The sequence below is a fragment of the Corvus hawaiiensis genome, chromosome 15 (assembly GCF_020740725.1).
Source record: "Corvus hawaiiensis isolate bCorHaw1 chromosome 15, bCorHaw1.pri.cur, whole genome shotgun sequence".
NCBI lineage: Eukaryota > Metazoa > Chordata > Aves > Passeriformes > Corvidae > Corvus > Corvus hawaiiensis.
Window position 1 is genome coordinate 9,218,699 of NC_063227.1, and position 60,948 is coordinate 9,279,646.

General features: G+C 46.1%; 1 protein-coding gene across 1 annotated transcript; it reads right to left on the minus strand.

The window, feature by feature from the left end:
• Window positions 1–25,903: 25,903 nt before the first annotated feature.
• TGFBI (transforming growth factor beta induced) lies at window positions 25,904–47,898 on the minus strand. Its single transcript, XM_048320063.1, has 17 exons — window positions 47,755–47,898; window positions 43,379–43,477; window positions 36,759–36,823; window positions 35,614–35,771; window positions 34,512–34,676; window positions 33,648–33,794; window positions 32,833–32,974; window positions 32,065–32,277; window positions 31,789–31,926; window positions 31,404–31,549; window positions 31,117–31,253; window positions 30,474–30,604; window positions 28,467–28,591; window positions 27,475–27,577; window positions 27,195–27,274; window positions 26,803–26,827; window positions 25,904–26,634 (listed from the first exon to the last, which is right to left on the minus strand). The coding sequence occupies exons 1-17, from the start codon at window positions 47,865–47,867 to the stop codon at window positions 26,579–26,581; spliced, it is 2,043 nt and encodes a 680-aa protein (XP_048176020.1). The 5' UTR covers window positions 47,868–47,898; the 3' UTR covers window positions 25,904–26,578.
• Between the last annotated feature and the right edge of the window lie 13,050 nt (window positions 47,899–60,948).

Genomic DNA, 60,948 nt, shown 5'->3' on the forward strand with positions numbered 1-60,948 from the left:
TTTTTTGCAAGAAGAAACTGAAAGCTGCCTCTTGCACTTCCCAAGAGAGTGACTACCGACAGTGACTTGTGAATCCACTGTTTTGCCCCACAGATAAAGGCTCTCAGTTGAAGATTCGCCCATCTGAAAGCAGGACGCTATAGCACTGCTTATCCTGGCCTCAGGCAGAGTGGAACAGTTCTGGTCTTTGCTTCCAAAACTGCTCCATCTGATGGTGAATTGATGTAAAACATAGCCACAACCCTAGAGATGCCCTTTGCTCTAATCTTCCACCCCAAACACCAGCTCCTTTGGCAGCCTCGCAGCAGGGTGCCAATGCTCACACCCAGCAATTCAAACACCTCAGCACAGAGGCTCAAGTGCTTAGGAGGGGGATGTTATGAAACTACCAAGCACAGATAACTGTGGAAGGGACCCTCCAGATCACCAGCTCCAGTTGAACATCCCCAGGGCAGCAGCCTGGCACCTGTGTGAGAATTTAAAGTGAGGTGATGTCTACCCCCTCCTCCCCAAGCCTGGCAGCGCTCCCAGATGCAGCCTGGCCCCATCAGAGCTGCTGTGTGTGAGTGTGCAGGGAGCAGTGCCACCCCCAGATTTTGCCAAAGGGCATCCTCTACTCCTGGGAACATAACAGCAAGGGAAGAATGACAGGAGAGGAAGAGACAGATCTTTGTTTCTTGACTTTGTGCTCCCTAGGGAGAGCAATGCTGGGGACCTCTCCCAGCTGGCCAGTGCTCACTCTCCCACTTGCTGCTGGTGCCAAGTGCGTGGCAGCAAAGATCAGGATTGCAAACAATTGCTACTGGGCTGGGTGCATCCTAACGTGAAACAGGAGACAGTTGGAGGAGATAAAAAGGGAATTATTCTGCTATTTCCCACAACGGAACTCTAGATTGTGCTAATGAGAGACGAGGATACCTTCTGTAAGTGGAGCAGTTTGAAGCAATGATGCTGTTTCCCTTGTTTCATTAGACCTTCCTGTGTGGCTCTGAAGAATACAGTCCTTCCTGATGTCCTGTATCTGCTTTGTTCCATATCCATGTTCCTTTTTCTCCACTTATTTTCCTTCCCATGCAGGTATTTGTAGAGCAGTGCAGCCAGCAGCTGATGGGCATGAACTCCCCAGCCCCTCTGCCCTCTGTTTCCCACTGTGCAATGAGTTTCTGGAAACAATGTTGGATTGCTCTGGTTTACTAAATCAGTCCTGGTTTTTACAGCACCATTTAAACTACTTCCTCAGGAAATTTCACAGGCACACTGGCAGGCATTGATTTCAAGCAGAAAATATCCTTGCAGGAAACTTAAAAAGGAAAGATGTGCTGTAATTATATCTGTTCTGGACTCACAAGACAGAGGAAGATGAGATATACACTAACACATGCACTGGAGCTATAAGGTGCAGTAATGCTGTCATTAATCCAATCAAAGCACTCCAGAGCACAATTCAGAGCACTTTTCTTGCAAACAGAGTTTTGAAGCCGAAGTGCACAGCTTTCTGTTTGGTCACAGGTGTGATCCCAGCAGCATCAATGCTAAATGGCACAGACCATCTCCTCTCGTCACTCCACAGTCCAGTTAGATAGGCACAAACAATTAAATACCCATGACAACTTCTGGTTCACAAAAAGAGTGGACATGCAAGTCCAGGCTTTCAGTCAATTTCTAGAAACAATAAATGCTTTAATAGAAGAAAGAAAACTGCACAGTGAAAGGGGATAAAAGCTCTGAGAAGCATAAAAGTACTTCACACTGTCACAACAACAGACATTAATTTTACACAGCTTCTCTAAAACTGCCTTTTTCTCAGCCGGTTTAGGATCTCCACATACAGTCTGCCCTTTACCTAGTTGAATTTATCCGTGGTTCCTTTTTCCCTCAATGCATACATGATTTACAAAGCATGGATGGGTTTAGGGTGATACTCATTTTCAAGTGAAATTCCCAAACGAAGAAATGAGGGCTGGGGATGACTAGATTTACAAGTTCTTTTGTTTCAATTAAACAGATTTCAGGTGTCTTCTCTGAAAGGAGAACCCTACTAATCAAAAGGGATATCCTGCTCTGCTAGTGTCCCAAAGCCAACCCCCCATGTTGGACAACAACATGGACAGTCCAGAGCCAGAGAGGGATTAACCTTGTTGGCCAAGGTCAGTGGGGATAAGACTGAAACCACAGACCACATTGAACAGGCTGCAAGTGGGCACCAGGAGCCACTGAACAATAATGTTTTCACTTGTAATGTCCTTGAACCTGCACTGGTGAAGACAGCTGCCCTGCAGAGCCAGTCCTTCTCCAAGGTAGCAAAACCAATAACTTCACCCAAGGGATGAATACAGTGAGGATTTTGCTGAGGTTTAGCCATACTGTTGAACAAAAAAAACCAAAAAAACCACTATGTAATTCTTGTATCTGAAAATTTGTCAAAGAGAAACTTGATTCTTTTTTTCTGAACCTGATTTTGGAGTGTCATTTGTATTTGCGGCATACAAATATCACATTTATTTATAACAGTGGAAAGCACTAATTATTTTACATCTCTGCTCAGAGCAGATTTACCTCTTGTAGTTTGCAGGGAGGAAAAAATCTTATTATTGGTACAAACAGGAAATTTAGGCACTTTTTCAGGACTTTATAACAATGTTTATTGATCTGCTTTGTGGACAGGGCATTTCTGGAGGCGCTCCTTTCTCTCCTGGTGACTTGTTCCACTTTCCTCTTTCTTCTTCAGAGCTGAAGAAGAAATCAAGTTTTCATTTCCAGGCTCGGTTTTGCGTTGTTACAGCACAGCTATTTATACTCCCTGGAACAATAGCTGACCTTGGCCCGGCGCGAGCTCTTGCGCACCCCGTGCCTGCATTGTCCCTCAGCATTCCCACCCCGCTCCTGCGCTCCCTGCCCTCCCCAGGGCTGCCCAGCCCTTGGACGCAGGGTGGGGACATCACAGAAATCATAAACAAAGCCACAGCGCTCAAGGCTCCACCGGCAGCGTGTCCAAAGCGAGGGAGAGGTGATTTCTCCCTCCCACGGCAAACGCAGGGATGAACTTCCCTGCTGACCTCTGTCATGGGATCGTTTCTGTGCTACCAACAGCTGCTTCTTCCAGCGCAAGCAAACTTCTCCCTTCCTTTCTTCCTGGCAAACAAGCCAGGCGTCCTGGTTTTCCTCCTGGGTTGTTTTTGCACTAAGGAAACTGCAACTGTAGAGGCGCAGGGCGTACCCCGCTGCCTTCACCCTGCCGAGTGCCCATGCCCTGCTCCTGGGGCAGCCCCTGTGCTGCAAGGGAGAGGGATGCTGCCAGCCCCACCGCCCTCGGACAGAGCCGGGATCCCTCCCTGGGAGATGCCGGGACAGCCTGGCAGGGCTCTTGGGCAGATCCCCGGCGCGTTTGTGAAAGCGAAGCCGCGATGTGCCACCCAGCCAAGGCCAGCGAGCGGCTCAGGGACCCGGGAAGGAAAGGGTGTCAGGAATCCTTCCCGGAGCAGGGCTTTCCCTCGCTTGCCGTGGGGTCAGATGGACAAACCCGCCGGCGTCCGGGCCTGCCCGTGGGGAGCCCAGGGACGCAGCGGTGGCGGTGCCGCTCCGGGCCGGCTGTGGAGCGGGGATCCCCAGCAGAGGGACCTCTTGCTCAGAGCTGGGAGCGCCGGGCTCCGGCCGGGCAGCATCCCGCCCGTGCCCAGCTCCCCGCTCCGGGTGGCCAGAGGCAGCTCGGTGTTGTCCTGCTTCTCCCTGGGTCAGCGCCTGGGTTCAGCTCCTCCAGAGGAGAGCTCAGGATTTTCTGGGGAGGGTGGGCGGCTGATGCAGGCAGCATCCCGTCTCCCGCAGCACGGGGGTCGGGGAAAAAGGGCAGTCCCGCCTTGGCTGAGCCCCCTCAGCACGAGGCCATCACAGCTCCCCTGAAATGTGACTGTTGGCTGAAGCCAAATCCCTGCAGTGATGGCGAGGAGCAGCAGCCCTCACTCTGAGCCCAGGCTCGGATGAATATCTTTGGATACAACTGCCAAGCTCCCAGGAGAGCAAAGCCCTGTTCTCATTTTCAAAGACAAGACACATGCTCCCTGTTCCAGCATCAGCTGCCGCCAGTGCAGGTGAGGAAGCAGGTGCAGGAGTGACGAGGTGCTTTTGGCCTCACAGCTTGGCAAAGCTGCTGAGGATCCACCGTGTACCCACTGCCAGAGCACGGGGACTTAAACATGTCAGCCACTTCTACCCTTCCACACCCGTTCCGACTCAAACCTTGGTGAGCAAGTGCACACGCCCATCAGACAGACCAAGATCCAATAACCTTCACTGGGAATCACATTCATTTTCTACCTTGTTTAGACCAGAATCTTGTATTTGCAGTTTAAACCCAAGAAGGGAAAGAACATTTCATTCCCCACCATAACATTTATGTAGGGATTTCATTCTGATTTTTGGATTTCTCAAGCAGAGTGGAATTGAATCAGTACATTTGCATGCAAGGGTTTAAGTAAATGGATTCCTCATCACCCATTAAATATCTTCCCATCCACACCTTTGAGGAGAGATGGAACACCCATCAATGCCCAAAACCAAGAAGCCATGTACAATTAACCCCTCCATGGGTAGACTGGAGGCTGAATGGACCAAGGGGACATTATCAGAGTGTCTGTTTAAGGCTGAGCAATTTCCTTCTCCCTCTCCTAACAGGATGCTCAGCTGGCAGGGTGCCCAGGGGCAGCAGGAGCCTCCCATGGAAGCAGCCGTGAATCCTAGCCACTCTGGTGGGGGATTTTTTTCTCTCTAGCATGAATCTGAGTATAATTAAGCTCCCGCAGCAATTGGATTAGAGGTTAGATTGCCTGCCCAAATCCCCAGGAGAGCCGCAGGAACAAGGAGAGGATATGGAGCTGCAGTTTGTGCCAGCACACACCTGCAGCAAACCCCAACCAGCCTCACAAACAGCACCCAGCAGGTCACGTAACAGGGAACATGTGACCCAGCAGCACCCAGAGCAGCACTGCCTCCCCTTTCCCCTGAGCCTGGCTTAGCAAAGGCAGCCTCAGAGCAGTAATGCTGGGATGGGGTTTAATTGCTGACGGTATTTGCAGAAGAGGTTCAGGGGTGAGTAAACACACACAAACATTTATGAGTAGAAGTCTGCAATCAAGCGCAGTTTCCAGATGGCTTCCTTGGAAAGGCTCTGGGATTGCTGCTCTATCACAGCATGTGTGGTGCTATCAGGAAGAACACTTTAATCTGGAAATGCTCAAAGCACAGAGGTTTCTTTCCAGACCCGCATTCCCAGCACCACCTAGTGCCTCCATCCAAGATGCATCTCCCAACCATATCATCAAATTTTGCAAAATTTGGTTTAAAAAGCCCCTTCCACCTCACATCATCACCAAAGAGATGTTTGGCAGTTTCAAATTTTATTTCTGCTGTTAAAACATCCACCACTTGTCGGGAGTTTTTTGCCCAAATCTGATGGCACCTCAATTCAAACATGCTCTGAATGCACCACAAATCAGATATAGATTTTTAAATAAAATTTTGCCATGGAACAAGTTTCAGTAGTGATAGAAATGGTTGTTCTAAATGGTACCTCAAAAAAATGGTAGTCACCCACATACATGACTCCACCTGTTTAATAATAAACTTTGTACTGTTTAACAGTGAGATGGCAAAACTCCAATCTCAAAATTGCCCCCAGCCTTTGCAAATATCTTGTGCTTTCTTGCCTGAATGATAAGGTCCCAAACGAGCAGCCTTTCCATGAGTGAGAAACAATGGCTGCAAGCAAGAATCACCAGGGCTCTGAATTATGTGCAGATTAATTCTTGTATTGATGTTAAGGGGGTTTCCTTTCCTGATATGATAATTTCCTTTAACTGCTGAACTTGGAAGGGAGCCATCCCTTTGCAGCTGGGCAGGCCTGCACTGTACTGGCCATGGAGATAGTATTTTTGGAGTGGGGGGCCTGCTCTCTGCTCCCCAAGTTTCATAGTGTGGTGTCAAAACTTCAGCAGTGAGATGCTCCAGCCATGCTCTGCTGTGTGGCAGAGGAGGAAATCCCCCAAGATCTCCCTTTGTTTGCTGCCCACACAGGAGGGTCACTGGGGGGCTGCTGTTCTGTGAACATTGCAGCCCCATGCCAACTCCTGAACATTCCACTAAAAATCTCAGGTGCTGTTTAGTCTTAGTTTTCCCTTTTTGGGCAAAGGGTGTTCCTCCCCAACAGTGCCTGGTGTCCTTGAAACACCCCATCCTTTCCTGGCCCTTTGACAGTTTAAAAATCATTACCCTTTGTCCTAAAAAAGGGTCGATTTAGGTTAGATGTAAGGAAGATTTTTACAATGAGGGTGGTAAAACACTGGCACAGGCTCTCCAGACAGGTGGTGGATGCCCCATCCCTGGAAACATTCAAGGTGAGATTGGATGAGGCTCTGAGCAGTTTGGTCTAAAAGGTGTCCTGGGTCATTACAAGGTTGTTGGACAAGATGACTTTTACAAGGTCCCTTCCAAGCCAAAGCATTCTATGATCCTATGGTCCATCACTTGTTGTCTGTTCAGCCTTTTACCTTTCCTCCTCGGCACCCTCCAGGTCCCTCTGCAGCCCCACAGCTTTCACTCAATGGCACATGGGTGCAGATGCTGTTTTGATGGGTGATTGAGCAACATCTCCCTGCAGCAATCTCCAGGCAGCACCACACCAACATCTGCTTCAAACCCTGTTTCCTCAGTGCCCCAGATGTGATTTCAGCACAAAGTTGTGTTTCATCAGTAGCTGAAGCAGTGATGCTCTAAGGATTATGTGTCTGCCTCATCACACTGCTGCCCATTAGCACTCCACAAGGCTTGAAAGAAACAGATCAATAAAAACCGAAGAGCTACAAAGGGGAAAATGTTCCCTGTGGCCAAGCTGAACTCCCACTGAAATCCCTGTAAGTGTTTCCGCTGACTCCAGGGTGAATTCGCTCCAGGGCCAGTCGCTATCCAGGAGACAACCTATAAATGGATGAGACTTCTGTGTGAGTCATCTATATGTACAGCCAAATTTAGCTCCTTTCTCCACTAGGTCTTTTGTCTTGTCATTGCTGTTTATGTAAGGAGCTCTGTCCTTCTGTCACCTCAACACTTTAATGACCAGACACTTGGCATCACACACAGGGTGGTGACCGTAGGCTGCAGAACATGAAGCATCACCTCCCAACTTTCTGCCTGAACATGAATTAATTTCTTCCTTCATAGAATCATAGAATTATTTTGGTTGGAAAAGACATTTAACTTAATCAAGTCCAACCCAACGCTGCCAATTTCACCACTAAACCACATCCCCAAGTGCTACATGTCCTTTAAATCCCTGCAGGGATGGTGACTCCACCACTGCCCTGGACAGGCTGTTCCAATGCTTGACAATACTTTCAGTGAAGAATTTTTTTCCTAATATCCAATCTAATCCTCCCCTAGCACATCTTGAGACCATTTCCTCTCATCCTGTCACTTGTTACCTGGGGGAAGAGACCAACCCCCACCTGGCTATAACTTCCTTTCAGGGAATTGTAAAGAGCAATAAGGTTCCTCCGGATGTCATCATTTCCTTATGAACATCACCTTCTACAATAAAAATGTGTTCCCTCCACTTTGAAATAGCACGTTGCCATGAAAAAGAAAGAGGGCTTCAGAAGAACACACTGGTTTGAAAAGGCATTTTGTTAGATGGCATCAAAACAAGTGCTTGCCCAGGCTCACGTCCCAGGGAGCACACCCAGGAGGAGTGGTGCTCCCTGGCATCTCCACCAGTGCTGTGGTTGTACCAGTTGCAGGAGTTGCCAGCTATCCATTGCATCCTCCCTCACTGATAACTTTGTCTAACCAACAACCTAAGAGCATGGAGTCTGGCAAAAGATGTCTGGAAATCATGCTGGGAAATGGCTTTCAAAACCATAACACAGCACTCAGCTGTTACCTGAAATCTGATGAGCAGCAAGGGAGCGGGGAAGGAGCTACACCCCCAGCTTTGTAGAGCCAGACACCAGAAATTAACCAGTAAATTCTGTGGCTGGAGAGCTTCAAAATATTTGAAAGAAATAAGCAGCCTTGTCTGTTAAAAGGGTTTAAGCAAAGTGAGACCAAGACAGCTCTTCAAGAACACCTGGAAAAACAATCAATCATAGGAAGTAAATCTTTTTCTGCTTCCCCAAACTACCACTCAAGTCAGTTTAAAGGGTTTTAGAAGCATCTGATGTGTTTTGAGAGGGGATTGCTGAAGACACTGGCAGGGAGAAGTAATGTAGTAGAGAGAGAAGCCCTTGAGAAGCAATGAAGCCTCCCTCAGACCATGTGTTTGAGACAGAGGAAGAAAAGAAAGCTGTAATTACTCAAAGGAGTAATTTCCAGAGCCAAGAATTATCCAATTAAAATAAAGGCAGATAAATACAGGACGAGCCTGAGGACAAGCAGCAACTCCATATTCCCAAACTGGCTCTCTATAATAAACAATGTTTTCTGCCAGAAACTGGGCTTTCTGGAAAGACACAGCCAACCCCCACTTTGGGGGATTCTTCTGGGCAAACAATTTGTGCCCTGAAAATACCACCATCTCATTTGCCAACCTGTATCACTGACCTGTACCTCAAGCATATCACATCAAGGCCAAGGCTTTTACCAGACTCATCCCTCCCTCCATGAGGGCCCATGACCTCCAAGACTCACAGATCCAATGCAGAATGGGATGTTGTCAAGGGATGGCCATTGGTACCTCTAGACAGTATAACAGGATCACACTAAGAAAACAGAAGAAATGAAAAAGCTTCATCTCCTTAGCGGGTGTTTTTCCTGCAGGAGCCAGGAGAGATGGGCTTGGCTGGCTGGCTGCCATGCCTGGAACACGTACCCTGCCTGTTTGGACCTGCCCAAACTTCACTGACTGCATTGCATTCCTGCATTACTTGGCTTAGAACCCTAGAATTGTTAAGGTTGGAAAAGACCTCCAAGATCATCAAGTCCAATCTTTGACCTAATTCCCCTCTGCTCACTAAGCCATGTCACAGAGTGCCATGTCCATTTGTTTCTTGAACACTTCTAGGGGTGGTGACTCTGCCATTCCACTTAGTGGCATGATTGACCAAGTGTAATCCTAGAAGGTGTTGAACTCCCACATTTTTCATAGGCTACAGCCAGAGGCTCAATAGTAATGTCAGAGATGGTCAAAGTAATTTTTTCAAGCTATGGGAACTGGGTGTGCAATGGCTGCTTCCTATCACCTTCCTGGAACAGCTTCCCTTCATCTACAAAAGCATCTCAGTGCTTTTGTTCTACATCTCATTTCTTGGTGTTGGAAGTTAAATTGTCCCCACCTTGAAAGATGAGAGCTCAGAATTTCTCTGCAGGTAGAAGGAAAACATATTAAAATATAAATATTAATGTAATATTACCTCTAAAAGAACAGTTGAATGACACTTCATTTATCCCCCTTAAATGTAATTTTCAGCTTTGAAAAATTCTGTATAATTAAATTAAATTAATTTATGGCAACAAAATTAGAATCTAGATAGCTAGAGAGATTTCCTTTCGTTTACAATTCTTCCACTTTTTAAATTGCTTGGCTCAAAAGCAAGCAGAGCTTTTCTTATCAGTCTTCCATGCTTATTGTTAATTTTCTTCTATAAATGAAACTCCAGACTTCTTCCTTGTAAAAGCTTGCCAAAATTTACAGTGGCACCAAACTAAAGCAATAATTCCTGCAGAAACTAAGCAGATTTCATTATTGTCAACATGTTTTTCACATCACAGGAAAAGGCTGGACAATTCAAATGTTATATAAAAGGTGGGATCATTTTACTAGAAGAGAGGACTGGAGGATCCCAGTCCCTTGATATTTTAACAGTTCTAATTTCTACTACAAGGCAGAGAACAAAACTATAGAAATAGATAGAAAATACAAATACAAAAAAAATACATAGAAACAAAACACTGAAACACTGTAAAATACTTCTAATTTCAGCAGAATATGGACCAGCACAGGTATGCAGAAATAAGCTTATTTTGAATCTCTTTCAGCTCTTAGAGAAGGCTTTGGCATCACTTTTAGCTGGAGAGATAACTGCTGCATGAAACAGGTCTGCAAGGAGGTTTGTTGAACTGAGGAAGAAGCCAGAAGACCTTCAAGAGAGAAATCCATTCTGGAGGCCAACATTTATCTTTAATTCTCTATTCACCTTGTGCAGCCCCCAGGAATTCCAAGAGTGCTGGGAGATTAGGCATTTATCTTTAAATCCTCTCAGCATCCCATTCATTTTATTTTTATTTCTAAGGAAGACTTGTTTGTCTCGCTCTCCTCGGTTTCTCCTCCTATAAACTCTTGTTTGAAAGTTTAGGGACAACAAGGCCAGGTCCTGCCAACAGACAGTTCCTCAGTCTGTGTGGAAGATTACAGCAAAGGAATAGCAGATGTCAAGAGCCCTTCTTTCTTTAACCCTGAAATGCATTGTGATTTGGAGGATCTGCAGGGCAAAAAACCCAAGAGGTTGTAGGAGAGACTGAGTACCCAGAGGAGAACACAGAAATAAGTCTTTTACCATCACACAAGAACAGAGGCACTTTCAATCTGCAATCACTAATGGCAGGACAGACAAGTTCAAGAACAGCCTTTAAAGCTAAAAGCCCATTGTTAAAATGTGAAAGGGTCCAGAGGAGAAGCAGAAGCCCAAAAAAAACCCCAAAAAACTTGAGGAGCCTCATACCTATGGGCTGTTTTCCACAAGAAGAGACAGAGAGGGTGATGCCCAGAGACCTACATCTGTCCACACCAAAGCTCAATTTCTCCCCCACAGTTTGTGTACATGGTACTGCTGAACTAGCAGAGGAGGGATTCAAAGGATTTAAGAGAATACTTTTTCCATTTACTAGCCCACACCCAGGTTGTTCCACTTTTCAATGGAGTAACAGAAAGTGCACCAAGTCCTGACACTGTTAAATAAATTGAAATAATCTTAATTACGTGGCAACAGACACATATTTGTGCTGATGTTTAACAGATGATAAAGAAATTGAAACTTGAGATTCGTAGTCGATTTTTGAAGGATTCCTTGATGAGACTGTCAGTGCTGACTCCAGAAGAGGTTCAGTCCCAGAGAGACTAAGGCTCCAGTGTGCCTTAATATCACTACCAGTAATTGCTAGAAATGTTAAATCAGGAGCCAACTGATGGTTGTATGGCCCATGCCTGGCTCTCCATCTCCATCAGCATTCCAGATTGCATAGTGGAATAATGCATCCACACAGAGAGCCGCAGTCTTTGAAAACCACAGGACTCAGCCAAAGACCTGAGCTTTTTGGTTGCAACAGAAACAAAATATTTTCTGAATAAAATAAGAGTTGAATGCTTTCTTCAAGACCTTAGGGTCACGCTGAGAATTTAACATGTTGACTACAACCAAGGAGAAAAAATGGCACATGGTAGAGCAACAGTCAGGAATCCTAATGGTTTTGGTACCTAATGGTACTATACTAGTTTGAGTTTTGACCATGAATTACTATTCAAGTAGTGCACCATCAATTCATCTTTTTAATTAATAATTAGCCACATCTGAAAGGGGGGGACTGACAGCTCTTGGGCTGAGGCTCAGTGAAATCAGTCCTGATTCTACAGGGCAAAGCAAAGGCACTTCTACTTACTATGAAACGTTGGGTAATGAACAAGTGGATCACAGTACAGTAGCGTATCTAAAACAATTTTGTGGATGGTGAGTTGGCTGCAAAGGAAAACCCTGGACACACAGTATTATAGACAAAATGAAAGCTTGAAATGGCAATAAATTTAAGGAAATGATCTCTGAAATCCCTAGGCTGTCTGTGTACAGTCTGAACATATTAAAACTACTGTGCTCTTTCCACAACTGAAATACTTGACACGCTTGGAGGAACCCTATGTAAATAGGCAAATAACTTGCTTGTGTTTTCTTTAGCAAAACTGCCACTTTTCATGGCTGTGGGCATTGACACAGCAAGTTGTTTTCATTTTCAAAATGGAACAGAAAAGAGGAACAGGTAGTGTGAGAGACCATCCCAAGAAAACAACACAAAAATGTGCAAAACACCCTGACAGGCAATGTTCTGTAACATCTACCTCCCCTGTCCTGCTTCTCTAGGAGAAACTTTATGTCTAGAAAGAACAGCCAGTGCAAAGCAATAGGCATTTCCGATGAGGAATTCTAGTTTCTTCACCTGTCACTAAAATTTTCACTTTTGTGTGAAGCACCTTCCTGACCTCTTTTTCCAAGTGCTTCAAAAGAACATTCTCTTTCCATTAGCTGCTTACCCTTCGCAAGAGATGGTTGCTCTGGAAAAACCAGCCAGAAGCTTATTCAAAAGGCTACAGTTTGGACACGAATGCAAGAAGGGAATAGCTTTCAGTATTAAAAAGACATTTTCCATTTAAATTTAGATGTCAAGCGAGTAATTCAGCATGTGGAAGCTACTGCTGGAAGAGATGTTCGTGTGGTAGTTAATGAGCAAAGGTCGTCCAGCCCTTACAGCCCCTGGAACTGCCTGGCTGTTGGAGATGAGACAAGCAGAGCTTGACTCAAAATCATATGGCCTCAGCCCAGCCTCTGCTAATGAGTCATTCTGATCTGGGAACATTTCTTCAGCACAGCTGCCTTTAGATCTGAGCACTGACATGCATGGTTGAGGTCTTCAGAGACACAGGAGAGTCAGACACTGTTTCCAACATGCCCTTCAAGAACAGGGAGTTCCAATGCTCCAAGCTCCACTTAAAGAGCCTTCTTACTCAAGTAGCACAAGTGCTGAAAATGGACAAATCTTCTCCACAAGTTTTTTCTCCTTAAAAACACCCACAGATGCAGAGCAGCAGATCAGCTTGAGGAAACCCACAGAATCCCAGAGCAGCCACCTGGGCAAGTCTGTTTGTGGGCTCTCTTGAGGGAGAGGAATCCCAGACACCTTTACTAGAGCCAGTTCTTTGCACCAGGAACAGAAGGGAGGCTGAGGACCTGCTCCTAAGCAGCAGGAGACACCTGGAGACCAGCATGACCTGTTTTAAGAAAGTTTTGCGGCTACAGAGCAGTTCTCATCTGCCCTGTGGCAGACCAAGGCCTATTCTACCAAGTGTGACTTAAATAGCTTTACCTTTGTTCCCATGATTTAATGAATCCAGGAATAGCAGGAAAAACTCCAAGTAGCTCCTATTTTCATCCAAACCTTCCATTTGCTTCTGACATTCCTTCTTTCCCTTCTCCCCTTGGCCTCCCAGGGCCAACATCATTTTCATGCCATGAGCTGGAAACAATTAAGACAGAGACAACAGAAAAACATCCTTTACAGATTAGTTCATGTAAGTAATTGCATTTGCCTTTTCAGCAAACTGTGTTAAAGCCAAAAGGCTCCTGGCTTCAGCGGCTGCAGGAGGTTCCAATTATAGTCACCCTTGAACAAATAAAAACACAGGCTTGCTGCAAGTAACAGCAATTCCGCTCCTACAGTAATGGTGTGACACAGTTAGGACATATCTGACTGCCAGAGACATAGATATCTATTCTCCAGAAACAAATTACTAGAACCAGAAGAATATGGATGGAGTTGATAGTAAACATCATTACACTACAACCTTACACTGGTGGAAGGTTTTCTACATAAGGCTCATAAAATGCAAGGCATCTGTCTGTGCAAAATGTAGAGTGATGGAGAAAAAATCCTCATTAAAATCCAACAGATGAAACACAGAACAAATTCCAGAGTCTTTGCCAGATTGAGCTAGCAGCAATTGCAGTCACTGGAGAACAAGTCTTTCTAGATGTCTGCATCCCATCAGCACGTGGCTACAGAAGGATGGGTAATCACTCCCAAACAGATCTTGTGCCATGCTTTGAAAGGCCACACTAATGTGAACGTGCACTTACTGCATGGATGGAGCTGCTGCTGCTGCTGCAGGTAGCAGTGGTATTACAGTACTGCTGTAACTGTGATTTATTGAAGCACGTAGATGATGTGTCTCTTTACTTAAAGTGTGTTTGAGTGGAAAAGCAGATTGCCCAGGGAAGCTGTGGGTGCCCCGTCCCTGGAGGCAATTCAACGGCAGGTTGGACAGGGCTGTGAGAAACCTGGTCTAGTGGAAGATGTCCAGGGGGGTTGCAACTAGGTGATCTTTAAGATCCTTTCCAACCCAAACCATTCTGTGATTTGCTGGTCTGACAGCAGTAGGCAAAGCACTTAGGGCTGAGCTGCGGCACCATGGGGCTTGCATTAGGTGATCTTCAAAGGTCCCTTCCAAACCAAACTCTTCTGTGATCCTCCCAGAACAAAGGGGGTAGGGAGGGGCTAAACCAGGAGCTGTCTCACACCCACATGAGGCAGGCAGGTGTCCAGGGCCATCACAGAAAGGGCTGTGAGCTGGTGCTGCACCATCTCACATTTAAATTCTGGACATGGTTGAAAATAACATGGGAAACAGAAGGTTTCCAGAAAGGTGTGGGCTGAAGTTGATAACTCAAGGGTACATCTATGAATAGATCCCTGGTGGGTGAAGCTCTTTTAGAACACTAATACAAGTCTTTCCTTTTGGATCAATGTGTGGCATAAACGAGTCACCAAAAGGTGGGACTGTAAGGGATAAGTCAGCCCAGCAAGACATACATGCTCCAATCCATAGGGTGAACAAGCCCAGAATCACTCAGAGGTGGGTGCTCAGGCTGCTGGTCACTATGCTCTTGTCTCTGAGCCTGACACTGTGTGTTGTTGCATGGGATCTAAGTAGGTTCAACCACAGCTTCCAATACAGCAGAGCCTCAGTCCATCTGAAAGACCCAGTTTTAAGGGTCTAATAGAAATTTTGAAGTAATAGTCATTGCTTTTGTGATGAAGTACCAGAAGCAGGGTGCAAATAGGAGAGGTAAATTTTAATGCATGGGAGGATTTAATCAAACTGTTCCACTATTGCAGCCTGAAAGAGTCAAATGCATAAACCTGACAAGTTAATTCTCTACATTGCAGAGCCAAGAACAAATGTGAACTTCCTCCTAACCCCCCAGCAAGTTCTATGTCCTCAAGGGATGCCTCATGACTGACCCACAGAGCACTGGGTGGCTGCTTAGGGTACATCCTCTCCTCCAAACTCTAAAAACTACTTTTGAGTTTTGTGAGGAGCCAGCCAGCTCAAGAATTGCCCAGCATTAGTTCACAGCGCTGCCTGAGTCCTCCCAGAGCCTTGTATGATCTCCTGGATCTCTCAGGTGGGGAAAAGCACCAAGCTGCACATGAGGGATGGGAGAGTTTCCTCTTGCCTAAATCCAGCCCAAAATACCAACCTCAGTTTATCCAGCCCAAATGTGAGCTATGCTGTGATTGTCTCTATCTACCTCTTACCAAAAGTCCCCCCCAGGTCAGAAAAAGAGCGCTTTCATAGTGCCAAAGTTTTACATTCAGTGAATCAACAATTCCCAGCAAAGAAGGATTTCATTGGAAAATTCCTAAACCAGATCTAATTTGCTCCTAAATGTAATAAAAATTCCAGACCAGATCCTCAAGTGCTGCAGCTCCAGTGCCCAAGGCAAGGAGGAATGATGCCACCTCAGCAGTGACTTGGCACACAGCACTTCGGCCAGCTGTTTTCCTTTTGCTCTTTAGAGACTTCCCAGTTTACCTTAAACAACCCAATTTGCAGAGGGCAGCTGCAGTTAGATCTGTAACTTGCTCCTTTTTTCCCTGTCTTGCTGTTCAAGCTGTCATGGTGATCTCTTGCTCTGAACTATCTGTAATCCTGTGTTTAGTTGTGGCTGGTGCAGACCAACACATTCATGATTCAGTGTTTGCCTTGGTCTGCAGTGAGTCAGCTTTGCCTTCCAGGCCATGGCATTCTACTCCTATGTGGTGTTCTCCACGAAACCCTGCAAAAGAGACTTTTGGCATTGCTCTGTTCCTACCATTCCCCATGAATCCCATGGAGGTTGGGAGAAGAAAGTCAAAATAGCACCTTTGTACCTAGTTATGTTAGGATAGAATTACAAAAAATGGGTAGGAATCAGGTAATGCCCATCCAAGCTAATGGGCACAGACTGAGAACTTACTACAGCCCAAAGCCATAGAGCACCCTGTTCTGGGAAGAGTAAAGTCCTTTCTAAACCACGTTCTTATTTAGAACTTAGTGGTAGGCAGCCAGAATTTTCTCATTAGTTATGCAGAAAATGGATTTAATTGCTGACCTTTCCGAACTGGAATTGTAAATAGAGCTCCTTGTCACAGCCATGGCATCCAACCACAGCTCGGTTGCTTTGTCTTGTGTCTGCGTGTTCAGGATGCTGCTGAATCCCTGTGGTCAGAGGAAGACTTTGACCATGGAGACATCTGAGTCTAAACAGGAGTCACAGGACAGCAGACAGGGAAGAGCTGAGGCTGTTCCAACAGCACTGATGCACAACAGCACAGAGCCAACCTCAGGTCTGTGTTTCCGTGTTTTCACATGCAAGATCCACATTAAGGCTTTGACCAACCCTTGGGTAAAGCCATTGCTGAGGATTATGAAAAGCCATACCTGGAGGGAAGGTACATGTAGAAGAGCAGCCAGCTGAGTACCCCAGGCTGACACTATTAGATCTGTATCTAGGAGTGCATCAAAGAGCTCAGAGACTTATGACTTACCTGAGGGCAGGGAAATGCCTTAATTGCTTTTCAAGCCTCACTTGGTGACACTTGGGGCTTCTGGTTTCTTTGGGGGCTCCTACTGCTTAACTCCCAGTTAACTCCTGCTTAACTCCTAGTTAAGTTTTAACTAGGAATGAGACAAAACATTTCCCTTCACTAAGAGACGCCCCTCCTGACTGCCTACACATCTGCAGAGGCTCAGAGCCACATTTCTTTTGCACCAAGTGTCTGGTTTAAATTAGACTCAGGAACTTGTTCCAAATATCAAAGCATGGAGAACTCATGACTCATGCTCCGTCATGCCTATCCTGGCCCTGGGGAGCCTGGTCCCTCCTGTCAAGTAGGGAAAGGAAAACCCAATGATACTTTAAAGGGTATGGCAGGAGGGTGCTGCAGACACAGGGAGCTGCTAAGGAACCTGTACATCATATGTGTACTCAGCCAGGACTTGAGAGCAGAAGTCAAGCCCCTGCTGCAGGTGACTTGAGGTCTAAGAGGGATACATTCCACAACAGGACAAACACTCTTCTGGACAATTCCCAAGGGAAAAGTCACTCAAGCATGACAGACTATGGCTTGGCAAACCTGTGCACTGAGAGAGACGCAGCATTCAAGAGAGCTTGAGGATTGACTCTGTGGTGATAAACAACTAGCAAGGTATCCTGTTAAAAACCTTGTGACTGAGAACATTTATGGGGATACTATCCAAAGAACCCCACCTCTCCAGCTGATGAAAAATTCCACTTGGTTTTCTATGTAGTATCTGCAGTGACAGTGTGAAAAAGAAAAGGTAGTGGCAATGGGATGTTTTCTGTCATGCAGGAGAGAGCACAGGCAGGATTACTGCCAGTACCACCTGCCTGGAAGGATGGAGACTGAGCCCTTCCTTTGGCCCCATGTGCATCCTTCCAGGGTGCTTGGGTAGCAAGTGAGAAAGACCAAACCTGAAAGGTGATCAGGAGAAAGGAAAGTGTGATTTTAGAGATGAAACTCCCACAGTTTTCCCATGTCCTGAATTTCTGGACAGTGAGCTGGCAATGTAGCACACCACATTCCCAATGTAGCTGGCAGGGACTTCTGAGCACCTTCAATGTCTCTGACTGCTCAGTCAGCAATGCTCCCCTTCATCCCACACCAGGCTGAGACCCTCCTTTATCGCAGTTTCATAACAAACCCAAGTACTCACAGGGCTGCCCATCTGGGTGCTTTATTTCCCACCCAAAATTAAAACAGATCCATTCAAGTGGAAAAGTTATGAATAAATTTGCTGCTGAACTCCACACTTTAAACTGCAATAAAAGCTTTCTGAGATCTTGCTACTATTAGTCTCTAAAATGTACAAGAATTCTTAAAACTTCATTTCCTTGAACAATCTTTTTGCCTCTTAAGATGGATTCTGCTCATCAAAACCCACCCAGAGGGTGCAGTGCAATCCAGCCTATGCACTCTGCAGCTCACCATGCACCACTGACCTGCTTCATAGAAAATTAACTCAAAAAGAGAAAGTGGATAAGGATTTGCTACCAACAGCCAGAAGTTAAAACCAAACAAATTCTCAGCATCAGAAAGCTCTTCTCTTTCCACTAAGGTACTACAGTGAACAGAATTTAATTGAAAAAAAAGAGATGAAAAATATCTGTATATGGAGGTAGCAACTGTATGGGGATGGTAGCAACTGAGTTACTTTGATAATTTATTCTTCAAAAGACTCAAGGTTTTTGATCTGCGCTTCATTTGGAAGATGCTCAAACTGAAGGATACATTTTCAGGTTTTATATGCACACTGAGGACATTTGCTTTATTCCATCTCTATTTCAATATCATTGACTAGGAAATGACATGAATAAGTTTTTAAAAGCCTAATAATGCTTTTTGCCTGAAGTTGTGTTTAATGAATTCATGAATGGTAGAAGTTGTTTAAAACAGAAAATTCCACAAAGATTTAGTGTTACATTTTTTCCATGTTTTAGTGCTCAAAAATATTGTCTCAACACCAAAACCTGATTGAGCAGGAATAAGAAAGTCCTAGAAAAGAACTTGAGGGGGGGGGGATGGGGGAAAGAGGAGAAAGCCCAAAACATGAAGTGCAAGATAAAACAGGGCTGCATCCCTCAGGTGGCTGCTGCCCCCACCAGCTTCATTACCCAGCTCATTGGTTTTCTTTTAAGTTGTGTATTCTTACTTTTTTCCCTTGAAATTACATTAACCATGTCTGTGTTGAGATATAACCTAATTTTCTTCTTTAAAGCCACCTCCTATATCACTGTGCAGACACACTGCTTATATGCAGATAGAAAACGGCCTGGCTGAAAGAACCAAGACTTCAAGAAATCATGAACTTCCCTCAGGATATGGAACACTGGAAGCCTGTTGCTATTTAGACGTTTTGTTTTTTTTTTTTTTTAAATACTGATCTTAGCTACAGTTTACTTTCCCCACTTAGAAACGTGGAAAAGTTTGTTCAGCTTAAAATTTCCTGTTTGGCATCAGCAGCTGCTGGCTATAATATTTATAAATATTTCAGCAGACATTTCTAGGGAAATCTGGTTACAATTAAGCAGTGAGTGATGGGGCTGTGCAGTCCCTCACTCCCAGGCAGGATCGAGGTGACCCCTGGGAGGAGAGGGGCTGCTGCTGGGTGAGCTGTGTGTGCTGCAAGGAGGGTGTTAGCAGCCAGCAACCCAGCTTCAGGGGGTCTGTTTTCAAACAGGAAAGTGAAATCACTTGCTTGTGGTATCCAAATATAGTAGCTTGAGAGGAACATTTGGTCAGCAGGCCTGGGACCACCTACTCAGAGCATTGCTCATTGTGCTTCCTTCACCCCCTGTGCCCTCAGGCATCCCCAGGTTATGCAGTGCAGAAACTCCTCCAAGCAAAGCAGCCCTCCCTGCCTGCCAGCTCCTTACATCCCAGCGTGTCATCCTCTCCCTGGGTACACCAACCTCAGTTTCCCCCCGATTTTCATTAATATGAGTTAAAGATCAGCAAGTCAGAGTGAAGAGCAGAAGGAAGAGCCCAGATGAAGACAAGCCTTTGATTTCTGAAGCGGGTCTGTCCACGGCTTTCTGAAGCATTCACCTCTGCTGAACCAAAGGCAGGTTACTGCCCCTCAGGCAGCCACTACCTAACTTCAGGGCTTCCCCAGGCAAATTTCTACTCATCTTTTTTAAATAGCCTCCAATATGATCTCAACTGATCTGGTCCCTAACAAAATAAAGCCTCCAAACATCTCAACGTCTCCTTGGAGTCAGATAGATTTTTGTGCAATTGATGCACATCATCCTGCATGGACACACTTTGAACCCCTGGTGCCCCAGCACCCTGTGCTGGGCAGAGGAGAGGGAGAACATGGCTTCCCGGTGAGCCAGCATGTTCTGAGGAGTCAGGACACCCAATAAACAGTGAGGCAGTGGTGTTGCCTCGAAAACCACTAACCTGAAAGAGCAGCTGCCCTTTTTACTGCCAAGGTACTGAGCAAGGGGGAGATTACTCAGAGGAATGGCAGGTGGAGAGGATATAGGTAGCAGTGAGCTGCTTTCCCCTGTGCTCTGGTTTTTACCTCCCTGATGCTACACCTACACTGTGTAAAGCGAGGGTAGCCCCAGAGCCCCACTGTGCCCCAGTGACACCAGTCACAGAGCCATGGGCAGCTGGGGCCTCATGGCAAGCAGAGTTTCCCGTGCCCAAGCCCAGGCAGTCAGGTGTGAATGAGTGTCATTCCTGCCCTGTCTGCACACACATTCTCCCAAATCTGCACCAGGAGCTCTACAGCACAGGAAATGGTCCAAGCCATCATACTGTGGCTCACAGTTCAGTGCTGATCCAGCTCAGTGTCCCATCTTTCGGGCCCTTAACTCAAAGCCTCTCTAGCTTCAGAAAACTTTGGAGCACAAGTCATTTTATTACAGTTTACCTACATTTCAGAGTTAACACCCACAGGAATGTAAGGTAGAGGCAGCCCAGAAGAAGAAAGTCCATAAAATCATTCTGCAGCAAAAAAATTTTATGGGAGAAGTGACTTTAAGTTCCTCATTTGCTGATTTTACATAAAAAGAGGTGAAATATGCTGAGCAAATAAAAGGCAGAATGGCACAGCCTCACCCCCAGCCTGTTTCCGGTCCTACGCAGCAGCACCACCAACTCCTTAAAGAGCAGCATTTCCTGAGCCTCAAGTGCTCGCAGATGGTGCTGTCCTGGAGCACTTTCTGCTGATGCTTCTCAGTTCCCCTTGCCTTGCGTGACTGCTCTGCAGCTTGGCTTTGTTTATTCCACTTTTCCTGCTCTTTAGTTACGAGCTACAGAAAGGAACCAGCCCCTTTTGCGCCATTAATCCCTCACTGGTGCCGGCGCACGTCCGCGGGGCGATGACGGGTGTGTCACTGCCATTCATGTGAGCCACGATTGCAAAATCAGGTCCCTTCAGCTTCGAGTGCAGGAATCACAGAATGGTTTGGGTTGGTAAGGACCTTAAAGATCATGTAGTTCCAAACCCCCTGCTGTGGACAGGAACACCTCCCACTAGGCCACGATGGATCTACCACTGTCAGGGACAAGCCTGTCAATATTTCTGTCTGAGAACTTTGTGTTCTGGGTGATAAGAAGGGTGAGGATCTGTTGTCTGACTATGAGTAGGACCAGGTAGAGCCAGGCTTGGTCCAGTCACACATCCCGGACTTTGAGATGCCAGCTCCAAGCTGGAAGCCACATCACCACATGAGTGTGTGTGGTACCCGAAGCACAAACACATTGGCAGGAGAACACACACTTGTGCCGAGCACAGGATTAGGATGCCTACAGTTTACAGCAGATGGATGTGTTTTCAGGTTACTGTTATAAAACCAGCCTTAATTATAAATTCATGGCTGCTGTCATGGTCATCATGATACTTGACCTTCCTTCAGAGCAATTCTCTGGCTCTTCCTTTGTGGAGGTTGGTAACTTCCCAAGTGCTACATGTACAAAGGTAGTAAAAATACAAGTAGTACTTGGGATTACCTGGGATTCCCTCCTAAAGGTTGCTGAGAAAGATCATTTATCCCAATTGCAGGCTTCAAAACAAAGGTAGAAAGCTAGAAAACTACACAGCAACACTGGGAGAGATCCTGGAATCCAGGAGTTTATCCTCCTGCCTCTGCAAAATTTAACAAATGCCCTAAGAAGGCCTCCAGCTTATGCACAATTATTTTCCAAACAGGAGATCTTGATTCTTCTCCCAGAAGTAGCAATTAAAATAGAATGAGTTTTGCATTTGCCAGCTAATAGGCCTTGATGCACAAGCGGCATGTGAAAGAAATGTAAATGTGACTTCTGAAGTCAGATGAAGTCCCCTTGGAAAGACTGAACAGCGAAAGAAGAGACAGGTCAAAAGCCAGAGGCAGCCAAGCCCTCTGAAAAGCTGCAGAAAAGTCAAGGGTAAGTGTAGCAGGACAGATGTGCCCAGGGCAGCCCATGGCAATTCTGAAAAGAACTTTTCAGTATATCATGAATGGCATCATCCAGCAAACCAAGCCTTCCTGTCACCTTCTTTTCCAGGACAGGAATACAAATCCTTAGTTATTCTCCCTTAGCAGGAGATGCCCTCACGTGGCAGTGCATGGCTCACCAGACATTGATACCCCTCTGCTCCTGCACCAACTGACTTCTCCTAGGAAAAGTGCAGACCTTTTGTAAAGTGCTTGATCATAAAAATGTTACAAAACAGAAAGGGATCATTCACTGTTGGAAAGAAAGTCCCCCTAAATGTTTTTCTTTGGAGAATTTACAGGTTTCTGGAAAATCTCTCAAATGTGTCTCCAAAAAGTACTGAAAAGAAAAACAAAATAATGCAAGAGTTGCCTGTGTCACAGCTGAATGCCTCTGATCCCAACTGCTCCTTTGAGCCTGTCTTTCACCAGCACTAATATTACCATTAGTTTTTCTCTTTGCTCCTCCTGGGACACCAGCTAACGGTGCAACAACTTTCCAATAAATCACGTGTAGAAACAAGACTTTCCCTACAGCAGAAAAACAGGAGTACAGTTTTCCAGTGACGGCCTGTGGGTGGCTTCCCCCGTCTCCAGGTGACCCCTTCCAGGGGTCATCCTTCTGCAGCACATCTGGCTGCGATGCCTTGGCTTCACTCAAGCCTGGCCTTTGACACAGGCGAAGGCTGCTGCCTTTCCACTGCTCCCACACCAAGGCACAGGGAACTGCCTTCGCCCACCCCGCGGCCCTCCCAGCCTGGCTCTCCCACCAGCACCGGGGCAGGTCAGCTCCAAACCTCCTTTCTTAGCCAAGCACACAGGGCTCCGAGATCCCCGTGACACTGCAGGAGCACGTGTTTTCCACTACAGCATGTGAGATCTCCCTGGGGACAAAGCTCAGTGCTGCTTTTTCCTCTTGCCTTAAATATCTTTGCAGAAGGCTGCCTGAAAGTAAAAGAATTTTCTAGAAAAAAAGCACCTCTGGTTCATATCTCAAGATGTAAATGAGCAAAACCATAACATGAAGCTTCCCAAAACACAGCATTTTGCAGTCAAGGTTTGCTTTTCCAGCCCTTCAGAGCCACCACTTTCTGTTCACTGCTCCAACGTTGGAGAACACTGGGGCTCCGCTGGCACAGGAGTGACCCAAGAGCAGCAGCCCAGCCATGGTGGCATCATTTCAGGACTTACAGCACACACTTAAAATCTGTATTTTTCCTAAATGGATTTCTGCATATATTTAATTATTTTACTGAACTGGAGCTGCTGCAAATGAAGGAATCATTTTTCTAAAAAAGTAAACAAGGGCAGCTGCACATCCCTGCAAATTTTCAATAGAAAAACACTCTTGACTCCTAAGGAGGGAAAAAGCAACATTCTCCTCCAAAAGGCTCTTATCTGCTCTCAGTTTACTCTTTTTGCCCCAGTCCTGATGGGAGTTCCTGTGGAGCACAGACCTGGTTCAAGGTCACAGTGACGTTCAACCACACGCTGGGTTTCATGTGGAAATACCCTGACAACATTGAGAAACCAAAACCCCCTGGTGCAATATGGCTCTGTGCTGAACACCCCAGTGCTGTTTGCCTCTGAAGGCTAATCCTAAATGCTGCTCATCCCAAGGCTGCTCCGACCCTCACTCAAGCACTTTCTGAACTGGGCTTTGCTTCTTCCCTTCCCTGAATGTTGTTATCTGAAAACTCCAGGCCTGGGATCCAACTCCTGCATCCCAGCACAGCCCTGGGCTGGGACATCCCTCAGGTTCCCACACCCAGCTGGGCCCATGGGAGCTCTCTACCCCTTGGCCAGCACTTCCCCAGGGAAGTTATGTTTTGCCTCAGCACCAGCAACTTCCTTCTTCCTTTCACTTCCACCTTTTGCCACATTAAAAAAATATTAAAAATATTTCTTTAGAAAATGACAGATAAGTTTTTATTCCCATCATCTCAGCACTCCTCATTTCCCCATCTTTCAGCTGCTTTCCTCTTGCTTCATCCCTGGACACCCTTGAAGGCTGAAGCATTCACATCTCACTCCCCTCAGTGGAATGACTGGCAGCACCCACCCTCACATCATGGGATAAGGCACAATGACAAATCCATGGGGAAAAATATCCCCAAAGTGTCACTGAATGAAGGCAAGGGACACAGTCCCTACTGATCAACTGAGGCAGCTCAGCCACTGATCAAATCCATCTGTGTATCTCTCACTAAACACAGAGGGGTGAGAAATCAACTTGGAGCAGGGAAAGGGAGGGCGTTAAGAATGCTCAAGAGTTTCCACCAGCATGAGCTATAATCTGGAGACACCAAAATCCTGGGGGACTGCCAAGCAGCCAGGCTGTGGGAAGGCACCCTGTGATGGCTTCCAAGGGTGTAGGATCCCAGGGAAATTACAGAGTCAACGCAACAGGGAGAGCGGCCCCCCATCCACAGCACTGTGGGGGGCTGCTGCTGGCACCCCACAGCAGCTCAGATGATGGAACAGGCAGTAGGAGTGAGGGAGGGAGCACTGCCAAGGGACCAGGGAGAATAAGCAACAGGAGAGAGCAAAAAGGGAATTGGATTGAAAGGATAATGCACCTCTGTCTACTGGAAATTGCCGGGACTCATAAACCTGGTGACCCCCCAAAAGCAAGCCTAGCAAAGCCAGGCCATATACAAAGCAGACCATCACCCCATCACCACACATCCTAATACCTGCCCAGAAACCATGGAGTGAAAAGCCAGGGCTGCATTCCCTGCTGAAAGGGGATGAAAACTGCTGTCTCAGCAGATGGCACTGCTCATGGTTATTAAGCTCGTGTAAGCAGTTTCCCCTGCTCCTGTCTACTCCAGTGGCTTCATTTTGCAGTGAAACAATTAATTAGTCACCAAGCCAGATGCTGAGAAGCAACAAGCAAGGAGCACTCACCTAGATAAAGAGCAGACCTACTTTGCACTTTTCCAGGTTGTGAAGACTTTATATCTCTTAATTATGAAGTAGCAAGGAAGAAGAAAAAAAAAAAAAACAGACCAGATATGAGGTGGCTTTCCCTCTCTCTCAAGCTTTTGAAGGAATAGTAATTAATTAGTTTAACAGCAAGAAACTGAGCTTCCCCCAGGAGCCAATCCCCTGATACAACTATTCTGCCTTGGGCTGCTGGGAAAAGGTGGCTGAAAGTGTTCCCCTTCACCTCCTCAGCCTTAAATACCAGGACTGTACCATGCCAGAAAAATAATAAAGAAAAATGAGAGGAGGATGGTGAGGAAGAGGAATAAAAGAAGAGATAAAAGAAGAGCTGGATATTTTTCACACATTTGGGTTACATAGATGGCTCTGAGCATGTGGAATTTCAGTTTGGGCTTTTAATAGGAGGAGGAATATCAGGGTATTTCTCAGCCAGGGCAACCAAAACAATCTGAGTCTTTTGTATCCTGCACTTGACTCTTTTTTTTGCCTCATACTGCTGGGTTTCACCAAGTTAATAACTACCAGGGAGTGAATATAAAGCCATGATGGTGAGTAAATGCTGCTGGCAGCTCGGGATGTGGCACTGAGCTCCAGCTGCCAGCAAAGGTGGCTGAGCAGCCAGTGGGAGGGATGTGCATGGCTGCCCTGTGCTCCTTGGAGTGTGTGACAGTGACTGCTCATGAAAGTACCAGCAAAAAATGATCCCAGGCCAGGATGAGAGAGGAGAAATGCTTTGCCATTCCACTCAGATAACTATTAGACCTATTACAGCTGATCCAGCCAAATCTGATTCCCCTCCTTCCCAGTGCTCAGGTCTGACCACCTGGTGCCATCAGGCAATTCAAACCAAACAAAAACCCAACCAAGCACTGTCATCACCTTTCATATTTATATTTTTGATTTTATTTTTAATTTTTATTAAAAAACAACCATTATTAAAAATGGATCATTTACTGGAAAGCTTCAGCCAGGGAGAACTCTCATTTCAGATCTCGTGAACAAAATGCAGCACAGTTATAACCCATAGGCATCAAAAAACCAACCCAGTTAAAAAAAGAGAATGCTTCAAACCATAGCTTATAACTATGCAATTTTCTCAATGTCAATAGAGAGAATTTTGATAAAAGCCTTCAATTCAGAATTTCATGGAAGACTTCTAAAATCCAAGGGAAGAAGGAAGGACATACTTGTTTAAAAAAAAAAAGGCACCTGCCCTTGGATGTACTTATCAAGCCCAAAACGGGGTATATCTGAAATTGAAAATTAGTGAATAATTTTTATTAAAAAAAGAAACAAAATAAAAATGAAAACAAACAAACAACCTCAAAACATTTTCTCGGTCTGGGAACTTTAAAGTCAAAACCAAATAAAAATGGTCCTAGAATATTTACATATATATATGGCTTTTCATTTTTCCTATCCATTTCATTGCAAACAAAAATAAATTTGAGGGTGATATTTGGTTTTTAAAAACGGTTCTGTCCTTTTCTTCAGCTGTGAGCCAGAGTGGATGGGATGGAGGCACTGACTTGTGGTTGCTCACGATGGGCTCAGAATCCACTCGAGTTCTCCTTCATCCTCGCCAGTATCCGGGAGTAGACAGGTGCTGCCAAGGAGAAGAGCAAGTTGGGTGGGACAGACACAAACCATCCCCCTGCCCCCTCTCCTCCCAGCCATGCTACATCTTGCTTAGAGCAAGGGAACAGGAGAAACCCCTCTTGAAAGGATGGGGGACACAGTGGAAATTAGAAATGAGCTGGAGAAGTTGTTTTACCTAGTCGAGGATTCCTCTGAGAAACCTGCAGGGAAACAAAACACAGGGTTTACATAAATGCAACAAATCTCCAACAGCCATAAGAACAGTTTGCACATCAATATATTTATCCTTAGTCTCCAAAAACTATGGATGAGTGACTCTTCCTTATTGGAAGCTGATATATAATAGTACCATGCCAAGGTTACATTCACAGGATGCTGCAAACTGAGGCTTTGTGTTGAAAAATGTATTATTTCTTATATTATTAAATCATGCAAGAAGATCATTCTATGAAACACATACACTCACTTTCCTTGGAAGTCAGCATATGAATATGAAATGATCCTCCAATCATTGTTACCAAAAATTTAATTTTGGCAGTTTTACATTGAGAGATTTTTCCCTTTTACCTTGGATAAAGCAGATGCCTGTTTGAAGATTTCTAATGCTGGATCTGCAGGCTCATCACCTCTTTCTTGTGGCCTTGAGGCTAAGGGTGGGACATTGAGAGCATTGAAATACTAGTCAGAGCATGCAGGCTGCTTCCTTCCACTATTTTCTGTTGAAAATCCCACAACAGACTAATCCCTCCTCACCAAACTGAAGCAACTGCCCTGTGTCCCCAATCCTTCCCAAAGGCGTTTTGCTATAACAAGGCTTGGCTCTGTACATTTCTCACCGTGGACCTACCCTGTGGCTGTAAGACAGAATTCACAGCATAAATGACACCATTTGTGGCCATGATATCACTTTCAGCAACAGGCTCCTTGTTGATATGTATTACGTTGTTTTTCTGTTCAGTAAAAGAAAAAATAAAAAAGTAGATGAGAACCTTCTGTTATTTCCAATGTTATTAATAAAGCCCTCACTTTGCATTCATTCATTTACTGGATGGCTGAAGGCATTTTCATTCCTCTTGCCAATTAAGGAGAATATAAAAACAAATTATAGCCTGAGCAGTTTGTCCTGGAATGGCTGCAGGCTTTGGACTTCCTCAGTGCACGGGTTGGGAATGCTGTCCCATGGCAGCAGAGCATATCCACCAGCAACCTGCCAGGGAGATGGCTGTGGAGATGAGATCAGGAGAGGGCAGAGCAGGACTGGACATGGGAAGAGTCTAGCACGCATGTTGGCCAATTCAGTGCACCTGGAAACACTGTCCCTTTCATTTTTGTCCTGTGTTTTCTTAGGCATAGAGTGGGCCATGATTACTTATTTTCTGAAATTATTTTTTTCCTCAGTAGAGGATCCTATATTCTCTTAATGTAGTATAGAGTTTGTGAAATGAAATTATATATCTAAATAAATCCTGCTGTGCTAAGGGAGGCCACGCAGGGATCATTTTTGTTACACAAAAAGAGATATGTTAGCTGAACAAGCTATTCATTTCATTTATTTATGCTTCCCCCCCATGACTCAGGGTTAAATTTATAGCAGCTCCTGGAAATCATTTACAATTGGTCTTCTGGGGAGAAAGCTGAAGCAAACCACATTTCATTCTTCCAGCTTGTTAAACACATGGCAACAGTCCCTCCAGTACAGCCCAGCAAACACTGGTGGGACTGTGCACACATTGAGATGTTCCCCCACCATCCACACGAGCACAGACATGCTTTGGTCCTCGATATGGACAAACACTGGACAGCCCTGCTGACCACAGAACCCCATCTGAGGTGACTCACCATGCTGACTTCCAGTTTATCTCCCTGCATGGATTTCAGCCTCACCAGGGCAGTAACCGCGCCGCTCACCAGGATCTCGTCAGCCACGTGGAACTTGAGGATGTTGGCAAGCTCCTTGGCATTACCTGGGGGAAGAAAACATTTACATCTACAAACCAGTATCAGCACTTGCTTCCCATATTTCACTGGAAATATGCTGGAATGGAATTACATGGAAAACACCGTAATTTCCTGAAAGTGTAAAAAAACAATGTAAAATTGAAAAAACAAACCAAAACCAAAAACCTGGCAGAAGGACCTGGTTAAGGCATTGAGGCCATTCCTGCCGGGGCAGGTGAGGATCCCAACAAGTCCAGAAGGACACTCTCCCAATGTCCCACCTTGGTAGCTACCAAGCCTGCCCTACACATGAATTCCCTCTTTCTTGAGTTTTCATCCCTCATTCTCTCACTGTGCACAGCATTAACCTGCTTCTCTTGCTGCTTTCACTTCCCAAGGAAGTTTGGGATGGGGTAGGGAAAGACCCATGTGAAATAAAGAAGCAGATAGGGCATTCTGGTATTTTCAAATGTCACCAAGGCCAGTGTCACTTGGCAACAATCCTCACAGCTGGGTAGGGAGGGGAAAAGTGCAGGAGAAATGACACTAATGTCTCATGGACTGACGCCCTGATACCATCCCACTGAGTCTCTACTCATACAGCTGTGCTTTGAAACAGATTTTAGGAAGATAAGGTGCTTTTCCTGCACCAGCTGTTTTCCAGAAGAGGCAGTGACATGCACAGAGTGGGCCAGCAGCGCTTCTTCATCTTCTCCTTCAGAGGATGCAGGGCCACTGACAAGCCCCACAGACAGACAGGGTCACTGACAAGCACTACAGACAGCTAGTGCAAAGGTGGCCTCCATCTACAACACCCTCAGCCAGGGGGACCTTTTCTTTCAATGCTTTCAAGGATTGTATGCAAGCTTTTTTCCATTATGGTTTTCTGAGGGTGGCCACAGTTCACTCTGCACGCCCTCACCAGCATGATCCACTTCTTCATCAGAGGCATAAGCTAAACATTTGTGTGAGAAAAGAATATCTGAAGTGTCTGCATCTGGGAATCTTCATTCCTGCAGCCATTTACAATGGCTGCAAAACACTTCTGAAATATTTATATATTAAGCATAAGACTGGACTGATATTATTGGTTCCACATCCCTGCACTTAAAAGGATAACCAGCTACCATGGGCAGATGCTTCCCAAATTATGACGTCAATGTTTGGCTGGGTTTTAATGCAAGAAGACATTACATTCAAATACCTGACATTGTTTCCAACCACAACCAGTTTTCAACATGAACAAAATAAAAGATTGTGCTGCTTATCCAGAAGGGAGTTATTAAACATTCCCATGCTTTTTTCCACACCCAGCCTGCATGCCTTTGCTTTTCAGATACTGCTCTTCAGCTGAGCTAGAATGGAACATTTGTTGGTTTCCCAGGATTAGACTGGACCTTCTGCTTTGTCCGTGTATATGTAGAAGGAGAAAGAGCCCCAGCCTTTTAGTAGTTAAATTTCAGACAGTGTAACTTGAGGCTGTATGTGGATCATGTCTTCTCTTTGCAAAACTTTCTTTAGACACCCTTATCTGGTGTGGTCAAGAGTCACATTCTCACTTCTTTCATCCTTGAAAAGGGCAGAGACCTCACTGGTTCCTTTAGAAACATCTGTGAGTTATCTCGCTTACACCACCAGCACAGCCAAATTGAAGTCATAGTGAGTTTGTGACACACACTACAAACATGTCTTCCAAGAACATAGGCACTATAAACCCCACTTGGGGAATTCAGTGCCACTCTGTGCATCCTCAGCTTTCTGCTTATGCAAATCCATTGGGTAGGAAGCTCATGCTTCCAACAGACAGAGCCAAAGAATGAGATACAGCAGAGAAACTTGGCCATTCCTCCAGGTATCAGAGCAGTCACACACAGCAGCTCGCCACCTAAATGTTCTAGACATGCTCACCCATCAGTTTGTTGAGCTCCCCCTGGGGCATGGCTCGGAAAGCTTCGTTTGTTGGAGCGAACACCGTGAAGGTTCCCGGCCTGTTCAGGTTCTCTGTCAGACCTGCAGACTGGATTGCAGCCACCAACGTACTGCAAAACAAACATGCATCAAATGCTTCACTGCAAACCACTGTGTTGGTCAACTGCATGCTGGGCTCAAGAGAAAGCTGGGAAGTTACAATTGTGAAACCCCTCTGCAGTCCAGCAAATCAAATAACCAAAATGAGGGTTAGGAAGGAAATGAGCCTGTGAGGTCCAAAGAGAACATATGAGCAATGGTAAAGGAACCTGGGAGTGCTGACTCCATGGGGACCAAATGGTATGGGGAGACAGAGAGGTCTGGCCACAACGGACCTGATGGGCAGAGATGGCTTCAGAGCCAGATTTTTATGGTATTAAGGGAACCACTTACTCTTGGCTCACAGTTGGCTGAGGATTATTTGAAGTTTCACTCCCTATAATTTAGAGAGATCATGGTTTTGGATGATCTTTCTATGCTAAAAAAACATACACATTGTCATGACTACAACCCATAATAAATAGAAACTGCTTTGGCAGCTCTTCTGCTCCTAACTGGCGCTTGGGAAGCACAGAAAGGTCACCTGAAGCGATGGTCTGCCTTGAGAACATCCATCACTGAGCCAGTTGGTGGAGTCAACATTTTGTCCACACTAAACAGGGTCCCAAACCTTCCCCTCTTGTCATGGGCAGCAATGCAGGCGTTTTCAATGCAGAGGTTCTGCAAACACAGTCGCAGAAAAAAAGACTTCATTAGAATATGCTTCAAAAGAGAGATTTTGACACTTTCCACAATGACCATTTACACTTTTTACACGATAGCTGTAACTTTAGAACACTGAGCATCACTCAGCACACGGGAAGGACTCACATTGCGGTACACAAAAACTCTCAGTTCCTTGTCCCCCAGAGTCTGCAGTTTCTGTCCATGATACAGATACTTAGAGGAGAGCTGGTCTTTGACAATGTGGTTCAGAAGCAAGTTTCTCATGTTGCTGTCAATAATGGGGAGTCCATCTGCAGCAAAAAGTATGAAAAGAACCAGTGATCCACTTAAAATGACTATTGAGACACTAAAAACCATTCAAATACAGAGTATTACCCACATCAGTTTTAAATTGTAAAGCTAGATGCCACTGCCTCGAGGCATTTGAGAGAGGATTTGCATACTTGTGCACTGAAACTTGGCTGAAGACTGTTTGAAGGAGATCTGTGGCCCAAGCTGATGGAAGAAAGGGATTTAATCTGTGGTTTACCTTTGAACACATTATTCACTGGGGCAAGGAGGGTCACTTGCTCACTGCCAGTTAGATGAGAACTGAGACCAGCTTGTCTGAAAAGGTCTGTAGACTTGGAAACTTCAGATTCTTGTGCCAGCTCAAACACAGTCTTAGCTGAAAAGAAAAGCAACACATAGTAGCCTTGCATTAAAGGCTATCCACTCATCACTGTGCCCTCTAAATCCAGCATTTCCTTGGAAAAATAGACAAAAGAAAGGCAACAGAAAGAAAGATGCAGAGAGGCACCAGTACCTGAGTCTGGGATCAGCAGCTCATTAACAAAATGTACAACGCCATTGGTTGCCAGGACGTCCTTGTTGGCAATGATGGGCTTCCCGTTGAGGGTCAGCTCTTCCCCACTGCAGCCCACATCCAAGGTGGTTCCTTCCAGAGTCTCCATGGTCAGGCCAGCGATGATGGCCTCAGCACACATGGCTGACTTCAGGATGTGATGGTTCAGCAGGTCTGTGAGAGAGGCGAGTGTCTTACGTGAGCTGCAAAAAGCAGCTATGAAAGTATGGCAGCTTTTAGGGATCTTGTTCAATGGCCAGGGTGTACTCCATAGAATGCAGTCATTTTAAATTGTGCTGATTTTAATTCCACAGCCTGTGAAATAAAATGCCTAAAAAGAGTCACTTTTTATACACTTTTGCCAACTTCGAAAGTCTTCATGTGGGTATTCTACTCACTTGCCAGGGGAAGTTACACTGATTAGATACTACTTTTCTTGCATCTTGCTGGATCAAAAGAAATCACCACCACACAAAGTGTTAAAAGAAAACTCAGACAAGGGACTGCTTCAGCTCCCTCATCCATATCTGGATGCCACTCCTTCTGCCACATCTACAACCAAAGGGCTCTGGGCTGTCCAGTTAAAAAAGATAGACTCTGTCACATCTGTTTACTGCAGCTGTTGTCAGAGTGTATCAAGGAGCTGTTGAGATGTCCTTGAGAAAAAAATTTAGAAGAGCTGAAAAATACTCTTCAGTCTCTCAATGGCCTCAGTAAACAAGCACTTACCCCTCAGGGCTTCTGGGTCTCCCAGGATCCTGTTCAGTGTTTCTCGTGGGATCTTCTCAAAGGCTTCATTGGTTGGAGCCAGAAGTGTGTACTGGCCTTCGCTTTCCAGCAAGCTGCTGAGGTCAGATGCAGCCACAGCAGTCTTTGGAGAAATAAGGAGAGAGGGTAAAACACATTCAGACAGAATAAAAAGGTTAGAAACTTTGTCCAGGCACACACTGAGGGCCAGACTTATTAAGGCTTTTATAATTTCAGAGGACTTACAAAAAATCCTGAATAGCTTCATTCAGCACTTTGGTCCCCTTATAAATTTGACCCAGCCCCATGGTTCTCTGGTGTTCCAGAAATTTGAGCACAAGAGCCCTTTTTTTTTAGCAAGACTGAGAGCTAGTTCGAATACCCAGATATGCCTGGAAAGGGTCACAGTAGTTCCAGTGAATAATTCAGAACAGAACCCACAGCTGGCTAACTGTAAATCCCCTGTGCATTTTCAGCAAATAAATCAGGACACATCAAATTAAAACAGTTAATGCCTCCTAGGGCTGAGACTCCCCCACAAGAGTGAGGAGACAGACTCAGTCTATCTCTTTTTTCGAACAGACATCAAAGCGTGACAATTACTGTCATAAAACCCTACTTGCACTGATAGCAAACACTTCTCTTCCTAAAGCAAAAAGAGCTACATTGGTATGAGGATTTCATCAGCAGCTCCAGGGTCAGCCCAAGACAATGCCAAAGCTCTTCAGGACAATTCACTGGGAGTGGGGTGACTGAGCATCTTTAAGGAGACCTGGAGCACCCATGTGTGAACTCACCCGAAGGGTTTCCAGGCTGTCCTCGGTCTCAATGATCTGCTGGATGGTGTTGGTAGTGGTGGCGATGACTTTGTCGATGACATGAACCACTCCGTTGGTGGCATGATGGTCGGCTTTCAACAGCCTGGCACAGTTCACAGTCACAATCTGCAGAGGGAATGAGCCATGGGCTGTTTCATGCACTAAAACCAGAAGGTCAAGCACCCTCTGCTGCTTTTCTATTTCTATTTCAAATGCAGTGAGCATTTTATTTAATCAGCAAGAGCAGAAATGTGATTTCCTTAAAAGACATATCAAGAATGAGAACGTTCTATCAAGAATGTTTGAAATATTTAATGTTCAAAGAGCATTGAAAATCATCAGTGGTTTTGTCTACCCGCAAGACTAATAAAATAAGCCACAACCAATACTTGGGCAAGCACAGTTACACAGCAGCGTGGGCAACTGCCCTGCAACAGCATTGAGGAAACCATCTGCTTATAAGTATTCTTTCCAACTCCTTCAAAGTATGTATCTTAAATCATATGATTTAAGTATACAAAATATGTATACTTAGATCAACCTAAGCCTTACGGAGTCCTGGAGGCACAAGGACAGTGTAGGAGCTGCAAGGCAGCCAAAAAGCAAGCATGCTGTGGGTAGGTTTAATATGAGGAAGAACTTCTTTACTGTGGGTGACCATGCACTGGAACAAGTTTCCCAGAGAGGGTGTGGGGTCTCCCTCACTGGAAATATCCAGAACCATGTGGACACAATCCTGTGCCCAGTGCTCTGGGATGCCCCTGCTTGAGCAGGGAGGTTGGACCAGATGACCCACTGTGGTGCCTTCCAGCCTGAGCCACTCTGACTCTGTGAGTGCCTTACCCCGTTGGGATAGTGGTGGATCTGGATAGGCAGGTTCTGGTACATGGAGTTCAGTGTAGTCCCGTGTTTCAGATCATCTGTGAGGACCCGTTTGTCCACCATGTGGTAGCGGAGGGCATTGAGCAGCTCAATGTTAACATTACTGACTAAGGAATCCAGAGTTTCCTGAAAACCAGAAAAATCAATTTTTCAGTACTGAGTGCAATTAGGCAGCTGTTAGAGAGGACCAGGAGGTCTGGCTGCACCCAGAGTGCTTCCAGGGTGGGGGCATGGGCATGAATATTAAGTGATTCACTCAGCTTCATGCCATTTGTGTAAATTAAGTGCTCAACTTTCTCAAACCTTTATCTTTTGCCTTAGGAAGGCAGCTAACAGCTCTGACACCCTCAGTACTTGGCAGACAAAGAGATGATTGCAGCTCCAGAGTGGGATCATTGCACTGAAAGGAGCAGTAAGACAACAGGGCCATGGACAAACATACCAAAAGACCTTTCCCAACAGCATCATCCCTGCAAGGGGCTCTGCTGGGGCATTTGGGGCAGAGGCTTGGCAGTGGGGAGACCCAAAAATATCCCTCCTCCCTGCCCGAGTAGTTGTTCTTGTTCACAGGGATGCTAAACTGGGATGGGAGCACCAGCAGGACAGCAGTGACCATTTCAGGAGTAGAAATACCACAAGACACAGAGTGAGAAAATGAAAATGAATGTAAAGGAAATGTACATCTAATTGAGCATGGCAAACACTCACGTGGGAATTACCGAGGCTCCAGTTGGGACTGGCTATTTGTACAAATTAAGAACAACCAGAATGGCAATGTAAGGGTCAACAAGAAAACTGGAAAGGGATGGGAAGCTTCTTGCTGCAGGTCTCAATGCAATCTCTAATAGCAACAGGCAGGGAAAACTGAATGAGGGGATTTCTCCATCCACATCTCTCTAGTGATGGGATCCTTCAGAAGCGAAGCTCTGGAGCTGATGGACCGCCTTGGAAATCCACAGTCCTTCTTCTATCAGTGCTATGTCTATCCTGCCAGACCCCTGCAGAGCTGGATTTCCACTAGGGAAAATCAGAGGAAGAGGAGAAAGCAGAGGAATTATCTTACAGCAGACAAGGACGCCCAGGCCTCATTACTGGGAGCAAAAATTGTAAAACTTCCGGGTCCTTCAATTTCTGGCCTTAGGTTGGAGCGGTCGGAGTAGAGCTGTGTGGTGGCAGACCCAACCACTCCCAGGGTTTCATAGATGTTTGAAAGTGGCAGAGCTGAAAGAAGAGAAGGTTGAGTTCCCAGAAACATCATTCATTCTTCTGACTGAATTAAAGCATAGCTGGTGAGAATGCTTGGGGAAATGAAGCACATCAGGGGACTGGTATCTGTTCACTAATTAGATAATAAATAATCATAGCCTGACTGCTTCACCCTCAATTACAGCAGTGTAATCCAGGATCTACTGCATTTCTGCAAGTTTGAATGGACTTATGCTGGATTTATACAGATGGGATTTACGCAAGCAAAGATATTGATTGCTTTCACACAATCCTGTTTGTATTCAGGCTTTTGGGATTTGGTGCTGGACACTGCTGGTCTCAGTCTCCACTGACCACCTGCACCAGCCCATGTGGTTAACTTGGAGGCATCAGCCTTTTGTGGAAGGAAGTGTACTAAAAGCAAAAGCAAAAGCAGAATATGGCTTTCTTCAATAAACCCAATTAATTCCCTCCCAATATCAACTAAATGTGATTTTGCTAACCCCATGCTTGCCAAAATGTTCAAGGCCAGGTTGGATGAAGCTTGAAGCAACCTGGGATAGTGGAAGGTGTCCCTGCCCATGGCAGAGGGTTGGAACCAGATGATCTTTAAGATTCCTTCCAACCCAAACCATTCTATGAATCTGTGAAAATAAAAATGAGCAGAGATTGGCAGAGCTGTCTGTTACTCTATCATTCCTTTGCATTGCATTGCCAATATAGATATATGACTTGCTGGAATAAGTAGTTCCCTATGGCCCTCCCATGCTCGATTAAGTTCAATTATATCCAAGGTTCTAAGTTGTCTGGAACATTTAGCATGCTTTGGAGCTGATCTGACCCTTGGCTAGTCCTCCACTGAGTCCATTTTGCACTTGTTCATGGCAACACAGCACATAAATTGCAAAAATCAAATCCACTTTGAGCAATTTTCTAACATTTCCCTTTACTAGGCAGCTGTATAATTTTAAGAAGTCTAAAAAATGTCAAACATATTTTTACCAGCTGGGCAGCCTTTTTCTCCAGGAACTTTTTCATATCCAGGACAGCACTCATAACTGATTACCCTGGAATAAGAGATGGATACGGCAGATTAACCAACAGTATCTTGCTGCTTTTTCTCTGTTTGCTACAGTTCTGGGTCCATCCATATTTGGGGATGTTTCCAAGCAGACGCTTCATTAGAAATACAGACTTCAGCAAAAGACAAACCACACTTTTTATCTCCTTCAGGGCTGCATGTTGCCAATTTCTCCACAGAACAAAAGCAGACACAATTTCTTTTCAAAACCACACTTTCCAGGAGACTTTGTACAAACAGTGGATGGAAACTGATTCCACAGTCTCAACAAGACTGCCAGTGCTGGTTCATCTGGGCACATTTCCCACGGGATTTGGGGATCTCCTCGGCTGACTGCTGCTGTCACATCTCATCACTGTTCAGCCAATACCCGCAATTCCACCGTGGCTGTTTGACCAAACCAGCCAAGCATTTCCCTCTCATTTCACCCTGTTTTAGTCCACCACCAGAAATTATTTGCTTACTTATGGCAAAATCCACAAGACAGACCTGGAGGGAAAGGAGAACCCTGTTCTCAGATATGTGCACTGGCACAAGGACTTGGGAAAAGCCCTGCAAGGAGAAACTTCACCAGCAGTGGGATGTGCATCCACAGGCAGCCAGGCACAGCTGTGTCCATGTGAGCACCTTCAAAGCAGCACTTCCTTCTGACTGGAAGCACTTTCGCCCAGTAAAACCAAAGGGGTCAGAGACACCATCCTGGGCTGTCCTGCCGATTTGCAGATCCTAAATAAGCCAGAGCTCCCTGAAAACTGCATTCATCATCTGCAGATCAATGGGAAACAAATCATCTGATTCTCAAAGGTGGCCATTTGAGGGAACATGGCTTGGTATTAACAGGGAAAAGAAAAAAAAGCAAAAAGAAAAAGGAAAAAAAATCAGTAAAAATCAATCCAGAAGTTGCCTGTTTATTTTTCCCAGGGGATTCTTTCACCTATTGCTCTATACTTGGTGTGAAAGGAGTAAGGCCACCAGATTGATAGGCTGAGAGAGCCAGGGAATAGGTGTTCCTCCCAAAGATTTCCTCTGTGCTCCCAGCTGGATTTGAGACAAGTAGGATGCTGTATTGCTGAGGCTCAGCACACTCACTCAAATGGAGAGGAAAATCCTCCAGCTTCAGATATTTGTCATCATTTTAAAACTGTTAACAAACAGTGGAAATGCCTGGGGTTTAATAGGGAATTCTTCAGGGTAATTAAGAGCCAGAAAGTGAAACAAATACCTGCTTTTCTGTGACAGAAGCAAATAAATTCTGTGTCACGGTTTCCTAAGAGAATTACAAAGCAAACCCAGACTGATTGTCTAGACATTATATATTCCATGTGGGAAAGAGTTTGCCTAAAGCAATCCCTTCCTTTGACTACTGGAGATCTTAACACCCTGCTGCTCCACTTTCCCAGCCCCCCTGTCTCGTGTTCATTGGAAACACACACTTTCTTCCCTCACCACTTCCCTCCCCTACCTCCAATTTTTCTTTTTTTCACCCTAGAAACTAAATCCAGTCTAGACAGTTCCCTTGGTTCAGACCTGTAATCAAAGATGAAGAACTGATTAAAGAGAAATCATTCCAAAGTTCAGCATAAATAATTCCTGAGTGCTGACGAAGGCTTTAAAAGCCTTACTTATAGATCAATTGGAGATTAATGAGCTGCTCCAAAGGGGCAGGACGTGGATGAACATAGCCTGTGGCACACTGGGTCAGGGCTGCCCCAGGCCCCAGGTGCCTGCCAGGAGGGGAGGGCACTGGGAAGGGATGCAGGTACCTGGTCCAGTGGAAGGTGTCCCTGCCCATGGCAGGGGGTGGAACTGGATGGTGCTTGAAGTCCCTTTCCAGCCAAACCATTCTGTGATTCCATGACTGCATCTCCTGCTTTTCAGTGGGTTTGTGGGCATCTCCAGCAGGAAGATGCTTGCTCATGGCAAGAAGCACCAAGGCAGTAATGGGGTGAGCTCCACTTGGGCAGGGACTCCCTCAAGTCCCCTGTCTCACTCTCCCACTGAAGGTGACCTTCAGCACCACCTGGTATGTGCCTGGCACATCACCATTCCAAGCACTGGCAAACTGCTGCAAAGGGCCAGGTGAACACAGAGGTGCTCAGCCAAGGGTTGGCACCTACAAGGAGCCAGAGATGATGGTTATTAAACACAGCTTCAGCTTCAGGCATTTGGCCTCCCATGGCTGGTGGAAGCACGAGACCATCCAGCCCACCCAAAGGCACCGTTCAAGGGGTTGCTCAGGGGTGGGCCCAGGGCATGTTCCCAACTGGTCCTGCAGCCACCTCCAGCCCTTGGAAAGGAGCATCAGGGCCGTGGCAGAAGGATGCTCTGCACCTCTGTGCTGCCGTGCCCTACACATCCATGGGGGAGGGAGGCTGCTCTTGACACGTCCTGCTCCAGCTGGGCCGGAGCCACAGACTGCTGCCCAGGGAGGAGTACTTCCCTTGAACACCTCCCAGCCACTGCTCCACACAGTGGGTTCTGCACAAAAGCCTCTGGAATTGCCCTGTGCATCCCTGTTTCTGCTGTCTGCTCAGTGGCCACAGACCATCCACCGGGACACAGCGGATGCCAGCGATGTGGGTTAGATCAGCACTGCCCTAACACAAAGAGCATTTGTCATCCACTCTGCAATGCCTTGACCACAACTTCCTGACCTCCTCAGTGAGTAATTTCAAGACAAATCTATAGTTTTTTAGCCTCTGGTTTCGAAACACTATTTCTTAAATGTCTATCTGTGTCTGCCTGCAGAAGCAAGCTCCTTTAGTTTAGGCTTTTATTAGTCATTGTTCCACTGCTGTTGCATTCTTAGGAGCTGAAATTAAATTTTAAGTGCATTTTTCAAGGTAATAAAAATAAGCTTAGGCATATATTAGTGGAAAAAGATCCATTTGTAATAATTTCCTGTAATAAAGCCCATATGTTTTGTTTTTGTAAAATAAGTGCCAGTAATCTTTTTCTAAACTGAAGAAAGTGCATCAGACATGAAAAAAGGAAAGTTAATTTAAAAGAGAAAAAAAAAAAAGGAATCTATTAATGGGTTATTCCTCAAAAAGTAATCCAAACCAGAATTTATGAGTTGTCTTTTCATTCTCAAGACAAAACATTGTGTGGGGATGTGTTCCATTGCAACCCCAATTCTGTAATAATGAGTCCAGTGCATAAGGGAGGTAGAAAAATATAAAATACACAGGCAAAATGATGAAAAGATACTCTAAATGAACTATTTCTCTGGCTTTGGAATAACCAACAGTGGAAAATTACCTAATTACCAAAACAATTTTGTCTCAGTGCTCCTTGAAATCCAAGCAGTGTCAGAATTCTTGCCAACTGTCTTATCTCACTTCATCAGCAACGATAAAAACTCTACATAAATCCTCTACTTAATTTCTCTGTAACTGTGTGAGCCAATATTTCGGTAGAGAAAAACAAAGGAAAAAAAAAAGCAGATAAAGAGGTAGGAGTCTTCTTCTGATGCATGAATTAAAATTTCCATTGTGCACAAACAGCCCCAGTGGAGTTACTCCACCCCTGTGGGCCAGAAGCATCAAGTCTACAAAGCCCCAGAGTCTCCCCACCGAGGTGTAACCTCTGTTTCTGCCAACAGCCACGGAGGAGCTCAGCACAGCACCTGCTGCTGCCCAGGGGTCTGAGCCCTCTCAGCCTGGAGCAGCAGCACAAAGGTGAGGCACACAGAGCTAAGACTAAAGACCAAACACGTCTGTGTTTTTCAGGCTGGCTTTCCTTGCTGCTCCAGTCACTCTGAGCCGCCTGATGCAGGATGTGATCATTCCACAGCGAGTGAAGTTATGCTATGCAGGCTTGCAGCCTTTTCTGTCTTCCTTGCTCAGGGATGAATTTGTCTGCTCTGAACCAGCTCTGCAGGAGCTCAGCTTTGCTCCTTGGTAGTTCCTGCCAGTTGTCACTGACCTCCCTCCCTACTACCTGTTTGAAACAGTGCTCAGAGCCGGAAAAGGAAAGAAACCAAAGCAGTCAAAACTATCATCCTAGAGCCAGGCATTTTCACCTGCAACACACATACAGCTTGTGGCACCACTGACACTTTAAGCAAATAGGGAGGATAACAGCCAGGTCAAATGTGAAGTAGATGAGATGGGTCAAGTGTCTCCTCCCCGGGACTGCTGTTCTCATGTGGGAAAAACCTTTTAGGAGGAGGAGAAAATGCCCATGCTGATGGAAGGGATCCCCCTGCCAACCAGAGTACCACGCACACAGCTTTAGGAGAGGACTGCTGAGTACAGATCCCAAGCAAAGGCTGGATCCACAGAGTTATGATGACAAACATGCCAAATCCTGACTTTTTCTGGCATTTAAGGGTATGTGGTATTCTCAAAACCTCTCACAGACCAGCTCAGTCCAACAGAAGGGGCCAGTTTGGAGGTCCATGCTGAGGACCATCAGCTGTGCCCACCTGCTCTCTGGGCTCTGGCACCTGAGCACAGCACAGCATCAGACTCCTGACACTGCTGAAAGAATTTGACTGCTACAGCATAATGCATCATGTCCTTTATAGCCCAAATGACTCCTGATTGCTTCCATATGCCAGGCACACCACGTCCAGTGGGAGCCATCACAAGCAAACATTTGTAATCAGAGCTGTCCCAGGGCCCTCCGGAAAATCCGAGTCAAGGCATGTGTCTTTTGTTCTGCACCAGCACTGCTAAAGGAGAAAGCAGGGCCCAGGCTCAAGAATGACTGGGAGGAGAGAAGACAATAACACCCATTGTGGAGATGATGTAAAACAAAGAATAGTGAGCAAATTCCGTGGATAACGGAAAGATTACCTCATAGGTTAACAGGCAGGTTAATGGTTTGTGTGCTTTTCTCTCAGTGATGCATCATTGGGTGAGACACTTGGGTAAAAGCAGAGAAAATGAGGTAGAAAAGATCACCCCATCTCCTCAAATGAAATCATGAAATACTGCCAGATGCCAGTTATTCCACCTCCTCCCAGAGATAAGCGGATGGATGAGTTTGTCTGTGCCAAATACGGCTGCACACTTGGGTTACATAAGGTTAGTTTCTCATTTGCTTCAGAGCTAAAGAAATCCATGGCTGGACTGCTTTGCCTTTCAGTGACTACAGCACTGAAAACTCTCCCACATCCACAGCTGGGTCGTGTTTTCTTTGGAGGCATACTAAGCTACTCTGTTATCAGAAAAGGCAATGATGAGACCATATTGCTGTGCCATAAACTTGTCCATTTTATGTCAAGAAGGCCATTATTCAGCCAAGATGACAGCCTGAACTCTAATCACCCAAGTTAAGCCTTTCCAAATTTTTGTGTTTGTAGAATTAAGGGGAGGGGGGCTGGTTGCTTGTTTTTACATTATTGCCTCTCCTTTTTTAGGACAGTTGGACATAAGGAAAACAATGGTATGTGCACACTACATGGTACATCCAGAAATACATCCTCCTGAAGTACAGAACTTTCCTTCTTAGGGCAAATTCATGTGAAGTACAATGAAAGCCAAAAGCTGTGCATAGCCGTGACTCCTGGCTTGCCTGCCTCCTCCCCACACCAACACCAGACATGAATCCCAATGGCCAGGTGTCCCAGCTACACCAATGACAGCAACCCAAATCTGCAGTAAAGAGCAGCATGTTGCTATAGCTCTAATTCCAATTTACATTGAGCCGTAAGAGAAACACATGAGATGATTTTCTTCTCTCTGTTCTTGACCCTGCAGATCCAGGACGAGACCTGGCCCACAGCTCTGATCCCACAGCCAGGACTGCTCAGGGAATCTTTGCACTGACCCTGGGTGTTGTGATGGTCTGTGCTGTGGGCCAGTGTGTCCAAAAGTCCAGTCTGGATTACAGCAAGGGAAAAGATTCCCCGCTCCTTCTCTACAGCCTGGCAGATAGTCAAGCATGCATAGCCTTAATTATCTGCTGACTGCATCTTTCAAAAGAATGTCCTGAGGCTGCTCACACAGATTCTTCATGAAACAGCTACTTGAATATTATTGTTTGCAATTTTAGACGTGGAATTGGCCTGCAAGTCTGATTAACTTTCCTGGTGGAGTCATCAGAGTGTTGGCTAAAGCTGACACATCTTTCCTTTTATTTGTTTTCCCTTCCAAAGCAAACAGATGGAGATGAATTTTACATTCTCTCCAATATCCATCAACTCTGGGCTGCCTTTTTTTCCCCTTTTTTATTTCTTAAATTTAGGCAGCATTGAACCTATCATGGAGACAGACAGGGCTAAGTACTAGAAAACATCTGGCACACACTTCATTACAGCACTGAGAGCTATATAAGTATACATAGAAATGCAATTAGAATAAACCATCAGGGTTTATATTTACATGGCACTTTTTCTTCTTAGCATCAAAGTGTTTTAGAAAAACAAATATTTCTTAGGGGGTAAAAAGCTAAAGTAATTCTTAACACATACACACGTGACACCCACACCATGGGCTCTGACATCCCACAGCTGCTGTCTGCTTCTCCCAGCCAGCACCCACCTCCACAACAGGGTCTTTGGGGAGACCCTGTCTGGCACTCAGGGACTTACGTGGACTTCCCGCAGATCTTCCTCTGGTACCACTGCTTGCAGTTGGTGAAATATTTCCTGTTGGTGCCGATCAGCTTCTGCACCGCACACACGTTGGGGCTGCAAGAAATGACAGAGCAGAAGAGGGTCCTGTAAGCCTCCCTCCTTCAATGCTGACCCCCAGCACAGAGCCAGACCGCACCTGACAGTGCCTGAAAAGCCCTGCTGGGATTGCAAGGGAGGAAACCTTGAGAGCTGCAGGTCAACTTGCTCAATTTAGGCCTATAATGACCACCCTTAAATGGAGGAAGCAGTGAAAGAGATCTCTCTTGACTCTGCCAGAGCATCTCTTTCTTCACTGAACGCAAATTCTTGACTTTTTTCCATGTTCCACCTCTCACCAAAACGTAAACAAATCAAGTAAAAATATTTTGCTCAGAATTTCCATGGTGAACAGCTACTTAAAATTCGGGATCACAGCTAAAGCCTCAGAAAGTTATGTAATAATACAAATCCTTCCAAAAGAAACCATTATTTTATTGTCTAGGATATAAAAAAGGTAAGACAGATATTTATCAGCCTACAGGCTTGCACCAAACCCAGAACTTTTGCCGTATGATAGACTCAGCAAATTCTGAACATGGATGCTGAGCTGAATGAGGGGAGGAGGAGCGGTGGCACTGCCCTCCCCTGTTTCAACACACCAGATATGACAGCACAGATCAAGAGCGGCTGTATCAGCCCATAAGGTACCAAGAGCTCCTGTTCAGCCAAAACACCTGGTGGTTGGTGTTCCATGTGTGAGTAACCCTGCTGAGAGCTGACTGCAGCTCTTCAGCTTTCTAAGAAGTGGCATCACCGTGAGCAGAGATGTGGTCAAGCTGGAGCTGGGAGTTTCCTTGCTGCTGGTTTGGCCAGCACAGCATTTCTCTGCTCTGCCTGGCTCACCATCTCTGTGGTTTGTGGCCAGCAACCCTGGCCACATGTGTAGGCAAAACATGGTCAGCACAAAAGATATGATTTATGGATCTGGGTTGCAAGGCCATCAACTGCCTCTGGGCTTGACCAGAGGTGTAGCAAATGTCCAAGCAAGCTGAGGATGCTTAGCCCAGCCGAGGTTGGATTCCCAACTCCAACACCATGTCCCAGTTGCAGCAGCATCACCAAAAGTATGCACAGTATTGGCTGCCAAGCAGATGAAGGGAAAACAAATAATTAAGCAAAATGCATAAATCATCACTTCAGCCTGTCAGAAGTGCTCTGTGCTGTCCAAGGCGGAGTTTTCATTTGCACAAACGAAACTCCGAATGGAGTCTGGAGATGCTCTTGTGAAGGTCTTGTTGATCTGCTCAGGAGAACAGGCAGAAGCCTGTGTCCCGCTGCGTTTGACCGAGGCACTGCCTGCTTGCCCCCCAAAATGAACAAAAGCAGAGTTTGCAGCCCAACCACCAAGTCCTCCTGCAGCCGTGCTTGCTTTTCAGCGGCATCCCGAAACGGGCCAGCATGCCCATCATTAGCATGAGTTAACCTGAGGGTCTCCTGTATGCTGGCTGGCTCCAGTGCCAGCCTCCGCGGGAGCCTGGCTTGCCTTCAATGAGCCTTTGTTGGTGCGGCTGCCGCAGGGCCCTGCGGAGGCAGCATCCGACCCTGCATGTCCCAGGCACCTTCATCCTGCCCCGAGGGGAAAGAGAGGACCTGTGGGGACTCAGCTCATCGTTTCCCTCATTACTGCCACATCCAGTAATGGTAGTTTGTTTCTTCATGAAAGGATTTCATTCAGTTTCTGTATATAAGGCAGGGAACAAGGAGCAAGAACCTACTGAAAAAAAAGTTAGAAATCACAAAACCAAACTTTCAGCTGGTGCAAACTGGCCCAGACTCAGCAACTTCCAAGCCAAATCATCACTTAGAGAGACGTCTGTGCTCTCTGACTCAGCCCACCTTGGCCACCCGGCCCCGCCGTGCCGAAATATGGTTCCAATTACATCGAAATTCCAAACCTTGCCTCGATTTTAGCGTCTGGCTGACGGCAGTGGACAATCCCTCTAATATTCATCTTGACAAGCCTGGCTACTGAAGGACTTGTTTGATCACTTCCCCCGCATCCCCAGCAGCAGCCTGCCAAGAAAACCCTTGTGCCTCCAGGACAGTATTGAACTGCCTTGCTCCCTCCTCCCTGCAGTTCTGTGGGGCTGCTCCTCCTTCCTTGCCTTATGGGAGAAAACCTTTTTCCAGTTTTTCCTCAGTGTGGAAAAATCCCTGCTCAGGACTGTGTTATCAACGATTCCTGCAGGCACGCTGTAGTAGCGGCTCCCCGCATTGCATGTTCTGGTTCCTTGCCCAGTCTGGCTTAAAATGAATTTGTCAACACTCTTCCCTCTCCTCGTTGGAGTTCATCACCTTTGCCATGCCGTTCCCAGCCAGCCGCTCTGACTCCAGGATAAAACTGCCTATTGTTCCCCTTCAGCCAATGCCTTTTGCTTGGCAGCGGCAGCTGGGAGCTGCTGGGACAGGGGCTGCCCTTGGGAAGAGCCTGAGAAGAGCAGGACTTAATGTACAGCCCCAGATGTAAGGATGCAAGGACTGTGGCCATGGAGCTCCCCAGCATCATGCTGTGCCCACAAAGCTGGGTGGGTTTGGGGAGAGCACTCCCACATTTTCATTTTCAAATGTTAATGTTCGTTATACACTTTTCAGCTCCTCTCACTGACTTGAGCTGGTTCATTTTAAAAAAAGTTAATTAAGACATACAAGTTTTGCTGTAGAGCCAAGCTCTGCCTCCCAGCTCACTCTCGGCTCAATGGGGGCATTGATGGTGTGGGGGATGCTCACAGCAAAGGGTGGCAGTCCTGGTTGCACATCCCTGTGGAGCTGGCTCCTGCAAGCAACACAACATGCCCCACATCCACGATGTTTTGGGCTGGTTTCGTGTTGCTGTATCTCTTTGGCACATCATTAATCAATGGTCAAAAGTCCGTGTATGTTCAAAAATGAGCTTGGTATAAATCCCTCTCTCCATCAGAACGGGAGCAGGGAGCAAAGAGCTGTGATCAGCCACACTGGGTTAATCTCAACTCAGATGGAAGTTCTGGCGTTCCAGTTCCTTGGGTCATCCAAAGATCTCAGGCACCAGAGTGGACGGCAGTCACATCTTACCCGGTGCCTCTGTTAATTGAGCAGGGAGTAACATAACAAGCTCCTCTCTGCAGAGATGAGTGCACTGATTTACACCAGGCTGCCCTAACTTATTCAGCCTGAGCAAACTTCAGTCTCAGGGCTATCAGCAGAGCTATTTACTTAAGTTTCACATCACACAGAGATGGTGAACAAGACTCACTGTATTTCTACATAAATCGCTGCAGTTCTGGCATTATTGACCTATTACAAGTAGACATCAGCTCAGAATTTGCCTGTTGGATTGTGTACCTGATCAGACATACAAACAGCACATCCCTTGTCATAAATTCTGACCTGGATCCCTGCCAGAGAATGTATCAAATTGCAACATTTAAATCTTGGGAGGTTTTTTTTTTTTTACTTAAAGCATTTCATGACCCTGCTTCCAGCAATGCACTTAAACAGAAGCTTCAACTCAATCACTGTCACCATCCTGAGAGATGGAAGCCAGCTGAAAGGTCTGTCATCCTTTCACCACTCCTAATTCTTAATACATTTTAAAAACAGTGGAAACAACTTGGTTGTTAACATTGGGTTAGTTTTCTGCCTATTAATGAAGTCTCAAAGTACTCACTCTATAACATGCTGTGTATCAAGCAAGAAAGGTCTACATGCATTTTTCCGTAGGCCTTATCTTGTAAGGTTTATGAGTAAATAAGTGATTCTTTTTGTCAAGAAAACTTCCAAGACTGACTGGGGTTTCCTGTCAAAGAGTAAGTTGGTGCTGACTCCATAGAGACATTGAAGAGATTTTCCTTTTTTTCCCCTACAAATTCATGAAAGCGACAATTCTTTCCACAAAATCTTTAATGGTTCAAAATCTAGGGATTTTTATCCCCTTTTTCCTCAACAGGGATATACTGATAAAGAAGCATTGAGGGGTCTGAACTGACATCTGCAATACTAAGTTTCGTGACGGAAAAGCGGAAAAGTTATCGAAAGAAAATAGTTACCCGAGGATGAAAGTGAAAGAAATGAAAGAAGTGGTTACCGAGAGAGCTCCCCGCGGTGCCCGCGCGGCCCCGGCTCGGCGCCGCCTCCGCGCCCGCACAAAGACCCCGCGGGGCTGCGCGGCACGGGCGAGACGGCTCCGGGCGCATCCCCCGCGGGCCGCCCGCTGCCGACGGGAGTCGGGAAAACGTAGGGGAAAAAAGGATTTAAAAGAGGTTCCCCCCCACCCCTGCCCCCTGCCCTCCCCATCCCCGCGGGACGCCGCTTACCCGTGCTGCCGGCCGCGGAGCCGGCTGTGCTGCAGGACCTGCTGGTACGGGGACTTGGCGGCGGCGGCGAGGCCGAGCGCCAGCAGCAGCAGCGGCAGCGGCGGGCGCACCATGGCCGGGAGCGGGACGGGACCGGGCGGCAGGGACGGGACGGGCCGGGCCGGCGGCGGCGAGCCCCGTTAAATGCGGCGGCGGAGCGGGGGCGGGGGCGGGAGCGGCCCCCGCGGGGGGAGCGGAGCCGCCCGGCCCGGCCCGGCCCGCCGGGAGGGGAGGGAAAGAGGGGAGAGGGGCCACCCCCCGCGAAGGGCATCCATCCGGCCCTCCGTCCGCCCACCCGCCCTTGCATCCCTCCGTCTTTCCACCCGTCGCTCCGTCCGTGCCTCGCAGTCCCGTCGCGGCGGGGGGGGGGGGGGGGGGAAGCAGCAAGGGATGTCCTGTATCCCCCTTCCCAGATCGGTGTTTCATCTCCACGTTCTTCTTCATCCAGACTTTTTCCCTCCATCCTTCCCCCAGTCGGGACTCAGGGCGGGTGGTTGCACTGCCGCGCTCCGGGTGTCCCACCGGCTCCAGCCCCTTCGTGATCTCCCTGCCCGGGGGCTCTCCTGGCTTCAGCCCACGCCGGGGGAATGTCACCCGCGCTGCCTCCCCAGGTCCCCTCAGTGCCTCCTGGTGTCGACCCCCTCTCAGCCACTTCCAGCACTGGCAGGGGTCACCCTTGGTCATCCTTCTTACTGCCTTTATACCAAACCAAACGAAAGCAGGAGATCTTAGGCTGAGAAAGTTGGAGGTGTTCAGTTCGGAGAAGAGAAGCTTCAGGGAGATGTTCGAGACCCTAACAGTACCTAAATGGGGTTTACAAAAAGGAAAGAGAGCAAATTTTATATGGGCAGATAGTGTTAGGACAGAGGAGAATGGTTTCAAACTAGAAGAGGAGAGATTTAGATTTGATATTAGGGAGAAATTCTTCCCTGTGAGGGTGGTGAGGCCCTGGCACAGGTTGCCCAGAGAAGCTGGGGCTGCCACATCCCTGGGAGTGTTCAACACCAGCTTGGATGGGGCTTGGAGCAACCTGGGATAGTGGAAGGCATCCCTGCCCACAGCAGGGGGTTGGAACGAGATGAGCTTTCAAGTTCCTTCCAAACCAAACCTTTGTGTGATTCTATGATTCACTGCAACATCCCAGTGTTTGTAAAGGGTTTGCTCTGATTGGACTGGCATCAAAGTTGAAGGGCTCTTTCCTCCCTAAATCTGCCTGGGAAGCAAAAGGGGTCCTTTGGGGCCACTTGCCCTTAGGGACAGATCTCTGCAAAATCCTCCTGTGGCTTTGCAGACTGGGCAGTGGCCAACAAGGGCAGCTGCTCAGCAAAGGATGGGAATTGAAATGTGTCCAGCAAGCAGCCACTGAGCCAAAGAGAAAAAATCTTTGGCAATATTAAGCACCTTAAATTTACAAAGATTTTTTTTCCCCACAGTAAATAAATCTGATCTGCATAAAACCCATTAATGCTTATTGGATAAAATACATAAAACCATTCCTCAGTCAGGTTTCCTCTCCCCAGGGAGTGTTTCATTACTTCCTCCATCTAAGTAGGAAATCATGCAATCTTAGCTGCAAAGGCTCATTACTCCAGCCTAAAAGATAAGAAACAGAAGTCTCAGGTCTTTCTGACAAAAAGGCAATGTTTTAAATCCTCTCGAGTATTGCCTGAGAACCTCAGCTGCACCTCTATAAAATGGAGGCGATTTTATGAGCCTCCAGTGCTCTGGTTAAAAGAGAGGAGTGATCTACACTCTGCCCAGAAAGGGGTGACTTGGTTCCCTGGTTCTGGGAAAAGGTTTTCGGCTGTGAAGCCTGATCTGATGGTTGTGCATTTTTCCAGGCCAGAGTTAGACCCCTTGGTCTAACTCCTCCTCCACCAGCTATTGCAATTTTTTGCCAAGGGAAGGCTTAAAGCTCTTTAAAAATGGAATTAAAAGAGGAGGGGAATCAAGCAAAGGCATTGCCAGCTGCTGAGTCCCCTGGAAACAGCAGCCAGTTGCAATTTCTCTGTGAAGAACAGCAAAGATCCCACGGGGTAGCAGAGGCAAGCCCCTGGGTGTAGGCTCCTGCCTTGCCTCCACGTGCTAGACTGCTGTTTTGGGAATGGCAAGGTCCCTTTCACTCACAAAGCTGGTTAACAGATGCATGAGCTTCTCTCCCAGGCACCTCAAGGAGCAGGAGCCCCAGATCCTCAGAAGAGCATCTTTCCCCAGGAGCACAGGGCTGCCTGTCCTGGGATGAGCTCACCAGGACCATGTTCCTATTATAACCTTCCAGAATGAGGGTTGATGTCCTTGAGACACCAAACCCTGTACTATATCCAGCAGAAGTTTGTTGAACCCAAAATGTTGGAAATTAACTTGACAAAGATTTTTCCCAGTGAAATGTTTCCCTGGAGATTAAGCAAACAGGGAGTGAGGAGGGACAACCAGCTGTGGGGGGTCAGGGTGAGTGTGGGGAGGGATGGGGCAGCCCCACTGCCATGCTGTGCCCAGCACTGACATGTCCAGGGTCCCACAAGTCACATGCAGGCAAATTCACTAGTTTTATCTACCACTGCTGGTTTACTTCCTCCCCATCTGTCCCTCCCGGTCCAGCTGCCTCCTCGTTCTTCTTCAGTGCATCTTTATTCATTATTCCTCTCCAACAGGACTTTCTGTACTGACTAAGCCTTCAATTAGCTTCTAGAATCTGTTTGAGAGCAGTTCAAGTGTTGCAAAGAAATATTTAAATACACTTGGCTATCAGACTGTGACAAACCTATTTGTGAATAACCAGTGCTTTGATTTGCACTTGTTTTAACCTCTGCTTCCAGACGGATGTTTAGTTTGAAATGAAATCCATGGGCAGTGGACTCTCCACACACTCATACAAATACTCTAAAATCAATCACGTAGAAAATTGCACTTACACAAATGTACCCTTCTGTACACATTTCAGACATAACAGCTGCTCCACCGAAAGGGAGGAAGCCAAAGACATACACTAAGCCAAATGAAGAAATCTTCAGCAATAATAAACATCTATTATTTAAAAAGCTTTTCCTCTATAAACAAAACTGAAGGCTGAAGTGACTGAATCATTAAGACCATAAATATTTTTCACTTTGTTCTGTGAGCTGCACAGAAAGGCCAGGAGAGCTTCTGGAGAAAAAACCCCTTTCCACCTCTCTAGGAAGAGTTTCAAGGCAAATAATCAACAACACAGAACTAAAAGTGGTTTCTTTGTATTTGTCTGCCATATTAAATTTCCACTATCCTCATAATAGTATGATCTCTAATTCCCAAAATAAAAAGTTATAGTGATGTTTGGTGACCCTCACATTCCTGCAACAGGCTGAATCTCCATTTCATTTGGAGCTCTACTTAATGGTGATTTCAGCTTGAATGTCTTTTCACCCAGAGAAGCCTCTGCTCTTGTTCTCACAGACACTGAGAAAAAGCACTGAAAATAGCTCTGAGCATCCTTGTTGTGCTTTTGTGTGAAACTCAGCAGAATTTATTCAGAAGAATAAATAGGTGACCCTTCATTCAATTCACTCCTGGGTGTTTCTGAAATGCCAGGGGGAGGGATCGCTGCCATGGCTGGAGGCACAGTCCTGCACGGGACACAGCAATCAGAGCAGCTCCAGCACAAATGAGGCTGAAGCAAACACGTGGTCCAGAGAGGTTGACACAGAATATCACAGAGCAATATTCCTGGTGACTGCAGTGCTGACAGCCAGTCATGCCATGACATGCCTGGCTTGGGCTGGGAGTGCAGAGGAGTCACTTACTGGTGGGAAAGGACAGTAACCACAAGCCTGTCCATGCACTGGTGTGAAATACATCCCATCTCATCCCACACTCTCACTTTGTTCCCTGTTTTCACTATCCATACTAGCATCAGGGGAATATATTTCCCTTCTGTGTCTTTTTAGTTCTTTTGGAACAACTTCTTCACCCCAAATGCTCCCGCATTTACCTTTTGGGTCTATTTTCCATGTCCAATGTGTTAACGATGTGGCAGATGGTCCTTCACACCATGCTCTTGCTTTCACACATCAGTCTCATAAAAATATCCCGATAAAGATCACATAATCCTCTTCATTTCCCTTTGCAGACAGCTCCATTTGACATGTCCAGAGTGTGCTGGAAAAGGAAGAGAGCTAATCCCACTTGCCTCTACCACACACAGCAGGGAATTAATGGGATTTATGATCCAGCTCCACACAAAACTGTGTCCAAAAGGCCCTCTATATGTTTAAAGTGTTATTATTATGTACAGTAACATACTAATAAAATAGTAAAATACATATATGTACAGTAACATGCAGTAACATACATAACAGGGCAGGTTGGAGGCGGCTCTGAGCAACCTGGTCTAGTGGAAGGCGTCCCTGCAGGTTGGTTGGAACAAGATGATCCTAGACCAGGTGTTACAAATTGGTTTAAACACAGAAGAGCAAGGAAAACTAGGTCTCTGTAAATAAAATAGATAAATATACCCCAAAACTTGATTAGTACCAACAAGGCTAGATGTTGGTGCCAAAAACTTGATATGTTTTATTTAATAGTAAAGGAGGCAAAGAGAAAGAAAGAGAAAAGAAAAAAATAAAGAAATAGAAAATGAGGTGTGCGGGGTGGGGGGACAGGGAGAGAGTGACAGGGTAGAGACAGATCACCCTTTTGAGGGTCCCAACGACGTCTTGTGGCTTCCTTCCATCTGGTCTTCTTGGTGGTGTGGGTCCCCCGCTGCCCGCCATCCAAAAGTAAAGAATCCAATGGATTAATTATGTTTGGGCCAGGTGGGAACGCCCATGTGCCTCCCCTGGGGAGGGCAAGTTTGACACTGTCCCTTGCAACACTTTGGATCTGTTGCATCATGTTGCAGTGCTCTGGTGCAGGGTCGGGGGACTCCTTTGGGGGGCCTTTGATGGGCCATGTCACCTCCTCTGCTGTCCTTCATGTGGATGCAGCTTTTCCCGGGGCACAGGGGCCCACACCTGAGCTGGTCTGCACAGCGGAGGATGGGCGTTCACTGCCTCTCATCAGAGGCTTTTTCACTACACACCCAAAACCTCTCTCCCCACCACCCTTTGGTGGGAGGGTCTGTGCAAGCCTGGCAGCTGATAGTGATGCCTTAGGTTTTAACTTTTATATTTTTCAAGTCCTGTACTGCCTGGTGTGTAACTCTGAAGTTTCTTGTGGCCTCTTGACTACTGTTCTCTCATGCTGGTCAGGCATAACAAACCTCTCTAGGTTTCCACCTCAAGGACACAAGACCCCAAAATGTGTAAACTAAAAAGCCTCTGAAGGGGGACAAACTTGGGATAATTACATCATTAACTGAGGTTATAATTGGACAATTAACCCTGATATGCAAATGACCAAAACTTGTAAAAGTGTGAAGAATTCGTGACTTGGGATCCATCTTGGGTGTAGCCTTTGGCCTGCCCAGGGTGTACCTCGGAGGCCCTTTGAATAAATACCTACCTTTGTTCCCTTATTCTTGTCTAGTCTCTGCTTTTAGGTGGCCTCTCAAGGCATCAGTAGCCCCGGTACTGTGGTCTCCAACCCAAAGGTGCTAAGCTTGATCCCTGTGTGAATGTATTCTTCTTCCCCCAGCCCAGACCTGAGTCACTTATTCCATCAACGAGCAGTGCAGGGCCTAAGTCAGGGTGTGGTAGTCTTCTCTGCAGCTTTTATACAGTTTTGTTATAATAGGCAAACGTCTTTCCTGAACATGTTTTAGCCATAAATTATAACATTTCAACTGATTCTTGATAGCTGTTTCAGAGATGTTTATTTCTCCAGCCGCATGGCCGGGATCTGCCGAGGAACTGCTGCAATCACAGGACCCGAGGGTCCTTCTGCCCGCGCAGGGAACACAAACCAACCAATGGGAACGAGGCTGAGCAGGGGCAGGGAAACCCTGTGCCTCACCCCCAGGGCCCCTCTCCCAGGGCTACATGGCAGGGGGGAGGGACCCCAACATTTCACCCATTTATTTTTAACAAAAGAGATTTAGAACTTAACATTGAAAACAACTAGATAAACATAACAAGAACAGTTTCAAAACAAAACAAGCCACCCTTCTGAGTCTTTAAATGTCCAAACAGATTCTCTGGAACATCTAAGGTTGACAGAAGGGAGACAGAACTCTCTGAGCATGCTTTGTGGGGAAACTGAAGCAGGAGAGGGTTTAATTTCTTCCCTCCCCCTTTTCATCCCCCCCTCGGCATCGGAGAGGAGTTGTAGGGAAAGGGAATTGTACAGAGAAGCCATGGGGTGAAAAATGGATTAGGAATAAACTGGGGATGGGGTAAACTTAGGAAAGGGTTCATATTGGGTATAGGATAAAAAGGGAAAGTGGGATTAAGAAAGGGAGACTGTAGGGGGGGCTTATAAAGGAGATATTGTCTAACATGACTATGATTTTTAGCATATATACTGCCTTTCACAGAAACACCATCAGGCCCAGTGACCTGCGATGCTTGTAACCCTTTTCTACCTTGCACAATTTTGAATTCCACCACCTTTCCATCTCCCAAGCTTGGGATGCATTTTTCAGGGTTATTCTTTTTAATAGCAGTTCTATGAATTAATATGTCTTGCTGGTTGTCACATCTCGTTATAAAACCATAATTTTGTTTAACATTATACCATTTTACTATTCCTAAAACCTTAGCTACGGTGATCTTTTCCTTTTTCCGAGTGGCTGCTGTTTTCTGTCTCACTGCGTTTTTGCTTTCTCTTTTGTCTTCGCTCCCTTCCATGTTGGAACTGCCAGGGCTGCTGGGGCCATCGGAGCTGCTGGTGCCTGCGCGCTCTTCCCGGGGTCACATTCGGGGCCATGCGGGCCGGGCCAGGCCGCACCGCTCAGCTCCCCGCGTGCCGCCGCTTCTGCTCTCAGCTGCGCTGCGGCTGCCTGGGGCTGCACCCACATCTCGGCCGGGCCCCCGAGCGCTGACCCCCCCATGCCCTGCTCTAGCACGCATTTTGGGTAGGCACAGCTCCGCTCCACTGCCGCCAGCCGTCGCCCACGTGCCGCTCCTCTCACGGGGCTCGCTCCACCACACGCTGTGCGGGCCCGGGTGGGCATTGCTGGGTTGCGCTGCTCCCGCTGCGCCTCACTCCACTGCTGACACTGCAGCTCGCGTCACTCCACCCACACGCGGGAACTGCCTCGCTGCTGCTCGCAGAGCGCTCGGTCCATGTGGCCGAGGTCGCACAGTCCCTGAGCCAGGCTTCCCTTCGCCAAGACACAGCTGACATTGCTCAACAGTCTCGGTAATTAAATAATATTCACGAAAATATTCTTCCATTGGCATATATTTTGACTCCAATATTAACTGTGTCCAAACAATGTTCCAAAAGTCTTTGGTAAGAATTAAATCCCAAGAAACATAGAAAAAGTTCTTAAACAACCATGCCAGGAAGTGTTTCAGTTCTTTTTGAGCTTGAATTAAGCTAAAATTTACAAATCCTTGTTCAAGAACCTTTTCAAGTTTAAGATAAATGTCCATATGCGGCTCTGAGAGCCAAGAGTCTTCCCACGGTTCCTCCATAGTTTAGATATGGAATAGCAAAACAAAAGAAGAAGAGAAATCCAGAGTTTACTCACAAATCAGTTGCTGTCCTTAGGGATCGGGGATCGTTCTGCCCTCAATTCTCCACCATTTGTTAAAGTGTGGATACTTTAACATGCTTATCAAACAAGGAGGCCATGGAAAAGAAATATATATGGACTGATTCTTGATAGATGTTTCAGAGATGTTTATTTCTCCAGCTGCATGGCCGGGATCTGCCGAGGAACTGCTGCAATCACGGGACCCGAGGGTCCTTGCCCGCGCAGGGGAACACAAACCAACCAATGGGAACGAGGCTGACCAGGAGCAGGGAAACCCTGTGTCTCCCCCCCAGGGCCCCTCTCCCAGGGCTACGTGTCAGGGGGGAAGGGACCCCGACAGTTGCCCAGAGAGGCTGTGGCTGCCCCATTCCTGGAAGTGTTCAAGGCCAGGTTGGATGGGTTGGAGCAACCTGGTGTCAGAGACTGAAATGTTATAATTTATGGCTGGAGAAATAAACATCTCTGAAACATCTATCAAGAATCAGTCCATATATATTTCTTTTCCACGGGCCTCCTTGTTTGATACGCGTATTACAGTATCTGCACTGTAACAGGCAAGGTGTGCCAGGGCCTCACCACCCTCACAGGGAAGAATTTCTCCCTAATATCCCATCTAACCCTGCCCTCTGTCAGTTTAAAACCACTCCCCTTTGTCCTGTCACTCCATGCCCATGTGCAGTTACTGTTTGTTTGGTGTCTCCTCTCTGATTAAAGGTGAAGATACTATTGTGGGTCTTGTTAGTTCTGGCTCAATTAATCTACACTGAGCAGTGCTAAAGTGCCTTCCTCAAGCATTTAAGCAGGGTTGTCCTGAGTTAGATGGGGCAGGCACCCCTTGTCCTGTCCTCAGGGGCCTCAGGAGCGCTGGCCAAAAAAGCAATTACACACAATATTCTGCTTCCTTTTAATGTATCATTGTGATGGAAGAAATATGTGCTTTATCTTCTCTTGTATAAACAAAACAATTCTCTTACTTCATCGTACAAGCTTGCAATTATCTTCCCACATTAGATACTTTGAGTAAAGTCTTTTTAAGAACACCTCTCTGTTGCTGTTGCTCTCTCGCTGACAGGCACACACACAAAACAAACCCATTGAATCTCAGGAGTAGAATTATGAGCCAAGCTGATATCTCCCCATCTGTTTTCTGTTTTCCCCTCCTTCCCACTGCCCAATATTGTAGATATGTGATACAGTAGATTTACAGAGCAGGAAGTCACAAGAAGTAGCAACTCAACTTTCAGGGAATAATTCAGTGTCACTTATTCATATCGTCCATGTATATGAAAAATAAAAAAGAGAGATAGAGAACAGCTCCCACAAGGCATTTCTAGCTCTCATATGTTCTCATTTTATTCCTTATCCTGCAATTTATCTTCTTACTTTCAGCAAGCCAGCAATGAAGTAGAAAACCCCTAAGAAATCTTACTCTGACATATCTTTCTGGGGAGTATTCATTTCCATGCATAGCTGTGTAAGCCATGGAGAAGTCTGTGACATCACTGGAGAGCAAACCACTTGACGAGCAGAGCCTGCAGACCTCAAAACAGATAAAAGCAAGTTTTTTCTGGCCTTCTCCATCTGATTTAAAGGTCTGATAGACGCCCAGCGTCAGCACAGTAATCTGCTGAGGTTGGCCCTAAGCCATGTTGTAATGCAGGAAGAGAGCAAACGTTGGAGCATCCTGAGCCAAATTACAACTGACTGTTATTTTGGGACACTAAGCTTTGAAACCTGAATTCATTTAGTTTATTATGATATATTGGAACTTCCTTAAAAAAAAAAAAAAAAGAAAGGAAAAAACCTAACAAAACCCAAGATACTCATTAATTCTGGTTAAATAGAACAGGCAGAAGAAGGCATTGCCTGCCAAAAAGATACACAAACCCCATTATGTCAATAGACCATCTCGTAACCGGAGGTGCGTAGCCAGAAGGCTGCTCCTGTTGGCCTGCAGACTCTGGATGAAATTCAGCTCCCTGAAAACATGATAAAACTCTGACTTCAAGGCCAGCCTCAAAAAGTCCCTATGTGGCTCAGAACAATAATTTCAGATTTTCACATTTTACTATGCTACACCCAACGTGGCAAGGTGAGCATTGCCCACAGATCATGGGGCCTCTGCACAAAAATCTCTCAATGCATTTAATGTGTTATTGAAGCAAAAAAAAAAAGCCATTAAAGCATGAAAGTGCCAGCACGTTCCCTACTGTACATTTTCCAACATATTATCCATACTTCTGAAATAATCCCAAGGGTTTTTCCAAGCCCTGTCGGTTCTTGCAGTTAGGAAAATATTAAAAATATTTAGAATCATTAAATTCCAGGAAGTGAAGAAACTGGAGAACAACAGAGTGTTTCTCATGGCTGCCTTGCCTTCTTTGAGTCCCACCTTAAGAAGAGATGCTGCATCTAAGAGAAGAAATAGGCTTAAAATAATAATGAAAATTTAAAAATTATTGGTATCTGCTACATGTAGTATTTGCACATCACTGATATACCAGTTCTGTAGAATTATAGAAGTGTTCAATAAATGTGCTGATGTGGCCCTGTGGCACTTAGGGACATGCTTTAGTGGTGGGCTTGGCAGTGCTGGGTTAATATTTGGAAGTGATGATCTTAAAGGTCTTTTCCAATCTTAATGATTCTGTTCTATACAGACCTGACACTGGAGAGGCTGTGCACAACTGGGAGGGAGAAAAACAAGAGCCCTCCTCTCTTGGTTTCTGTAACAGCTTGGAAAGATGTCACCGGCCACCTCCACACTGATCCCCACAGGGCTGGACTGTGTAGGTACAAGAGGAAAACAACTCCACTCGATGTGCTCTCCTGCCTAGCATCACACCATTGGCAGCAAAACACCTCCTCAGGCTTTCCTGCAGCTTTGACACTGCACTCTGAAGGTGATTCTACACCTCACCAGCTTCCTCATGTCTGGATGTCACCTTTTCCTTCTGCTTCCTCTGACAGAGACATCCCATTCACCACTGTCTGCTTTGAAACTGCATGTCCAGCAGAGCTTTCCCCCAGTCCATGATGCACATGCACCTAGAAACCCCAAAACCATATGGATGCACACTTCTCAGTTAGATATTGCAAGTCCATCATCACAATGAGGAATTTTGGGGGGCATATGCCTTAATTTAGTTGCAGTGGTTTTCTAGTTACAGCTGAATAGATAACATGACAAGGCTAGTGATTGTTTCTAGGAGGGAATGGTTTAATATTATAATCAGCAGTGCTCACAGAGGCTCCTTGATAAAGGGCCAGGCAGAGCTGGAGTGGTTTGGATCTGTTTCCTCACCACTGCTGAGAACAAATGTTGCAATATATGTCAGGAGGGTTGAATGGAAAATAATTGCCTTCATTATGCAAGTTCAATGTACAGACATATGTTCCTGGATAAAACACTTTTACAGCCAGCCAGGTCCCTGCTGCTTATTTTCCATAAAATATGAGGAGCAGCATTTTCTACAGGTTTCAGTCAAGTATTTGAAGCAGGCACGCGCTGATTTGTCCCGCAAAGCACACGCACGTTTCTGAGCTCACATGCACGTAGGTTTATGGCTTTCTACAGGAGAGGCAGGTGTGGGAATAGGTCTTGTAGAGGATGTCTGAGCATGCACCAGGACTTTGGCATAGCCAAAGCAGTGAGAAACTGGAGACATGGATTTTATAGGAGACATAGCACATTGTAAAGCAAGACATGTTGGGCTAAATCCAGTTCCTCTTCTTCAGGCAAACTGAGCTCTTGATTTCATTGGGGCTTCTCACTCAGAAAGGGTCAACAAACTCAGCTTTGGGCATTGACGGGAAGAATCAGAGGAGTGATTTCTTTGGTGTGATGCAATAGGAGTTTGTATTCCCATTAGCCCCAAGTGCCTGGAAATCTGGAATTCAAATGGAGCAAAACCTCACTACAAATAAAGATTTTCTTAAAACCAAAGTAGTTTCCACCACTGCTTTTAAAAAGCAGAGTTGCCAGCTACTGAGAAAGTGAGTAAGTGATGCTCTGGCCTGGGAGGATTCCAGCAGGATTAGTCTGGCAGTTGTAACACAATCAAGACCGACTAATTTTTTCATTATTAGTTGTTGATTTTTCTAAGTCTGCTTTTCACAATGGTTTGGCACTGTCCACACTCATCACTCTCCAACTCTGAAGCTGGCAAGCTGACACATTTGCTTCTTTTATTATAGCACAGGGATGGGCTGATTTACACCAGGAGCCCAGCGTGCCGGCAGAGCTGGGAGAAGCGGGAAGACAACATTCCCTCCTCCAGCTGCTGCAGGAGAGATGCTTCATCCATGAGCAGGAACAAATATTTACCAGATGCGCTTTCCAGTCATATGGTCCTAATCCTTGCAGTAATGTGAAACTCCCTGGATGAGGTCATGCTTGTTGAATCTCAGACTCTCCTTTTTTTTCAGAGGCCAGGTCAAGTAGGTAGAAGATGGAGCACACTTATCCCTGTCTGGGGCTGGCCAGGAAAAAACCACAGGGGTTTAGGGACATGATGTGCAAGTACACACCCATGGACACACAAAGACTTGCTCCAGAGCACATCAGGGCTGCCAACATTGAATTTCCAGCACCAGCACAGGGCACCTGTTGCTCTAACTTTTCAGAACTTGTCAAAATCCAATTGGCAAACTCTCTGAAAGCTCTTTTAAGTAAAAACCCTTCTCAAAAGTGAAGAAAAGAGTATGATAAAATATTTTTTAAAGGTCATTTAAAGGCTCTCTGAGCTGATTACTGCTGGGAATACATGTTTAGGTGGCTAAGGTATCTTTGTTTTGCTCATTACCTTTCACTGGCTTTTGGTGCTTTACACCTTAAACTGAAGAACCAGGGAATTCCCTGACCATTTTCCTCCAGTGACTGTTAGAATCCAAAATTGTCCAAATTAGGAATTGTATGTGAATCCTACTGAGGTCTGAGCTCATGGGTCCTGGACAGACCCTTATTATTTTAGCCCAGATGGTACTAAAAAAAGACCATCTCAAAACCATGAGACATCCAATGGTATATTTTAGGAATGCCATGCTTAAGATAATAGTCCAAATAATGTGTCATAGTCAGCAAAACAACGTAAAATACGTTGCTCATCAGTACACAATGTATAGCAGCACCATGTCTAGGCATGGGGTTCTCTTGAGCAGGACTGAACCAAGGGAAAGAACACAACCAAAACATTCTGGGTGGCATTTACAGCTGGAAGGTTTCCCAAACCTCAGACAAGATGAAATTTGAGTCACTCTCAGAAGAACCTGACAACCAAGTAGTGAAGGAGATTGTAAAGGCAGATCATGTCCTTTGTTTTGAACCAGACTTTAGCTGTGCAATTTGCTGTAAGACTGAGTGATTTCTGAGCATGACTAACCCAGAGCAGCCCCTTTACCTGCAGCCAAGCTCAGGCCTCCCATAGATGAGGTGAGTCCCAACCACCAGCCACCAGATTTGGCTTTGGGAAATCTCTCTGCCAGTTTTTTCCATAACTCTTCTTTCTTATGCCGCAGGAAGATGTGGGTTTGCCAACAGTTAA

Excerpts from the sequence above, each read along its gene's own strand:
- TGFBI (XM_048320063.1), bottom strand. The coding sequence starts at position 47,867 with ATGGTGCGCCCGCCGCTGCCGCTGCTGCTGCTGGCGCTCGGCCTCGCC. Across the intron at positions 32,975-33,647 it reads ACAGCCTGGAAACCCTTCGG|ACTGCTGTGGCTGCATCTGA; the intron begins GTGAGTTCACAC and ends ATTTCTCCAAAG. Across the intron at positions 28,592-30,473 it reads GGAGCTCAACAAACTGATGG|GTAATGCCAAGGAGCTTGCC; the intron begins GTGAGCATGTCT and ends TTCTTCCCCCAG.